The sequence below is a fragment of the Drosophila subpulchrella genome, unplaced genomic scaffold (genome assembly GCF_014743375.2).
Source record: "Drosophila subpulchrella strain 33 F10 #4 breed RU33 unplaced genomic scaffold, RU_Dsub_v1.1 Primary Assembly Seq25, whole genome shotgun sequence".
Classification (NCBI taxonomy): Eukaryota; Metazoa; Arthropoda; class Insecta; order Diptera; family Drosophilidae; genus Drosophila; species Drosophila subpulchrella.
The window spans coordinates 1,437,111-1,509,199 of NW_023665555.1; the positions used below are offsets into that span (position 1 = coordinate 1,437,111).

Here is a 72,089-nt window from a genome sequence, read left to right on the forward strand (position 1 = left end):
GGGTGCAGATTCCTGAGCTTCTTACGCAGCGCAAGTTTGTTTCAGCAGCGTGCTACGCCCACTCTAACGCCCAAAAGCCGCCCAAAACTGTGGCTCATACAGTTTTGATGCTAGATTGAAAATTTTAACTGAAATGTATTGATTGATTAAAAAAAAGTTTGCCACGCCCAGTTTAACGCCCACAAACTGCCCACAAACTTCAAAAAATCTTAAATATGAATGTGAATATTTCCGAAACTATCAAAGATAGAGAATTTGGATCTCAGATTTAGATTCCGTAGCCTTGTACGCAACGCAAGTTTGTTACGCGAATATGCCACGCCCACTCTAACGCCCACAAGCCGCCCAAGCCTGTGTTGCCCACAATTTTCATGCTATATAAAAAATTTTAATTGAAACGTATTGGTCTCGTCAATACCTATAACGCTTAAATCTGTCTACCGCCGGTAGGTGGCGCACTTCAATCTCGCTTTGCTGCTTGCATATCTCCATTTCCCTTTGGTCCCTTTAGCTGAGTAACGGGTATCTGATAGTCGAGGTACTCGACTATAGCGTTCTTCTTTGCTCTTTATGTTGTGCTTGAAGGGTACCAAAGGGAAATAATATAATAATGGGGTGAAAGCATGACCCTAAAAAATGAATACAAACAAGAAAAGAAGTTATCTTCGGCAAGCCGAGACTTATATACCCTTGCAGCTATAATTATTAAATTTAAAAACACAAAAAATGATATTCCCAATAGTATAAGATAATATGTCAAAAAACACCGAAGCTATAAATTGTTTCTTATTATTTGCTTACCAATTTTCCGATCGTTCCTATGGCAGCTATATGATATAATCGTCCGATTTTGATAAAATTAAATTCGAAATTCAGAACTAATTAAAAAATGTTGTTTCCAAGCGTAGGAGGTTATATGTAAAAAACACCGAAGCTATAATTTGTTTCATATTATTTTCCTACCAATTTTACGATCGTTCCTATGGCAGCTATATGATATAGTCTTCCGATTTTGATAAAATTAAATTCGAAATTCAGAACTAATTGAAAAATGTTATTTCCAAGCGTAGGAGGTTATATGTTAAGGAACACCGAAGCTATAATTTGTTTCATATTATTTTCCCACCAATTTTACGATTGTTTCTATGGCAGCTATATGATATAGTCTTCCGATTTTGATAAAATTTAATTCAAAATTCAAGACTAATTAAAAAATGTTATTTTCAATGAAAGGAGGTAATTTGTAAAAAAACACCAAAGATATAATTTTTAACATTTTTTTTCCGATTATTCCTATGGGAGCTATAAGATATAGTTGTCCGATCCGGCTGGTTCCGACTTATATACTACCTGCAAAAGATATAAGACTTTTGGGAAAGTTTCAGCCCGATAGCTTTAAAACTGAGAGACTAGTTTGCGTAGAAACGGACGGACAGACGGACTGACGGACAGACGGACATGGCTAGATCGACTCGTCTATTCATGGTGATCAAGAATATATGGGGTCGGAAACGTCTCCTTCACTGCGTTGCAAACTTCTGACTGAAACCAATATACCCCGCCCACTCTAACGCCCAAGACGCTTAAATCTGTCTACCACCCACATAACCATATACGAGTATTGAGATCAGGGTTGGTAGGTGGCGCATTTCAGTCTCAGTCGATTGATCCAAAAAAAAATTTTCCACGCCCACTCTAACGCCCATAACGCTTAAATCTGTCTACCGCCGGTAGGTGGCGCATTTCAGTCACGCTTCGCTGCTGGCATATCTTAATTTTCCTTTTGTCCCTTTAGCTGAGTAACGGGTATCTGATAGTCGAGGTACTCGACTATAGCGTTCTTCCTTGTTTTTGTGCTATTTACATGATTATAGCTGTACCTTCCACGCTCGTCAAATTATATAACCACTTTTTGTGTGCTAGAGCAAATTCAATCTCAGAGACCAAAACCAGACCCTTAACCACACTTAATTAGTAATACCTAAATGAGCTCGAAATAGCAATGCTACAAATGTAAAGCCCCTAAAATGTTTAAGCTTAATTAGGCCGTGCCGCTAGGCGAGCGGAGGAAGAGAATTGTGAGACTTAAGATCCGACAAATACCAGAGCCTAGGTCTGAACCATCTGCCGCTTCTTCTGCGACTGTGCACTGAGTCTGGGCAGAGCAGCCAAGATCAAGATCCGCGTCAAACGAAAGTGAGTTTACGGAGAGCACGAGCGGCGCGCCGGCGTCAAAGCAAGCGTTTACTCATCTGCCGCCACAAGCAGCGCTGCGGCATAGCTCACTGTGATTCACTTGCTCGCATCTTCGACGGCTGACGTCGGCTGCGCAGCTTCTGCGGTGCGATGCGGTTGGCTTCGCTGGGCACATATAAAACAAACGATGGTTAAATATCCACAATCATATTCAAGTTGTTCGTTAGCGCGTTTGATTTCGCGTCCGAGAAAAATCGTGATCTTTTTAGTGTAAGGAACAAAAGTGTTGAATTTTAATGTCAGTGATCCACATCGCAAAAATTATTCGTACTTAGCCTTGTCAAGTTAAAAGTTAAAGGATACTTCCGTAGACGTGTACTGCCAGGCCTCCGGCCAGCTACGTTTTTAGGTGCTGCTATGTATCCAGGGCAAATTAGTCTTGGGCCTTACCATGTGCAGCCGTAGCCTTTTGAGGTTAAAACAAATTTATTTGCGGTAGATTGATTGATGTTCCATTGATTCGGTTTCAGTTGTCGCTGCTTCGAGGTTGCCGAGTCCCTACCTTCCACCGGCAGTCAGTACAGTCATTTGATTTTTATACCCGTTACTCGAAGAGTGAAATGGTATACTAGATATGTCGGAAAGTATATAACAGGTGAAAGGAGTATAAAGTATATATATTCTGGTTCAGGTTCACTAGCTGAGTCGATCTAGCCATGTCCTTTGAACTTTATATCTCGGAAAATTAAAGAACTTGAGTGTTGGGACTTGGCATGCAGATTCTTGGGCTTCCTGCGCAGCGCAAGTTTGTATCAGCAGGATGTCACGCCCACTCTAACACTCTAACTCTAACGCACGACCATAACAGTAAAACCCGTCTTATATTGTGTAAAAACGTAAATGAAATTGTAAGTTTGTTATTATCAACACCCATCTACATGCCAAAAATTATTGAAATCGAACCAGTCATAAAAGTAATAAGAAAATCATGATCAATATTTCGCAAGTTCAATCGAGATGGCACACCACATGCAGAAAATCAGCTTCTTTCCACTAATAACCCAGCAAGCCACTAGGGGCGCTGTAGGCTAGGTGGCGCTTAAGGCTGGGTGTGATAGTGAAAAAAGCAGATTTGCTTGAAGCATGTCTCCATCCCTCTCGCACTCCCTTAAGCTGAGTAACGGGTATATAATAGTGGAGGCCGTCGACCATAGCGTTTTCTCTAGTTGGATTTGGCTGCCATTGTGCTTTTTGTTTAGCTGGTTGAAAATTTATTTGTTGGTTATGCGTTCTGAATCTTGCTGTTTGTTGTTTTGTTTTGTGTTTTGCTGAATTGTTGTAAAATGCGGAATGAAAACAATTTTCAGAAAACTTAGGTAAGAAAGTTTTTTTGAAATTGTAATAGAAATATATATACTCTAACACTTAGATATTTAGAAAACTCGGGATACTATTCTAACCGCAATATAATTTTTTAGTTGTAGTATTTGTTTTTTATATAGGAAGTTATAGTGACGAACGATTCGTTTTTTTTAATGTCCCTTTTCCAAAAATTAATATTTTTCAAAAGTTTAAAAGCAGAAAGTTACTAAGCATATTACTGTAAAAGTTCGATGCTAAAATTCCAGCGGAGTTAAATACTGCAGCTCTTGGAGCCAAAATTCTTTTCACTCTAAAAAGTTGTATGGTAAGGTGAAGAACTGGTAAATACACACTAAGACAAGAGAACGCAATAGTCGATGCCATCGACTAATAAATACTCGTTACTCAGCCAAAAAAGAGATGGAGATATGCAGCGAAGCGACTCTTCACAAATGCACACCCCAACGGCACCACCTTGCAGCGATATCTTTATTTGCTGGCAACTTTTTAGTGGATGGTCCGATTCCGAACATTTTTGAAGATATTGAAAATCAAAATAAAAATGCACTTAAATTTTTAAAAATCTTCAAAAATTTGGGCACTAGACAGATTTTAGAGTGGGCGTGTGGGCATATGTGGGCGTTAGAGTGTGCGTGGCACCCTGCTGAAATAAACTTTCGCTGTCCCATAACCTCAAGAATCTGCATGTTAAATCCCAACTAGCTTGTATAGCTTCCGAGATCTCAGCGTTCATACGGACGGACAGACAGACGGACATGGCTAGATCGACTCGGCTAGTGATCCTGATCGAGAACATATATTCTTTATAGGGTCGGAAACGCTTTCTTCTGCCTGTTCATACTCTCCGACGAATGTAGTTAACCCTTTAATCTCCACGAAAATACAATTAATACCTTAATAAAGTATTTCGATAAAATTTTTAAGATACACGCGAGGCAAACATCAAAATATGTATAATCCATAAATCGTGTAGTAGATAGTCAAAAATCGAAAGAAAATCGCTGAAATTTTTTAGTCTAAAAACAAAATGTATAGTCATTTAGTTTTACAAAAGAATACAGAAAATGTTTTATGTATATTTTGTTTTTGTAAAAAACAGCAATTTCATTTGTTTTCGCTTTGGATTGGAGATATTCAAATATTTTTAGCTTTGAGTCACGATCGCGGAAGCGCAATTTGCGCTAAGATCGAATTGTTGATAGAATATGAATGAATATATGCGAATTGATCCATTCTTTTACGGTTGGCGAATTGTGATTAAAATATCATAGACTCAATTTGCAACAAATTCTTTGAGCAAACATGATGAAGTGATAAGCTTAAGATGATTTTTATAGCAGTCACTTCAGCCATAAGTTGGCACTTCGTTTATTCATTGTTCCAATTTAATACCGCAATAAATCCAAAATTACCTAAAAAGTTTCAAAATTATATAATATTTTAGGAATCAGACAAAATAGGGAGGAAAGGCATTACATTACCTCAAGTTTAGGTAAAATTTTATAAAAACGTAACATTCTAGACCATATGTGACTTAAAAATTAAGTATTTTCAAAAACATTTTTTATTTGAACTAGTAAGATAAGTAAATAGTTTACCTCTCTGACAAAACAAACATTTTAAGTTGAGCACGGTGGGAAACTATTCTCTAACCTCTAGTTTACGGAACACTGTTTCTAGAATTATCATGCACTGTGTTATTAGGACATATGGGTTAATTTTAAAGTAATCATTGGCATAATAACTTAGTTTATTATTACCTTAAAAGTAAGAAAGTAGTCCAATTTTGTTTATTTTTTGGCAACCAATTATCTAAAACTAAAATTGTAGTCTATTTAAAATATTTAGTTCATGCGTTACATCTACCCGTGATCTCAATATATGGTTATGTGGGTGGTAGACAGATCTAAGCGTTATGTGCGTTAGAGTGGGCGTGGCAATGTTTTTTTTAGATCAATCGATAGGTATTATCAAGACAAAAACATTTCAGTTAAAATTTGTTATCTAGCATAAAAAATTGTGGGCGCCACAGACTTAGTCGGTTTTTCTTTTTTCTTGGATCAATACATTTCAGCTAAGAATTTGTCTCTAGCATAAAAATTGTGGGCGCCACAGGTTGTGGCGACTTGTGGGCGTTAGAGTGGGCGTGGCATATTCGCGTAAAAAGCTTGCGCTGCGTACAAGGCTACGTAATCTAAATCTGAGATACCAATTCTCTATCTTTGCTAGTTTTCGAGATATCCGCGTTCATATTTATGATTTTTTGAAGTTTTTGGGCGGTTTGTGGGCGTTAAAATGGGCGTGCAAACTTTTTTGATGATGATGATGAGAACAATACATTTCAGTTTAAATTTTTATTTTAGCATCAAAACTGTAAGAGCCACATTTTTGGGCGGATTGTGGGCGTTAGAGTGGGCGTGGCACACTGCTGAAACAACACTGCTGCAAGCTTAATCCCAGTATTGTAGCTCTTATAGTTTCCGAGATCTCAGCGTACGTACGGACAGACGGACCGACGGAAATGGCTAGATCGACTCGGCGGCAACTGATCCTGATCACGAATACATATACTTTATGGGGTCGAAAACGCTTCCTTTGCTTGTTACATACTTTCCGACGAATCTAGTATACCCTTTTACTCTACCAGAAACGGGTATAAAAATAGTACCTCTTTTTCCTAAGTGACCAATTCTTCTGCGTCGCACCTGCTCTTCTTTGTGCAATCACCATTATACTATAATTAATTTATTATTAACAATTCATTTAATTTATTAGGCCCATTTCTAGAGAGTCGAATCGCCATGACTATTTCACGGTTTCGGAAGCAGCTCGTCTTTTGTTTTACACTGATTATGCTACCTTTAGTCAGTGCCGACTATCATGGCAACATGTTCCTAAACGGCCAGTACCAAAACGGCGTCAAGGTTCAAAAGGAAACACAACACTCAGTAAACCCCTCATCGAACGTGTTTCTTAACCACGCCATCATCAGTAGGCAAGCGTCCCCATTCCAGGGACCTCCCTATCTGCCACCCAAGGAGTACTTAAAGTGCGATCCCGGCCAGCAATGTGTTCCCTATGGTCAGTGCCTGAACGGATTCTTTACCCAGAAGTTTCCAAGGATACAAGTAAGTGGGTGCTCCTTGACAGAGAACAGGAATACTTTTAACTCTCGAGCAGACGATGTGTTACTCAATTATTCATTTGTCAATGGCATTATATGCAAAATAGATCAAGTTTAAGGGAACAGTAAAAAAGTAGCGTTTAACGCTACTTATGTCTCCCTGTCCGTTTAATTTAATCAAAAATTTTAGAGCTTGTCTGTAGCGATATGACACAAAAGATTGCGGGCGTTGTCGTTGCGTGATTAGCTTGCCTGATCTGCATTTCCCTAAAGTTATTGATTTTATAATTGGTTTGCAGCTTGGCACAGCACATAAGTACTTTGTTTATTGGCCAGACAATAGCGAATAGAAATTTCGTAAGCGCACAAAATTGAATAAATAGAGAAGTTCGTATGCAATTGCCTCCTACCAATATATTTCAAAAATACTTTCCAACAATACAATTTTAATTCTTCCATTAGGCAGATTTAAGTGTAATGATTATCAAACAAAAGCACCTCTTAACGAGGTAACAATCTTGTGACTATCGCAGTTTCAACAAACAAAAGTTTTCATATCACCTTTTGTGACAAAAATGTATTACACGATCCACTTAATAAAAAGACTTTCTGCATTTTATACATTTGGCACTCTGCAATTAAATATGCCTGTGTTTAGCTGTACGATTTTGATAAAGCGTGTCGAAAGAGTATTTATGTAGTAGATCGTATAATACATTTTCGTCACAATAGTTGATATCAGGACTTTTATGATCGTCACTAGATTTTTACCTCGTTTAGAGGTGTTTTTGAAATTTTTCAGAAGTTTTTGTTTTAAACATCAATCAAATAATTAATCTACATTCCCCAAAGCCATAGAGTTCAAGTTTCTAATTGGTTCCATGACCCCAAAGTAGCGTTTGGATGCGCACACACAAAATTCTATGTTGTCCAAGGTTGAGGAATCTCGAGGGCTAAACAGTATAACCTTTTAACCGAAAGCGTTCTTGAATAATTAAAAAAATAAATAAGAAGTCGAAATAAAACAAGGAAGAACGCTATAGTCGATTACATCGACTATCAGATACCCGTTACTCAGCTAAAGGGACCAAAGGGAAATGGAGATATGCAAGCAGCAAGGCAAGATTAAAATGCGCCACCTAACGGCGGTAGACAGATTTAAGCGTTATGGGCGTTAGAGTGAGCGTGGCAATTGTTTTTGGATCAATCGATAGGTATTGACGAGACCAATACATTTCAGTTAAGATTTTGTATCTATCATGAAAACTGTGGGCGCCACAGGCTTGGGCGGTTTGTGGGCGTTAGAGTGGGCGTGGCATATTCGCGTAACAAACTTGCGCTGCGTACAAGGCTACGGAATCTAAATCTGAGAATTCAATTCTCTATCAGTGATAGTTTCCGAGATATCCGCGTTCATACTTACGATTTTTTGAAGTTTGTGGGCGGCTTGTGGGCGATAAAGTGGGCGTGGCAAAATTCTTGTTTAGATCAATCGATAGGTATTGACGAGAGCAATACATTTCAGTTAAAATTTTTATTCTAGCATCAAAACTGTAGGAGCCACAGTTTTGGGCGGCTTGTGGGCGTTAGAGTGGGCGTGGCACTCTGCTGAAACAAACTTGCGCTGCTTAAGAAGCTCAGGAATCTGCATGCCAAATCCCAATAGCCTAGCTCTTATACTTTCCGAGATCTCTGCGTTCATCCGGACGGACTGACAGACGGACAGACGGACATGGCTAGATCGACTAGGCTAGTGAACCTGATCAAGAATAAATATACTTTATGGGGTCGGAAACGCTTCCTTCTGCCTGTTACATACTTTCGACGAATCTAGTATACCCTTTTACTCTACGAGTAACGGGTATAAAAATGTTAAAGTTTCTTATATTATGCTGTTTAACATCGTCTGGAAATTTCAGGACCCTAAAGTAACGTTTTGGACAAACTGCCAAACAAAATACAATTTTCATTTTGAAAAGTCCTCCATAATCTTGATTTGTCGTATAACCCTTGATCGGAATATCGGATTTAAAAAAATTAGGTGTCATCTCATTTTTTCTCATTTTTTTACACTTTCACCGCTTTTTATCCCAAACCATTGATTTTTTGTTAGTCTTCGTATGTAAATTTTTTTCAATCGGAATAACTGTCTGTCGAATACTAAAGCCAATCTGTTTGATTGTCGTGCGAAAAAAACAAAATCAAAAAATGTTCAGGGAAATATTGTGCCTGTCTAATCAATTGTATATGGGAATAATTAGTTATACGATTGAAAGATAACCAACTACAACAAGGGATTGAGCTAGAAGAGTTGGAAATATTCCCCAGTCCCGTTGCCTGCTTAAGTGTTAATAAACCTGTGCGGTAAATTCACATGCACATACATATGTATGTATTCAGACTCGAACTACGCCAAATTTAGCTGTTCCGGGACCGTGGGTATGTTAAGGTGATTCATTTACACTCATCTAAGCTAAGCAGTTGAAATTAAGTGCCACGAACAGTGCCACAACAAAACTGAAACCATTTCAGAGATACATAAACCAGATTTGAGTACTTTCCCAAACCGCAAGAGGTGATCCAAGCATGCTATTTAATAGCCATTTAGCATGTTCAACTCGCGTTTAGGCCAAAGATCTTCAATAGTCAGGGTCAAGCTTCTTGCTTGAGAAGACGTTAAAGCGGACATAAACAAGTGGAATTAGACAGTTTAATTTGTAATATTCAGTTCTGGCAACTCTGCTATCTGAACTGGTTATTTCAAATCTTCATCATGACACGACATTCCTTCTCTGCAAGTAATACCCACCGGGAAATTTTTTGAGTTACACATGTGGTTTCTGATCTTTGGTCACACTTTCTAATATGCAAAAGTTCAGTTGCTAAATGCCAGCTGACCAATCGAAGTGAGAAAACAAAAACAAGACTGCAGCGGAAAAGTTCAACGCAAATTCAATGCATATAGGCCATTGCAACTAGAAGTTGAGGGGTCATCTTTCTGCATATCACTTATGAAGTGGTTAACATTGGTGAACTTTTAGCTAAAATGACTTTGTTGCTAGCTCGTGTTGTTAACTTCGTGGTGGTAAATTAAGCCCCATAATTAACCTACCTAACCAAATCGAATGTGTTATAAATAATATCTGAACTTAAGCTCCAAGAACTTTTTTTACATAAGATATGAAGAAACCTTTAATGCAAATCTGTAGATTGGCATATATGTTTGATTGGCTATATCCGAATGCCTCGACTATCAGACGGCCGTTAATCAGCTTTTAAATTAAAAATTGGTAAAACTTATTTTAACCTTAAAATAACCGCTTTAAAATTGGAGGACACTTGGAAAATTCGCAAATATTCGCATAAGGCACACGGCAAAAGTTCATACCATACAAGTGGTAGTAGCTGTATAGTTTTTAACCGACAATTTTACATGCACGGATTTTTGTTCCACTTACTGCCTTCAGGAGCTTTGCAACACTGCGTAAACGATCTTACTTCTCTTTTTGGCGCATGTGAATGCACTGACTTGAAAACTTAAATTTTTTGATGCAAAAAGTTTCTTCAAACAAAAATAATAGTAACTGCAAAAAGAATGAAAAAGAGAAAAATATGGCTAAAATGCATGTTTCTAAACATTTTCAAAAAATCATAAAAAATATAAGCAAAATGATTTTTGAAAAATTCTTTTTGCAGTTACTATTATTTTTGTTTGAAGAAACTTTTTGCATCAAAAAATTTAAGTTTTCAAGTCGAGGAAAAAAGTTCAAAAAGGACATTTTCACACAAATTCGTCCTTTTCAATAAGTACTGAATGTGTTAAGAAATGTATTGTATCATTCAAATGGCCTTTCCATTGATGCCAAAGTTAACAAGATGTAAGTTCAAATTATGAATATATTTAACTTTTTTTTTGTGAAAATACTTTTGACCACCCTTGTAATTTTTCAAAATTTTATAAGAGCGGAAACGTCGAAGGTTTGGATAAGAAATCGGTTTTCCAGTTATCTAAAAACATTTTTTTCGCACACTAAGAAATAAAAAAAAACACCTTTTAAAGAGTTATAAAACTGGTGACGATCGCACCTTAAACATACAAAAGTTATCTCATTCGGCACCCCGCAGTACAATATGACTGTGTAAGCAAAAGGCTGTACGATTTTGATGAAGCATGCATAATTTGAAAAATGAAGATGCTTATGCTTTTTTAAAAAGTGGTAAAATTAAAGTTACTTACCGGCCCCAACAGCTCCAATTTTCTAAAATTGCACTTTTACACTTTAACCACTCTTTCTGCCAAAATAATTGAATTTCTCAAAATGCAATCCTTTTAGTTTTGGCGATACCTTTCGATTGGTGCATCACTAGCTATGATCAGACCATCACTTTATCCCAAGCCATTTGATTTTCTTGGTATGCAATCCTTTTAGTATTTGCGATACCTTTCGATTAGTGTATCACTCGTTATGGTCGCACCGTCACTGCAGATTTTAAGTCCTGCGGCTATATATAGTAGTAGCCTTAGCACACTCTCCTGGTGTGGTTCCGTCCACAGTGATAAAATTACTTGAATTGTAAATTCTAATTCAGGGACATGATATAACATATAACATAAGCTTAAATCTGTCTACCACCTTCATTACCATATATGGAAATCGCGTATAGGTGGAATTTTACAATCTCGCATAGCTGGTTGTATATCTCCATCTCTCTTGCGCTCTCTTTAGCCGAGTAACGGGTATCTCAGAGTCGAGACACTCGACTATGGCGTTCCTTCTTGTTTTATTTTATACAATAAGATCAAATTGACCACACCGCATTCATTATTTGACCAACATCTTTCTATTCTCAGAACTGTCAGCCGGAAACCAATATCTGCTGCACCTACCAGGCGCCGCAACCCATCACTACAATAAATACTCCCGTGCCGTTTGCATCCTGTCCCCGTGACTCGGACTGTGTGGCCCCGGAAAACTGTCGCAACGGTGAAATAAGTGCCATAAACTACGTTAAGAAGCAAGAAGTAAGTGCTTACTTGTGACTGCCGACGGTCAAAAACATTTTGCCACTAAATCAGTTTAGCAATCCAGAGGGTTTTACTATTCAATTGGCTTGTACAGCATTATTTCACTACCAATCTAGCCGAGCTGTTTGAATTTTGTACCATCGATGAGACGAACCTGCCAAACAAAGCGACTCCAGCAGATGAAACTGGCTTTGCCGGAATCAGACTAGAGCGCACATAATTTCACAATTCCGATGGTACTTATGTATGTACACATTTATCACGTGAAAACCATGACTAAGAAACCTAGCTCAGCAGCCTACACCTTATTAGCACATAATTAGTATTAAAGGCTGCTCCTCCTTTTAACCTAGGATTCTATGAAATATAAAGTAAAACAAGGAACAACGCTATAGTCGAGTACCTCGACTATCAGATACCCGTTACTCAGCTAAAGGGACCAAAGGGAAATGGAGATATGCAAGCAGCAAAGCGAGATTTAAATGCGCCACCTACCGGCGGAAGACAGATTTAAGCATTGTGGGCGTTAGGGTAGGCGTGGATTTTTTTGGATCAATCGATAGGCATTGACGAGACCAATACATTTCAGTTAAAATTTTTAATCTAGCATAAAAATTGTGGGCGCCACAGGCTTGGGCGGTTTGTGGGCGTTAGAGTGGGCGTGGCATATTCGCATAACAAACTTGCGCTGCGTACAAGGCTACGGAATCTAAATCTGAAATCCCAATACTCTATCTTTGATAGTTTCCGAGATATCCGCGTTCATATTTACGATTTTTTGAAGTTTGTAGGCGGTTTGTGGGCGTTAAAGTGGGCGTGGTAAACTTTTTTTTGGGTCAATCGATAGGTATTGATGAGAACAATTCATTTCAGTTTAAATTTTTACTCTAGCATCAAAACTGTAGAAGCCACAGTTTTGGGCGGTTTGTGGGCGTTAGAGTGGGCGTGGCACTCTACTGAAACAAACTTGCGCTGCGTAAGAAGCTCAGGAATCTGCTCGCCAAATCTCAATAGCCTAGCTCTCATAGTTTCCAAGATCTCAGCGTTCATCCGGACAGACGGACAGACGGACAGACGGACAGACGGACAGACGGACATGGCTAGATCGACTCGGCTAGTGATCCTGATCAAGAATATATATACTTTATGGGGTCGGAAACGCTTCCTTCTGCCTGTTACATACTTTCCGACGAATCTAGTATACCCTTTTACTCTACGAGTAACGGGTATAAATATGATAAAAAGCTTTGCAGGCCGATGACTTGCACCATTTTTGAGCGCCCCATTCGGCATTGGTTATGCCTCGGGGCGAAGATTTTAAAAAGTCTGGCAGCGGGAGCGAATCTGTCGCCACCACAAGCAGTAATCAAACTGGTATGCGGTTGAGCATACATACAAATGTACAAGCATTTTTTCGGGTATAAAAACTACGCAGGGCATTTATACATATTTATGTATGCTTACAATGTATGTATATACATTGTACATACATATGTTAAGCTATAAAAAGAGGGTAGGGTGCGATGAGAGAGGACAAGAAAGACGCGACGAGGAATGCGGCTAAGAGATATCTCAAATTTTCACCAGGCCAGCGTAATTGCATAATTTGTATACCCTTGCAGAGGGTATTATGATTTTAGTCAGAAGTTTGCCACGCAGTGAGGGAGACGTTTCCGACCCCATAAAGTATAAATATTCTTGATCAACATCACAAGACGAGTCGATCTAGCCATGTCCGTCTGTCCGTCCGTTTCTACGCAAACTAGTCTCTCAGTTTTAAAGCTATCGGGCTGAAACTTTCTCAAAATTCTTCTTTCTTTTGCAGGTAGTATATAATTCGGACTATACAACTATATCTTATAGCTCCTATAGGAATAATTGGAAAAAAAAATTTTAAAAAAGTATATCTATGGTGTTTTTTAGCTTATAACCTCCTATGCTTGGAAATAACATTTTTTAATTAGTTCTTAATTTCGAATTTTTTTTTTTAAATCGGACGACTATATCATATAGCTGCCATAGGAACGATCGGAAAATTGGTGGGAAAATAATATGAAACAAATTACAGCTTCGGCGTTTTTTTACATTTCATCTTATACTATTGAAAATATCCTTTTTTGTATTTTTACGAATTTTGGATTAAATTTAATAAAAATCGGACGACTCTAACATATAGCTGTCAAAGAAACGGTCAGAGAAATAATGAAATAATTATTTTTAAAAAATTATTGCTTTGTTGATTTTGATCGTGTTTTCTTTTACTCTGGGATATAGAATATTATAACTTTTCAGCATTACGAATTTAATTTTACACAAATATCACTGAAGCTAGCAAAAATCCTTAAAAATGTAACATGGTGTTACTAACATTGATTTTTTCTTATAACTGAAAGGGTATACAAACTTCGGCCTGCCGAAGTTAAATTCCTTTCTTGTTTTATCTGCAACGTCCGGAAAAACGGGTCAGTTGCGTTCAATGCTGTTGTAATGCAATGTCTGCCACAAGTAAGGTACGTTGCCGTGCATTATCATGGTTTCATTCCTTAAACACGGGGATCATAAGTGTTGTTGCTATAACTGTTAGATTGGTTTTTTCATTATACCTGCTGTCACTTATGGTTTTTTTTAAATTTGAGCTCATTTTTGCAGTTAAGAGAAACTCTCATGGCGTAAATAAATGTTTTAGATCTGCATTCCCCAAGATCGTTGCACTATGAGGAATTTACCCACTTTTTGTGGCATTTATTAATAACTTAAAAACAAAGCAACATTTAAAAGTTTTGTTTTTTGAATTAAGTATATAAAATTTAAAGGGAGTAAAATAAAAAAGATGGGCGTGGTCCCGCCTTTTTTCAAGAATGTTCCTAATTTTTTTTTCCAAGAACACCAAACCGAATTTAAAAAAAAATATTTGCGTTTTTTATTTTCTATTTTTTAAGTAAAATTGTAATTTTTATACCCTTGCAGAGGGTAAATTGATTTCAGTCAGAAGTTTGCAACGCAGTGAAGGAGACGTTTCCGACCCCATAAAGTATATATATTCTTGATCAGCATGACTAGACGAGTCGATCTAGCCATGTCCAACTGTCAGTCTGTCCGTCCGTTTCTACGCAAACTAGTCTCTCAGTTTTAAAGCTATCGGGCTGAAACTTTTCCAAAAGTCTTATATCTTTTGCAGGTAGTATATAAGTCGGAACCAGCCGGGTCGGAAAACTATATCGTATAGCTCCCATAGGAATAATCGGAAAAAAATTTAATAAAATTATATATTTGGTGTTTTTATACCCTTGCAGAGGGTATATTGATTTCAGTCAGAAGTTTGCAACGCAGTGAAGGAGACGTTTCCGACCCCATAAAGTATATATATTCTTGATCAGCATGACTAGACGAGTCGATCTAGCCATGTCCGTCTGTCCGTCTGTCCGTCTGTCCGTCCGTTTCTACGCAAACTAGTCTCTCAGTTTTAAAGCTATCGGGCTGAAACTTTCCCAAAAGTCTTATATCTTTTGCAGGTAGTATATAAGTCGGAACCAGCCGGATCGGACAACTATATCTTATAGCTCCCATAGGAATAATCGGACAAAAAAATTAAAAAAAATTATATCTTTGGTGTTTTTTAGCCTATAACCTACTAAGCTTGGAAATAACATTTTTTAATTAGTTTTGAATTTTGAATTAAATTTAATCGAAATCGGACGACTATATCATATAGCTGCCATAGGAACGATCGGAAAATTTGTGGAAAAATAATATGAAACAAATTATAGCTTCGGTGTTTTTCAACATATAACCTCCAACGCTTGGAAATAACATTTTTTAGTTAGTTCTGAATTTCGAAATTAATTTTATCAAAATCGGACGACTGTAACACATAGCTGCCATAAGAACGATCGGAAAATTGGTTGGAAAATAATCTGAAACAAATTATAGCTTCGGTGTTTTTTGACATATTATCTTATACTATTGGGAATATCATATTTTAATTAGTTCTGAATTTCGAATTTAATTTTATCAAAATCGGACGACTATATCATATAGCTGCCATAGGAACGATCGGAAAATTGGTAGGAAAATAATATAAAACCAATTATTGCTTCGGTGTTTTTTGACATATTATCTTGTACTATTGGGAATATCATTTTTTGTGTTTTTAAATTTAATAATTTAAGCTGCAAGGGTATATAAGCTTCGGCTTGCCGAAGCTAACTTCCTTTCTTGTTTAACATATAACCTTCTAAGCTTGGAAATTACATTTTTAAATTAGTTTTGAATTTCGAATTAAATTTTATCAAAATCGGACGACTATATCATATAGCTGCCATAGGAACGATCGGAAAATTGGTAGGAAAATAATATGAAACAAATTATAGCTTCGGTGTTTTTTAACATACATATAACCTCCTACGCTTGGAAATGACATTTTTATACCCTTGCAGAGGGTATATTGATTTCAGTCAGAAGTTTGCAACGCAGTGAAGGAGACGTTTCCGACCCCATAAAGTATATACATTCTTTATCAGCATCACTAGACGAGTCGATCTAGCCATGTCCGTCTGTCCGTCTGTCCGCACGTTTCTACGCAAACTAGTCTCTCAGTTTTAAAGCTATCGGGCTGAAACTTTCCCAAAAGTCTTATATCTTTTGCAGGTAGTATATAAGTCGGAACCAGCCGGATCGGACATATATCTTATAGCTCCCATAGGAATATTCGGAAAAAAAAATGTTAAAAAATTATATCTTTGGTGTTTTTTAACTTATTACCTCCTTTCCTTGGAAATAACATTTTTTAATTAGTTCTGAATTTCGAATTTAATTTTATCAAAATCGGACGACTATATCATATAGCTGCCATAGGAACGATCGTAAAATTGGTGGGAAAATAATATGAAACAAATTATAGCTTCGGTGTTTTTTTTTAACATAGAACCTCTTAAGCTTGGAAATGTCCGTCTGTCAGTCTGTCCGTCCGTTTTTACGCAAGCTAGTCTCTCACTTTTAAAGCTATCGGGCTGAAACTTTCCCAAAAGTCTTATATCCTTTGCAGGTAGTATATAAGTCGGAACCAGCCGGATCGGACAACTATATCTTATAGCTCCCATAGGAATAATCGGAAAAAAAAAATTTGTAAAACTATATCTGTGTTGTTTTTAGCATATAACCTCCTAAGCTTGGAAATAACATTTTTCAATTAGTTTTGAATTTTGAATTTCATTTTATCGAAATCGGACGACTATATCTTATAGCTGCCATAGGATCCATCGGAAAATTGGTGGAAAAATAATATGAAACAAATTATAGCTTCGGTGTTTTTCTACATATACCCTCCAACGCTTGGAAATAACATTTTTTAATTAGTTCTGAATTTCGAATTTAATTTTATCAAAATCGGACGACTAAATCATATAGCTGCCATAGGAACGATCGTATAATTGGTAGGATAATAATATGAAACAAATTATAGCTTCAGTGTTTTTTGACATTTTATCTTATACTATTGGGAATATAATTTTTTGTGTTTTTAAATTTAATAATTATAGCTGCAAGGATTGCCGAAGTTAACTTCCTTTCTTGTTTATATTGTTACCAATATAATTCGTAACAAAAATACTAAAATCCTTTATATCAACGTTAAGTAAGTGAAATGAAGTTGTAAAATAATTTTAAATTAATCGTTACTGGCATTTACCAGACAAAAATGCGAGAAATATACAGTATTAGGTAGAGGTCTTTAAAGCTAAATTTTAGAGAAAGTGTGAAAAAGTGCACTTTTATACTAACCGAGCTCAATAAGAATCAAATACTCTACAAGATAAAAAAGGTTTCAGAGGTGGAAACTGCTGGAATCACTTTGTAGCTCCATTTAAAAATACAAATTAACCTAAAGATTTTTTTTTTAAAGTTAGAACTAGAACACGAATATACGGGCACCACAATCAATAAATACAATATCAAGGTCACAAACACAAGTTACAAGTCCCTCTGATTGAATGGTATTTCAAAAACTGCAGTGCTTTGTTTACTTTTACATTAAGAATAATAGGTACCATTCAGTTCTAAAAATTAGTTTTCACCCGTGAATCACCTGGTGAATTACCGGTGACGCATGACACTCCATGTATACATTTGTATGGGATATCCGCTTTTTTACTCGTGATAGCTCATATGAACATTTTTCGAAGTTAACCCTGCCTTGTCCGTTTTTGTCGTATGGGATGTCACCTCATAACATGCCATTGGTGATATTATGAGTAACATAAAATAAAGTGTCATCGATATACATAAATGGTAAAAAAAGCAATTAAAATAAAATTCATTTTTTATTTGCTTGCATTTTTTTATAATTTTTTTTGCGGTGTTTAATTTGTTTGTTTTTTTTTTGCACTATTTATACTAGATTCGTTGAAAAGTATGTAACAGGCAGAAGGAAGCGTTTCCGACCCTATAAAGTATAAATATTCTAGATCAGGATCACTAGCCGAGTCGAACTAGTCATGTCCGTCTCTCCGTATAAACGCTGAGATCTCAGAAACTATGAGAGCAACAATACTGTGATTAGGCATGCAGATTCCTTAGATTCCTGCCCAGCGCAAGTTTGCCCACAAACCGCCCAAGACTGTGGCTTCTACAGTTTTGATGCTAGAATAAAAATTTTACTGAAATGTATTGTTGTTATTAATACCTATCGATTGCCCAAAAAAAAGTTTGCCACGCCCACTTTAACGCCCACAAACAGCCCACAAACTTCAAAAAATCGTAAGCATGAACGTGAATATCTCAGAAACTATTAAAGATAGAGAATTGGGATCTCAGATTTAGATTCCGTAGCCTTATACGCAGCGCAAGTTTGTTACGCGAATATGCCACACCCACAAACCGCCCAAGCCTGTGGCGCCCACAATTTTTATGCTAGATAACAAATTTTAGCTGAAATGCATTGGTCTCGTCAATACTTATCTATTGATGTAAAAAAAAATTTGCCACACCCACTCTAACGCCCATAACGCTTAAATCTGTCTACCGCCGGTAGGTGGCGCATTTCAATCTCGCTTTGCTGCTTGCATATCTCCATTTCCCTTTGGTCCCTTTAGCTGAGTAACGGGTATCTGATAGTCGAGGTACTCGACTATAGCGTTCTTCCTTGTTTTTGTTTTGCCTTTCTAAGACGTATTAACAAGAAGAGAGAAAAACGTAAACACCGAATCCTCACTCTGCGCGCGACGATTAAAGGCAAAAGATTATAAGACAAAGACGAGAGGGACGTCGACGTCGACAGCGGCACATTGTTTTTGCCTTCTGAAATGTTAGCCCGAGCCCACTCACACCTTATATAAGCAGTGTAGGTGGGGTCGGGAAGCCTTCACTCTACAATTTACTTACCTTCGACGAATACATTATTCCCTTTTCTTCAACAAATAACGGGTATAAAAATCTAAGCATCGACAAAAGAATCAAAAAAGGCAGTTCTAATTATTAAAGTTATAAAGTTATAAGTTATTGCAGTTATAATTATTAAATTTAAAAATACAACAAGGAAGAACGCTATAGTCGAGTACCTCGACTATCAGATATCCGTTACTCAGCTAAAGGGACCAAACGGAAATGGAGATATGCAAGCAGCAAATCGTGATTGAAATGCGCCACCTACCGGCGGTAGACAGATTTAAGCGTTATGGGCGTTAGAGTGGGCGTGGCAAATCGATAGGTATTGAAGAGACCAATACATTTCAGTTACAATTTTGTATCTAGCATGAAAATTGTGGGCGCCACAGGTTTAGCCGGTTTGCGGGCGTTAGAGTGGGCGTGGCATATTCGCGTAACAAACTTGCGCTGCGTACAAGGCTACGGAATCTAAATCTGAGATCCCAATTCTCTATCTTTAATAGTTTCTGAGATATTCACGTTCATGTTTACGATTTTTTGAAGTTTGGGGGAGGTTTTTGGGCTGAAACAAACTTGCGCTGCGTAAGACGCTCAGAAATCTGCACGCCAAATCTCAATAGCCTAGCTTATATAGTTTCCGAGATCTCAGCGTTCATCCGAACGGAGGTGATGGTGATGCAGGTGATGGCACAAAAGTTTGCATGAAACTTTTAGTCAGAAGGACGCAGTTATCATGGAAAAGTAAAAATGGTTTCTGGAAATTTTACGAAGTTTAATTATACCCGTTACTCGTAGAGTAAAAGGGTATACTAGATTCGTCGAAAAGTATGTAACAGGCAGAAGGAAGCGTTTCCGACCCCATAAAGTATATATATTCTTGATCAGGATCACTAGCCGAGTCGATCTAGTCATGTCCGTCTGTCCGTCTGTCCGTCTGTCCGTCTGTCCGTATGAACGCTGAGATCTCGGAAACTATAAGAGCTACAATACTGGAATTAGGCATGCAGATTCCTGAGATTCCTGCGCAGCGCAAGTTTGTTTCAGAAGAGTGCCACGCCCACTCTAACGCCCACAAACCGCCCAAAACTGTGGCTCCTACAGTTTTGATGCTAGAACAAAAATTTTAACTGAAATGTGTTGTTCTCATCAATACCTACCGATTGACCTAAAAAAAGTTTGCCACGCCCACTCTAACGCCCACTCTAACGCCCACAAACCGCCCAAATCTGTGGCGCCCACAATTTTCATGCTAGATAAAAAATTTTAACTGAAGTGTATTGGTCTCGTCAATACCTATCGATTGATTTAAAAAAAACTTTGCCACGCCCACTCTAACGCCCACAACGCTTAAATCTGGCTACCGCTGGTAGGTGGCGCATTTGCTGCTTGCATATCTCCATTGGTCCCTTTACCTGAGTAACGGGTATCTGATAGTCGAGGTACTCGACTATAGCGTTCTTCCTTGTTTTGTATTCCTGTGTAATAAACGGCCATTATTATCAGTGAAAAAAGTTTTGGGATAATCAAAACTTAATTCAAGAAAAGATCAAGAAATGTTTATCTCTCACAAAAAATGTACGGATAATTAACGGCAAATTATCAGTGAAAAAAGTTTTGGAACAATCAAAGATTAGAGGGGGTGCACTAAAAACCCGTTACTCTTAGAGTAAAAAAGTTTGCCACGCCCTCTTTAACGCCCACAAACCGCCCACAAACTTCAAAAAATCGTAAGTATAAACGCGGATATCTCGGAAACTATCAAAGATAGAGAATTGGAATTTCAGATTTAGATTCCGTAGCCTTGTACGCAGCGCAAGTTTGTTATTTAAATATGCCACGCCCACTCTAACGCCCACAAACCGCCAAAACCTGTGAAATGTATTGGTCTCGTCAATACCTATCGATGGATCACGCCCACTCTAACGCCCATAACGCTTAAGTCTGTCTACCGCCGGTAGGTGGCGCATTTCAATCTCGCTTTGCTGCTTGCATATCTCCATTTCCCTTTGGTCCCTTTAGCTGAGTAACGGGTATCTAATAGTCGAGGTACTCGACTATAGCGTTCTTCCTTGTTGTTTATGAACAATTTGCGGAAAATGATAAATATAATTTTTAAAAAATCTAAATTTGCATTGCTTTCTAATGGACATTTTGTTGTGTAAGCACCCATAACTTTCTCGCTTTTCTTAACAGCACATACACTGCCCTGCGCCCGATGTTTGCTGTCGCATGCCTTCAACAACGCTGACCGAAGATGGATATATCTTTAACCTGCCAAACAAAACCTTCCCGCTGCCGACGAATCCAACGATATCGGCCGTACGCACCACACCGCCGCCGTATCGTTCTCAGCTCACGATGGTGATACCAGCCCCCCGGCCTAATTATCTTCCACCTTCGACCACCCTGCGTCCTGTACAGACAACCCGACGACACGTCCACCAGTCGCCTCCCACTACACAAAGGCCGCCACTACGTCCAAAGCCGACTAGCAGGCCCACAAACGAGTACCTACCACCTATGTCCGCCAACGAGATCACGCCGTTTGAACCTGACCGCGTTCCGCAGCCCTCGAACGAGAAGCCGATCTACCGCGGCGAGGATCAACTGTCTCCCCAGATCTTTCCTATACCCCAGACAGCTGAGAGGCCGAAACACTTTTCCAAGTGCGCCTCCGCCCTCGTGTGCACCTCCGAGAATTTCTGCAACGCCATCGGAGTGGTCTCTGAGTCCGCCGTGGAGTTGACCCCTCTGGAAGCAGTGTTCCGAGTACCTCTCACCGACTGCCTGCAGGACGAAAATGGCGCACCCGGCAAGTGTTGCCGTGACCCGAACTATGTGGACCCCTGGCCTGTTAACTTGGCTGGAGTATGCGCGACAAGGAACATGCGGTAGGGAGGCACTTTCGATTTCTTGAGCAGCGAACAAAAATAGTACATTCTTTTCCAGGACGAAACCCACAGGAGTCAAGGATCTGGACGCGAGCTTTGCCGAGATCTCCTGGCAGGCCATGATCTTGCGCGAGTCGAGCAAGACACTTATCTGCGGCGGAGCTATTATCGGAGACGAGTTCGTTCTGACCTCCGCCAGTTGCGTAAATGGGTAAGTGACCACATTACTTATAAGGTAATATGGGCTTAAACAAATTATGAATCATTGCTTTTTTTGGCCCAAAAACCATATGTAATCCCTTAACTTAAACCCATAATAACACTGATACCCCTAGACTGCCGGTGACCGACATTCGCGTTAAGGCGGGAGAGTGGGAGCTGGGCAGCACAAACGAGCCACTTCCGTTCCAGCTGACTGGCGTCAAAACCATCGACGTGCACCCCGCATACGATCACTCGATCAACGCTCACGATATTGCCATCATCCGACTCGAGAGACGCTTGGAGTTTGCCTCCCACATCCAGCCTATTTGCATTAGCGACGAGGACCCAAAGGCTACTGAACAATGCATCACCTCCGGCTGGGGAAAGCAAGCGTTATTGAGTAAGTACTATCACAGAAAAAATTGACTTTACGCAATATCGCTTTAAAAACACAAAATCTACTGTTAATTTTGACCAGGTGCTTAGCCAAGGTTTTTGAGGGGGTTGTTATGCTATATTTACCAATGCCAATGTATTGGTATTCTGCCATGCTCAGAAATCTGCATGCCAAATCCCAATAGCCTAGCTCTTATAGTTATAGTTTCCGTGATCTCAGCGTTCATACGGACAGACAGACAGACGGACAGACGGACATGGCTATATCGACTCGGCTAGTGATCCTGATCAAGAATATATATACTTTATGGGGTCGGGAATCTAGTACACCCTTTTACTCTACGAGTAATCGGAGGCCTTACTTTATAATGGGTAACAAATGTAGTCTGTATTATTGATAACCAAAATAAATAAGTTCCTCGTAGAGTAAAAGAGTAAAAAGTAGCTCACGTATCATAGAGAAGAATATGTATTTTTAACGCCATGCACGGGTGGGCGTCAGTCCGAAAAAAAAATAATAAGAAAACTAATTATTCCCGTTACTCGTAGGATAAAGTATTTAACAGGTAGAGCTAGCTTCGTACGAAATTTTGCGGAAATTGTTAACGCTAATGTGTCAAACCCGCTCTAACGCCCACAAACCGCCTAAAACTGTGGATCCCAAAATATTAGAGGTAGAACAAGAATGTTAACTGAAATATATATATTATATATTGTTTACGTCAATACCTTTCGATTGACTTGATTAAAAGTTTGCACTGTCACTCTAACGCCCACAATCGCCCATAACGCCTAAAACTGTATACCGCTCACATTACCATATGTTGAAATCGCGTGTAGGTGGCGCTTAACAATCTCGCTTTGCTGCTTGAATATCTCCGTCTCCCTTTTGAGTCCTTTAGCTGAGTAACAGGTATCTAATAGTGGAGGCACTCCACTAGTTTCCTAGTTTTTATACTCGTAAAGTAAAAGGGAACATTTTATTCAGGGAAAGGTATTTAACAGGTAAAGGAAGCGTCTCCGACCTCATAAAGTATATATATATATACCAGTTACTAGTAGAGTAAAAGGGTATACTAGATTCGTCGGAAAGTATGTAACAGGTAGAAGGAAGCGTTTCCGACCCCATAAAGAATATATATTCTTGATCGGGATCACTAGCCGAGTCGATTTAGCCATGTTCGACTGTTCGACCGTCCGTATGAACGCTGAGAACTCGAAAACTACAAAAGCTAGAAAATTGGTATTTGGCATGTGGATTTCTGAGCTACTTGCGCAGCGCAAGTTTGTTTTGTCAGTGTGCCACGCCCACTCTAACGCCCACAAACAGCCTAAAACTGTGGATCCTACCGTTTTAATGCGAGAATAAGCTATAATTAATTTTAGCTGAAATGTATTTTATACATCAACACCTATCGATTGACTTAAAAAAGTTTGCCACGGCCTCTTTAACGCCCACAAACCGCCTCAAACTTCTAAAAATCGTAAGCATGGTATCTCGGAAACTATCAAAGATAGAGAATTGGGATTTCAGATTTAGATTCCGAAGCCTTGTACGCAGCGCAAGTTTGTTAATGCCCTAATGCCCACAAACAGCCCAAACCTGTAGTGTCCACAATTTTCATGCTAGAAAATTTTAACTGAAATGTGTTATTCTCGTCAATACCTATCGTTAATACCTGTTGCCACGGCCACTCCTACGCCCAAAAGCGGCCCAAACCTGTGGCGCCCACAATTTTCATGCTGGAAACAAAATTTTAACTTGAATATATTAGTCTCGTCAATACCCTCTCTAACGCCCATAACGCTTAAATGTTTTAACCGCCCACATAACCAAACACTGAGATCGAGGGTAGGTGGTGATAGTAAAGGTACTCGACTATAGCGTCCTTCCTTGTTTTAAAAAATATTTTGTTGATCATCACTATGGGAGCTATAGGATATAGTTTTTCGATCCGGCTCGATCCGACTTATGTACTACCTGCAATAGAAATGAGACTTTTGGAAAGGTTTCATCCCAAAAGCTTTAAATCTGAGAGACTTGTTTGCGTAGAAACGGACAGATGGACAGACGGACATGGCTATATTGACTCTTCTAGTGGAGAGAATATAGAATATATATACTTTATGGGGTCTTAAACGTCTGCTTCACTGTGTTGCAAACTTCTGGCTTAAATCATTATACCCTCTGCAAGAGTTTAAAAGTGCACCCCGTTGATCCGATCAAGATTGGTTTTGATCACTGCTTATCTAAAGCCCACATGCATAAGCTTTTTTTTTCAAATCTCTAGCATTTTTAAAAGAATTTTTAAAGATTTTTTTTTGTGTGCTATTGCGTTGCATTTTAATGCAGCAGTTCCAAGGGAGCGAGAGCAAAGAGAACGAGAGCAATTACAACAAAACACGAAAGATTTTGGCAATTTTTTGTAATATTTTGACTTCTTAAAATATATATCAGATACCCGCTACCCGGCCCAAAATCAGTCCTTTTGCTCAAAAGACTGGACACTAGACTATTTCACACCAAAATGTATTTTCGTTAAGAATGATGTAACATGTAGAAAGCGGTTAAAACTAAAAGGAAAGCAACAGACCCTATAAAGAATACATATATACCACCTTTCTAGCTTTTATAATTTCCGAGATCTCAGAATTTATAGCTAGTTCGACTATGCTTGTGTTCTGATAAAAAATATATATACTTCATAGGGTGGGAAACTCTTCCTCCTACCTGTTACATACCTTCCGACGAATCCAACATACCCTTTTACTCTACGAATAACGGGTATAAAATCAAAATCACAACGTGGCGGTCGTCGGTAACAAACACGGGCTTCATATGCAATAGTAGAGTCTAAAAGATTAACTCTCTAGTTTTAACAAGGAAGAACGCTATAGTCGAGTACCTCGACTATCAGATACCCGTTACTCAGCTAAAGGGACCAAAGGGAAATGGTGATATGCAAGCAGCCAGCGAGCGCTTTCCGGCGCCACCTACCGGCGGTAGACAGATTTAAGCGTTATGAGCGTTTGAGTGGGCGTGGCAAATTTTTTGTTGACCAATCGATAGGTTTGACGAGACCAATACATTTCAGTAAAAATTTTTTATCTAGCATACAAATTGTGGGCGCCACATATTTGGGCGGTTTGTGGGCGTTAGAGTGGGCGTGGCTTATTCGCATAGCAAACTTGCGCTGCGTACAAGGCTACGGAATTTCAATCTAAGATCCCAATTCTCTATCTTTGATAGTTTCCGAGATATCCACGTTCATACTTACGATTTTTATACCCGTTACTCGTAGAGTAAAAGGGTATACTAGATTCGTCGGAAAGTATGTAACAGGCAGAAGGAAGTGTTTCCGACCCCATAGTATATATATTCTTGATCAGGATCACTAGCCGAATCAATCTAGCCATGTCCGTCTGTCCGGATGAACGCTGAGATCTTGGAAACTATGAGAGCTAGGCTATTGAGATTTGGCAGCGCAAGTTTGTTTCAGTAGAGTGCCACGCCCACTCTTACGCCCACTCTTACGCCCACAAACCGCCCAAAACTGTCGCTCCTACAGTTTTGATGCTAGAATAAAAATTTTAACTGAAATGTATTGTTCTTATTAAAAAAAGTTTGCCACGCCCACTTTAACGTACACAAACCGCCCACAAACTTCTAAAAATCGTAAATATGAACGCGGATATCTCGAAAAATATTAAAGATAGAGAAATGGGATTTCAGATTTAGATTCCGTAGGCTTGAGCGCAGCGCTTGTTTGTTACGCGAATATGCCACGCCCACTCTAACGCCCACAAGCCGCCCAAGCCGGTGGCGCCCACAATTTTCATGCTAGATAAAAAATTGTAATGTATTGATCCAAAAAAAATTGGCCACGCCCACTCTAACGCCCACATCGCTTAAATCTGTCTTCTTCGAGATGCTTGTTTATTATATCGATGCCTTTGTTAACTGTATCGATTATATTATTTAATTCGTTTACCTGTACACTGTTTTGAGCTATTACATTGATTTTTTCTTCTAATTCTTCTTTATCATTATTATATAATGTTCCAAAAACATATTTGTAAACAAAATAAGCTAATCCATTTTTGTTTCTCCTAACAATTTTTAACCCATTCATTTCTCTATGTAGTTTTTCCGTTAAATATTTAGTCTGCATTATTTCCTTAAAACCAAACGCTTGTGATAGCAAATTTTTGGAAGTTTCTTTCGTTTTTGTAATATTAATTGTGAGGCAATTGTACTCAAAACTATCTGGGACGTTGATTGTGTCGGTCATAAACAACAAATAGCCATTTTATGATTTTATAGGGTTTATTTCTATTAATTGGTTGTAACCCATTGGCATCATTAGTATTAACGTTGATGTCAGAAAGATGAAGGTCAAAGCGCTGGGTCTTGATCTGGGTCCTCCATTTTTTCATTTCCGGGGTGCAATAGTTTTTCGTGGTTGCTAACAATAATTGCTTTAAATTCAGCGTAAGTTTTTATGTCCTGTGATTTAATTACTGCTCTTAAAATTTTTGAAGTAGAGTTCATGACCTGTTTAAAAGCTTGTTTAATGATTTCAAAATCAGAGTCGTGTTCGATGTAAAGTGCACTTGACTTGGTACAAAAGTGATTTATTAATATTTGCTTAGCTTTTTCGATGTTTAATTCATGAAACATTATTTTAATCTTGACTTTCTTAAAATAATTTTCACTTTCTTCACCTTCTGTATTGCTTCGAAAAATTTTTACCTGTCTTGCGAAATGATTGATTGGTTTTTCAGTAATTGTTATTAAATTGTCATTATCTTCTTCAGCGCTATGTGCTGTTGCTTTGTTACTGCCATAGTATACTTCCTTAATTTTGATTCTTGACAATGAATCGGCTACATGATTTTGGTTTTTGTCGCCCATACTATAGCTAATAATTATTTTTCAATTGTACTATAGTTTTCTTCATATGCATTTAGAGTCCTACCGCCCAAAACTGTGGCTCCTACAGTTTTGATGCTACAGTAAAAATTGTAACTGAAATTTATTAGTCTCGTCAATACCTATCGATTAACCCAAAAAAAAATTTGCCGCGCCCACTTTTAAATCTGTTTACTGCCCACATAACCATATATTGAGATCATTTCAGCATTTCAGTCTCGCTTTGCTGCTTGCATATCTCCATTTCCCTTTGGTCCCTTTGGCTGAGTAACGGGTATCTGAAAGTCGAGGTACTCGACTATAGCGTTCTTCCTTGTTTTAGATTAGCGTTTTTAAGTTTTTCAAAAACAATTTTTAATGAAGGTATTCGTCAAGAGACGTAGAGGAAACAATTATATCGTCCAAGTATACAAGGCAATGCTTGTTTATTAATTCACGAAGGTCATTGTTCATGCATCGCTGAAAAGTTGCAGGTGCATTTTTTAATCAAAATGGCATTCGTGTGTACTCGTAGTGTCCGTACTTTGTGGAAAACGCTGTTTATACCCGTTACTCGTAGAGTAAAAGGGTATACTAGACCCCATAAAGTATATATATTCTTGATCAGGATCACTATCCGAGTCGATCTAGCCATGTCCGTCTGTCCGTCTGTCCGTCTGTTCGTCTGTCCGTCTGTCTGTCTGTCCGGATGAACGATGAGATCTCGGAAACTATGAGAGCTAGGCTATTGAGATTTGGCGTGCAGATTCCTGAGCTTCTTACGCAGCGCAAGTGTGTTTCAGTAGAGTGCCACGCCCACTCTAGCGCCCACAAACCGCCTAAAACTGTGGCTCCTACAGTTTTGATGCTAGAGTAAAAATTTAAACTGAAATGAATTGTTCTTATCAATACCTATCGATTGACATAAAAAAAAGTTTGCCACGCCTAATTCAACGCCCACAAACATCAAAAAATCGTAAGTATGAACGCGGATATCTCGGAAACTATCAAAGATAGAGAATTGGAATTTCAGATTTAGATTCCGTAGCCTTGTACGCAGCGCAAGTTTGTTATTTAAATATACCACGCCCACTCTAATGCCCACAAGCCGCCAAAACCCGTGGAGCCCACAATTTTCATGCTAGATAAAAAATTTTAACTGAAATGTATTGGTCTCGTTAATACCTATCGATTGATCCAAAGAAAATTTGCCACGCACACTCTAACGCCCACAACGCTTAAGTCTGTATACCGCCGGTAGGTGGCGCATTTCAATCTCGCTTTGCTGCTCGCATATCTCCATTTCCCTTTGGTCCTTTTAGCTGAGTAACGGGTATCTGATAGTCGAGGTACTCGACTATAGAGTTCTTCCTTGTTTATTTCATGCTTAACAACATTCGTAAAGGTCAAATTTTCACCATTACGACATTGAATGCATTTATATTGGTAAATTAATTTTAATAATTTAACTTTTTCTTCTTCATTTAAGTGTTCTAAACGATAACTTTTTCCCTCTGCTTATTCATTTTGAACAGCATAACTTATTTCATCAGTAACATTTTTAGATTTTAGCAATTCCTCAAAATCATTTATTTGTGTTGGATTTTTCAAACTAATGTTTGTGTGTAAAAAAAATGTAACTTTCGTCCTCGCAGTATGTCATAATTGGAAGAAAAGTCGTGAATATAAAATATTTCTTTTTGAGTAAATAAACTATTAGGTGCCACTTTTACAAATTCATTTAGTTCATAATGACCTGTCATAGTGCGTATAATTGTCGGATCTTAATGTATGCTCCCGTTAGGAAAATTCTTTTTCATTAAGTTAATTGATGAACCGGTATCGACGAGGCAACGATAATTATTATTATTTATAGTTATTTCTATGTATGTAATTGGTCGGAGACTTGCATTGAAAAATTTTCCTTTTTATTATATACATCTTCTTTGTACTCTTTATTTTGTTGATAACTTTCGTCTACTTGCATTCTTGATTGTCCACTATTATTTTCTCTGACTCTCTTTTGTGATTGGTTGGGTACTGATCCCGATCGTCCACTTGGCTGTTGGCTTTGATTCATTGTATTATTTTGCTGTCCCTGAATTAAATTTCTTCGAAACTCTTGGTAACTTCCCCTATTTTGGTCAAAAGTATCATTTCTGTTATTCGATTGGAACTTATGATTTTGTGGAACCGTTCTTTGGGGTTGATTGGGGTGTGGTTGAATTGAAAGAGCTGGGCCAGGATTAAATTGTTGGGTGCTGTACAAATTAGTGTAAGAGTAGAGGTTGTGTGTATAATTTGTTTGTTGTTTCTTTTGAATTTTATTAACTTTGATGTTATAATGTTTTGAGTTTTCACTTTCTTCGTAAAGCCCTTCTTGCTGAGCCGCTTGTTTCAGTTTAAGTACTCTTTAAATATCGCTTCCTGCTAATGTCATAAATATTATGTCAAGTAATTTTCGTTGTATTAGGTTTTTTTTAGTCCTAAACATTGCTTCTGTGTACATTATTAATTCATTTGGATTTTCCTCAAGCTCTAATTTTTTGCTTATGACTAACTGCTTGAGCTCGATCTCATTACAAAATTTACCTTGAAAATTAGTATTGTATAATAGATCCTCCACAGGGGTTTGCGTTTTGTACTCGTCGATTAGGGCTTCTCTAAGAGGTGGCCAGTTGTTGACTTAAAGAACTTGCAGAATCCTCTGAGCATCACCGGTGATTTTAAGTTCAATTGCTCCAAATATAAAGCTTGTCTGTCGATCAGATGTTGTAGGATACAGACGCAAAAGGTAGTTAACTCTTCCGACAAAGGTTCTTAGGGTAGATGGATCTCCTTCAAACGTTGGAATATTCCGGATCTGGGACAAAAGCTGATTTAAGTTTTGCTCCGTCAATGGGTTGGGTGCCACACCAATTTGTGGTTGCCCTTGAGCTGGTGGTTGTTGGTCCATTTTATTGTGTTTAAATAAATTCCACTCAACTTTATCACTGACCGAATTGGATTTATTCAGTAGTCGATTGAAATTGAATTTATTTTTATATTTTTTCAGTGCCTTTAATTAGCACTTAGGTTCTTTTGAGGATCTCTTAGTTGCACATCCGAGCTAGTCGATTAAATTGCTTACTTGTGGGCAATTCCACGCGCTGATCTGGGTATCCTAGTAGTTTAGAAATATCCTTTTAATTGATCAGTAAGCTCCCGACTTAGGTTTTTCGCAAGGATATTTTGTAAAGAGATCCTACCGACTGCGCCATTTACATGAGTCGTTCTTCGCCCGAATAAGAAATCAGGAGTTTTTTTATATTTGTTAGTTATTCTCTATTAGAACGTTGGAAAAAGACTGATTGTATGTTACAGAATTGGTTAGAATTTACTGTTAATGCATTAGGTGACGCAATCGCACGTGGATGATGTTTACATAATTCGGTCTTATTAGATTTTGCGATTTTATTGGATTTTCACGTTTATGGAATTACGTCATTGTTGACGTTCGGACTTAATCAATTTTCTTTGTTTGTTTGCATTGCGGGATCTTAAGCTTCTGTATCGTTTTTAAATCAAAGCCGAAATTGTCGATTCTGTTTGTGAACGGTTTCGTTCCTTGAACTGGTGGCCGTTGAGAATTCGCAGTGCAGATACGTCACTATATATATTCTTAATCAGGATCTTGAAATGTCAATATGTATCGATTGACTTTAAAAAAGTTTGTCACGCCCACTCTGACGGCCACAAGCGCCCACAAAGCTTAAATCTGTCTGACGCCTACACCACCGTATATTGAAATCGCGTGTAGGTTACGCTTTAAAATCTCGTTTTCCTGCTTGTATATCTCCATCTCCCCTTGGCTTCCTTTAGATGAGTAACGGGTATCTGATGGTCGAGGCACCCGACTATAGGGTTTTCTCTTGTAATACCCGTTACTCGTTGAGTAAAAGGGTATATTATATTCGTCAGAAAGACTGTAACAGGTAGAAGGAAGCGTTTCCGACCCTATAAAGTATATATATTCTTGAACAGGATCACTATCCGAGTCGATCTACGTATGTCCGTCTGTTTGTCCATCTGTATGAAAGCTGTGATCTCGGAAACTATAAAAGCTAGAAATTTGGGACTTGGCATGTAAATTCGTGAGCTTTTTACAGACCGCAAGTTTGTTTCAGCAGGGTACCACGCCCACTCTAACGCCCACAAGCCTCCCAAAACTGTGACGCCCGCAGCTTTAATGGTAGAAAAAACCTTTAGCTGAAATGTATTGTTCTCGTCAATACATTTCGATTGACCCAAAAAGTTTGCCACGCCCACTTTAACGCCATGAAGGCTTAAAACTGTTTGCCGCCCACATCACCATATATTGAGATCGCGGGAAGGTGGCGCATTACAATCTCGCTTTAGCTGAGAAGAGGGGGTTTTTGATAGTCGAGGCACTCGACTATATCGTTTTTTTTTATTTTTTTATATACTTTAAAAGACTAAAAGGGATTTTGTTCTTATTACTCAAGCTTACAGCCAAGAAGGATGATGGTAGTTCCTAGTAGAGTTGGACCCCTAGATCACAAAAAAGAAGACAAAAATATTTTTTTAAGAATATTTTAAGAAACACTTTTTTTGTGCCTCTTAGTGTTTTCAATTTTAAATAGAGTTTCGCCCAACCATTTTAGAGTGATAAAGTTTACTTCCAGGATATTAGGCAAAAATGAAGTTTAACGTTATATTTTATTTGATGTTCAAATCGGGACTGATTTTACTCTACTTAACAATATCCTGAGCTGTGGGTTGGGACAGCGCCGTCGCTGGTGGCGGCATTGACATCGGCAGCGGCTTGGATGTCTGGCTGAGCTGCAGAAACTGCAAGATCTCACTCCCGATGAAATTGTCACAATTTTGTTGACTAACAATGTTGCACAATTTCATGAAATATTATATAACATATTGCTGTACTTAACTCTACTTCCTCAAAATCCTACTTGTCCCCAAGAGGAATTTAAAATGGGGAATATTATAAAATTCTGGTATTATGGGCCTTGGAGTTGATTCTGTAACTTAAATGTTTTGGAATCGTTTCTTATATTTTTATACCCGTTACTCGTAGAGTAAAAAGGTATTCTAGATTCGTCGGAAAGTATGTAACAGGTAGAAGGAAGCGTTTCCAACCCCATAAAATATATATATTCTTGATCTGTATCACTAGCTGAGTCGATCTAGCCATGTCCGTCTGTCCGTCCGTCCGGATGAACGCTGAGACCTCGGAAACTATAAAAGCTAGGCTATTAAGATTTGGCATGCATATCCCTGAGCTTCTTGCGCAGCGCAAGTTTGTTTCAGCAGGGTGCCACGCCCACTTTAACGCCTACAAGCCGCCCAAAACTGTGGCTCCTACAGTTTTGATGCTAGAATTAAAATTTTAGCTGAAATGTATTGTTCTCATCAATAAATACCGATTGACTGAAAAAAAAAAGTTTGCCACGCCCACTTTAACGCCCACAAACTTCAAAAATCGTAATTATGAACGCGGATATCTCGGAAACTATCAAAGATAGAGAACTGGGACTTCAGATTTAGATTACGTAGGCCTGTACGCAGTGCAAGTTTGTTACGCGAATATGCCTCGCCCTCTCTAACGCCCACAAACCGCCCAAGCCTTTGGGGCCCACAATTTTCATGCTCGGTTAAAATTTTTAACATAAATGTATTGGTCTCGTCAGTACCTATCGATTGACCAAAAAAAAAATTTGCCACGCCCTCTAACGCCCACAAGCCGCCTAAGCCTGTGGCGCCCACAATTTTCATGCAAGAAAAAATTGTTTGCTGAAATGTATACTCTCGTCAATACCTATTGATTAAACCAAAAAAAAAAATTGCCACGCCCACCTTAACTCCCATAACGCGTAAATCTGTCTACCGCCCAAATAACCATATATTGAGATCGCGGGTAGGTGGCGCATTTCAATCTCGCTTTGCTGCTTGCATATCTCCATTTCCCTTTTTTCCCTACAGCTGAGTAACGGGTATCTGATAGTCGAGGTCCCCGACTATAGCGTTTTTTCTTGTTTTCACTTATTCTGTTTCATTTTATTCTGGATGTATTAATTTTTTTTTTTTTTTTTTTTTTATCTTTATTTTTATTTACAATCTGTTTGTTTAAACAATTAGTAAATTGTATAATTTATATTAAATTAACAGAAATAGCAGTTTTCCAGTGAGCCCTGCTATTATATATAACATCTTTCCTGTTTGTTGAATTTATCTATGAGGGAGATCGAGAATATGATATCTTTTCAGTCTTCTTACTGTTAAACTGTTGTCTACTAGACTTAAGGCTAAATTATTTTCGTGGTTGTGAAGTCTGTCGATATATTTCTTACTAGTTTTATTTATTTCTTCTTTTATGGTTGGAATATTAAGATCTTTATGAATATTTGCATTGGATACGTAAAAAGGAGCATTGACAATTTGTCGCAAAGTTTTTGATTGGTAACGCTGAAGTATCTCAATATTTGAGTTGCTAGCAGTTCCCCAGAGCTGTATAGCGTAGGTCCAAACAGGCTTCAGTATGGATTTGTAGAGGCGAATTTTGTTTTCCAAAGTGGTTTCCGATTTTCGACTTATCAACCAGGACATTTTTAGTGTTTTAAGTCTGAGCTGCTGGCATTTTGCTTTAATGTGGTTTTTCCATGTTAATCTGCGGTCGAGATGCAAGCCGAGATACTTCACACAGTTACTTTATGGAATTGGTGAGCCGTTAAGTGTAACATTTGGGCAGCTACCTTGTCTTAACGAAAAAGTTATTTGGACGGACTTGAGGGAGTTGATTCTAATTTTCCATCTAAGAAACCAGTCTTCAATTAGGCTTAGCTCACACTGCAGGAGTTCAGAAGCTTCAATTCTGGATCTGCTTGTGGCCAGAACGGCTGTATCATCAGCATATGTTGCAACAGTGCAGTTATTTGTAACTGGCATGTCGGCCGTATATAGGGTGTAGAGAATTGGTCCCAAAACACTTCCTTGTGGGACGCCTGCGTTGATGAGGAAAAGTGTTGATGTGTCGTTTTTCTGTTGCACGTAAAAGCATCTTTTAGTCAGATACGACTTGATCAATAAGAAGTACGGAGCAGGTAGCCATTTCTTTATCTTGTACAATAAGCCATTGTGCCAGACTCGATCGAACGCTTGTTGAACATCAAGAAATGCAGCTGTGCAGTATTTTTTGTTTTCAAATGCAGATAAAACATCATTAATGACCCTGTGACATTGCTCAGGGGTCCCATGACCTCTCCTGAATCCGAATTGGTATTCAGGAATGATGGAAAGTTCGTCCAAAATTGGCAACATTCTCTTCAATAGTATTTTTTCAAACACTTTCGAGAATATTGTCAACAGACTAATGGGACGGTATGATGTTAATTCAGTTTCTGTTTTGTTTGGCTTTAGGATCATAATGATTTCTGCGCATTTCCATTGACTTGGAAAGTGGTCTAGTCTGAGGATCGCGTTAAATACAAGAGTAAGAAGCCGAATGCATTTTGCTGGTAAACTTTTTAGGGTGATGCCGTCTATTTTATCAGGGCCTGGTGCTTTTTTATTGTTCAAGCATTTGATTTCTGCCACAACTTCTTCATATTTGATGCTTTTAATAGGTAAGCTCATTTGGCAGGATGACTCAAGAAATTGTTCTACTTCAGTCTCGGTTGTAGAATTATTTATTTCGTTTGGCTGAAATACAGAGTGAAGATGTTGTGCAAATGCTTCAGCTTGTTCAGTATTAGACCTACACCAAGTTCCATTGCTTTTACGAATATTTATGTTTCTTTTAGCTGGTCTCTTTAGGTATTTAGTCGCCCTCCACAGGTTGTATTCGTTGTTGCAGGAATTAGGGTCTAAATTTCTCAGATACGCAGCTAGAGATTCATTGCGTAAGTTTGACAGCAGTTGCCTTAGCTCTGAAGCAGCCTTGTTGTACAATCTTTTGTCAGCAGGGTAGCGAGTTTCTTGCCAGCGTTTTCGCAGATTCCTTTTATTTTGTATTTTTTGTCGAAGTTCGATTGAAAGGTACAATTGATTTGGTTGTTGATGGTTAAGAGCATGATTCGTGTTTCTATAGCTTGCTGTATGAATTGTATTTGTAAAATGCTCCACAGCATAGTCTATTTCCTCTCCTGTTTTTAACGAAAAGTCCAGGCTTATAGCTGATTCTAAATAGCTTTTAAATGCGTTGATGTCAGTAGAGGCTGTTATGACTTTATAGGGCTTTTCCAGCATATGGGCTATTGTGCTATATGTTGCTATTATTGGAGAATGATCTGAGTTAAGGTCAAAGTTCTCCATTACTCGCATGTGTGATAAAGGAATTCCAGAGAATAATACAAAATCAATCAAATCTGGAATTTTTTGACTATCAGTTGGCCAGTATGTGGGCTTACCAGTTGACAAAATTGTTATGTTATTGTTTCGTATGCATTTGTATAGCTCCGATCCCTTCGGGTTAGTCAATCTGGATCCCCACCATGGATGTTTGGCATTGAAGTCGCCTCCCACGATAAACTTTGTTCCCAGCCCTTGGAAAAAGTTTTTAAAATCGAGTTCTTTTATTGTGAATCTAGGTGGGAGATATATCGCTGTTATTGATACATCTGCGTGCATACATTTTATTTTAATTGTGGCAGCCTGCATAACATTTTCCCTAGTACTGTCCATTATTTGAAATTTAAGGCCCTGCTTGACAATGATTGCAGCACCTCCATGAGCTCGATCTGACGGATGATCAGCCCTTACTGTGTCGTACCCAATAACTCTAAAAAAAGATTTGCTAGTGAAGTGTGTTTCTGAAACAAGCATGACATCAATGGCATTTGTTTTTAAAAATAAGGATATTTCATTGACATGGTTGGAAAGCCCATTGGCATTCCATATTCCTAAGTTAAGATTTATTTGCATAGCTTATTTACAAGTAACATTATCATGTTAAGTAAATTATTTGTGAGCTGAAATTGTTTTTCTAAGCGCAGTTCTATTCTTTCTAAAGACGTGTTCGAGATACTGTTTCCTGCAGCAACTTGAGCGGATGATTGATAATCTTTGGGTTCTTGGCTAAAATTATTAAACGGAGCAAATGATTGAGAGGTAGCAGGGTCATTTTTATTGTTGTCATCTTTGGTGTTTTTCAGGTGGTTGTGTCCGCTTACTAGTTTTTATACCCGTTACTCGTAGAGTAAAAGGGTATACTAGATTCCTCGGAAAGTATGTAACAGGCAGAAGGAAGCGTTTCCGACCCCATAAAGTATATATATTCTTGATCAGGATCACTAGCCGAGTCGATCTAGCCATGTCCGTCTGTCCGTCTGTCCGTCTGTCCGTCTGTCCGTCTGTCCGTCTGTCCGGATGAACGCTGAGATCTTGGAAACTATGAGAGCTAGGCTATTGAGATTTGGCGAGCAGATTCCTGAGCTTCTTACGCAGCGCAAGTTTGTTTCAGTAGAGTGCCACGCCCACTCTAACGCCCACAAACCGCCCAAAACTGTGGCTTCTACAGTTTTGATGCTAGAGTAAAAATTTAAACTGAAATGAATTGTTCTCATCAATACCTATCGATTGACCCAAAAAAAAGTTTACCACGCCCACTTTAACGCCCACAAACCGCCTACAAACTTCAAAAAATCGTAAATATGAACGCGGATATCTCGGAAACTATCAAAGATAGAGTATTGGGATTTCAGATTTAGATTCCGTAGCCTTGTACGCAGCGCAAGTTTGTTATGCGAATATGCCACGCCCACTCTAACGCCCACAAACCGCCCAAGCCTGTGGCGCCCACAATTTTTATGCTAGATTAAAAATTTTAACTGAAATGTATTGGTCTCGTCAATGCCTATCGATTGATCCAAAAAAATCCACGCCTACCCTAACGCCCACAATGCTTAAATCTGTCTTCCGCCGGTAGGTGGCGCATTTAAATCTCGCTTTGCTGCTTGCATATCTCCATTTCCCTTTGGTCCCTTTAGCTGAGTAACGGGTATCTGATAGTCGAGGTACTCGACTATAGCGTTCTTCCTTGTTTTGTTATAAGTTCCTGATAGACTTTACACCCTTTGTAACTAGCAGCATGATCTTCGTTGCAGTTGGCACATTTTGCTGGTTGCTCTTTATCTTTTGGACAAATGTTGCTGGGATGGTTAAAAGAGCATTTCACACATCTGTGAGATTTGGCACAATATGACTTTGTGTGTCCAAATTCCTGGCAACGATAGCACTGAACGATTTCTTTGGTTTTACGGGGTGGTTCTATATTGACAACTGCGTTACCAATGTGTTTAACTTTGTAAATATCTAAATTCTTATTGTTGGGCTCAATGTCTAAGTAGAACAAATTCAATGGCTCTTTGGTTACACGACTTTTAATATTACTAATGTTTCTAACAGCGTGACCTTTGGACTCCACATCTTGTTTAATTAAGTCTATGTCCGTTGAGAAGTGTAAATTCTTAATAACAACTCTGAAAGCCCTCTCATGTTTAAGCTGGTATGTGTGAAATTTAACAAAATCTGTATTAAGAGTTTTAACAAGTTTCCTGTATTCCTCAATAGTCTTTACCATAACTCTCACATGGCCATCGCGTTGAACTTTATAAAAGAAAAGCTCTTTTTTGATTTTAGTCTCGAGATAAGCTAACATTCCTTTTATATCACTAACTTCAGATAAGAATATAGGTGGCGGCTTGGCAAATTCATCTAAGGTGTCTTCAGTTATCATGTCCAGTTCTTCGGTTTCGTCTTCATTTCCGTTGTTTGGTGTGCTTTCGCTTAGGATGGCAAATTGATTGTAGCTGGTGCTAGGTGCAGAGTCCAGAGCGATTTTTATCTTTAGTAGAATCGGAGAGACTTGGTTTGGTCTCTTGATTGACTTTGGCTTCGGTTTTACTCTCTGCCAGCTCCAAACCGTTGTTTCTTCTTCGTCGTCGTTCATGTTAACAACAACACTTTGATGGTGCTTGTCATCAACCACTGATTTGCTTCGTTTTCTTTTGTTTTGTGTTCTGTTAATAATGGCTTTAGCGCTAGCGCAGCTTCCGCGTAAATTTTAGGCACGTCTTAACTCGGGGAGTGTTTGATCGCGACTGGATGTATTAATGGATTAATTTTATTGGTGATTTCTGTAGTTTTCTTATAGAGTCATAAATTTGTATAGTGTGTGCATCGGTATAGATCGTTATTTTGTTAGTCGCGAATGCCATTGGTAATAAGATTATTATGAACAACATCCTGTAATGAGAAAGGTGCGACATTAAACAACGGTTATTTAGGGTTATGGGCCGATCCCCCACGAACGGACTAAAAACCCCGAGCGGCTTTTATTAAACTGCTTAACATCATCGTAGATTTCCAGGACCTTTAAATAGAGTTTGGCACAAAAAAAGGTAAATGCTCAGGCGGTGTAAGATGTTCTAAACTGGTGAGTGTGGGCATTTTTGTTGATTAATAATTTTGACAAAAAACTTTTTACAACAGTGTGTCGTATGTCAAAAGTTGAGGAATCTCAAGGGCTATACACCTTAGATCGTTAGAGCCGTTTTTGAGGAATCAGAAAAAAATCGAAATAAAAAAAACCCATAATTTTTAACCAGTGGTATTTAGACAAAATATGTTAGAAAGGCGTACAAAGTATTTCAAAAATACCTTTCTAACGACATATAGCACAAGCCTGTAGCTTTACTGCTTCACAAGTTACTGGTGTTTAAAATGTAGCTATTTATAGCTGCTTTCTAGTCAAACTAGCCAGTTTTTCAAAAGTGGTAGAACTAATGTTTCTTATATTAAGCTGTTTAACATCGTTTAGAGTTTTCAGGACTCTAAAATAACGATTTTGGGACAAACTGACAAACAAAATAAAATTTTCATTTTGAGAAGTAAACCAAGATCTTGTTTGGCATATAACGTAGCATCCGATTTTGACAGTTGAGATGTTATTTATCCCCACCGACCCCAACAGATCACAATTTCTAAATTTTCTTGTTTAGCTTTCACCGCTTTTGCAATGCATTTCGATTGATGTATCACTCGAAACAATCGGACCATTACAGTAGATTTTAATTTCTTCGTCTATATATAGTAGTCGCCTTCGCACACCCTCCTCGTGCGCTTCGTCACTACGTGGACTGCCGTCCACAGAGATTCCTTTTTTGAAACGAGGGGATAATTTAGAGGCTAGTCTTGTATTTTGCTTGACAAATATTTCTTGTCCTGGTATATATGTCTTTATGGTTTTTCTCTCTTTGTTATGGTTTTCTTAATCGATCATATTTTTATACCCTTGCAGAGGGTATATTGATTTCAGTCAGAAGTTTGCAACGCAGTGAAGGAGACGTTTTCGACCCCATAAAGTATATATATTCTTGATCAGCATGACTAGACGAGTCGATCTAGCCATGTTCGTCTGTCCGTCTCAGTTTTAAGGCTATCGGGCTGAAACTTTCCCAAAAGTCTTATATCCTTTGCAGGTAGTATATAAGTCGGAACCAGCCGGATCGGACAACTATATCTTATAGCTGGTGTTTTTTAGCTTATAACCTCCTAAGCTTGGAAATACCATTTTTAAATTAGTTTTGAATTTTGAACTAAATTTTATCGAAATCGGACAACTATATCATATAGCTGCCATAGGAACGATCGTAAAATTGGTGGAAAAATAATATGAAACAAATTAAAGCTTCGGTGTTTTTCAACATATAACCTCCTACGCTTGGAAATAACATTTTTTAATTAGTTTCAAATTTCGAATTTAATTTGATTAAAATCGGACGACTATATCATATAGCTGCCATAGGAACGATCGGAAAATTGGTAGGAAAATAATATGAATCAAATTATAGCTTCGGTGTTTTTTAACATATAACCTCCTACGCTTGGAAATAACATTTTTTAATTAGTTCTGAGTTTCGAATTAAATTTTATCAAAATCAGACGACTATATCATATAGCTGCCATAGGAACGATCGGAAAATTGGTGGGAAAATAATATGAAACAAATTATAGCTTCGGTGTTTCTTGACATATTATCTTATACTATTAGGAGTATCATTTTTTGTATTTTTAAATTTAATAATTGTAGCTGCAAGGGTATACAAACTTCGGCTTGCCGAAGTTAACTTCCTTTCTTGTTTAACATATAACCTTCTAAGCTTGGAAATTACATTTTTGAATTAGTTTGGAATTTCGAATTAAGTTTTATCAAAATCGGACGACTATATCATATAGCTGCCATAGGAACGATCGAAAAATTGGTGGGAAAATAATATGAAACAAATTATAGCTTCGGTGTTTTTCAACATATAACCTCCTACGCTTGGAAATGACATTTTATACCCTTGCAGAGGGTATATTGATTTCAGTCAGAAGTTTGCAACGGAGTGGAGACGTTTCCGACCCCATAAAGTATATATATTCTTGATCAGCATGACTAGACGAGTCGATCTAGCCTTGTCCGTCTGTCCGTCTGTCCTTCTGTCCGTCCGTTTCTACGCAAACAAGTCTCTTACTTTTAAAGCTATCGGGCTGAAACTTTCCCAAAAGTCTTATATCTTTGCAGGTAAAATATAAGTCGGAACCAGCCGGATCGGACAACTATATCTTATAGCTCCCATAGGAATAATAGGAAAAACAAATTAATAAAAATTATATCGTTGGTGTTTTTTAGCATATAACCTCCTAAGCTTGGAAATAACATTTTTTAATTAGTTTTGAATTTCGAATTAAATTTTATCAAAATCGGAAGACTATATCATATAGCTGCCATAGGAATGGTCGTTAAGTTGGTGGGAAAGTAATATGAAACGAATTATAGCTTCGGTGTTTTTTAACATATAACCTCCTACGCTTGGAAATAACATTTTTTAATTAGTTCTGAATTGCGAATTTAATTTTATCAAAATCGGACGACTATATCATATAGCTGCCATAGGAACGATCGTAAAATTGGTGGGAAAATAAAATGAATCAAATTATAGCTTCGGTGTTTTTTAACATATAATCTCCAACGCTTGGAAATAACATTTTTTAATTAGTTCTTCGAATTTAATTCTATTAAAATCGGACGACTATATCATATAGCTGCCATAGGAACGATCGGAAAATTGGTAGGAAAATAATATGAATCAAATTATAGCTTCGGTGTTTTTTAACATATACCTCCTACGCTTGGAAATAACATTTCCTAATTAGTTATGAGTTTCGAATTTAATTTTATCAAAATCAGACGACTATATCATATAGCTTCCATAGGAACGATCGGAAAATTGGTGGGAAAATAATATGAAACAAATTATAGCTTCGGTGTTTCTTGACATATTATCTTATACTATTGGGAATTTAATTTTTTGTATTTTTAAATTTAATAATTTTAGCTGCCAGGGTATACAAACTTCGGCTTGCCGAAGTTAACTTCCTTTCTTGTTTAACATATAACCTTCTAAGCTTGGAAATTACATTTTTGAATTAGTTTTGAATTTCGAATTAAATTTCATCAAAATCGGACGACTATATCATAGAGCTGCCATAGGAACGATCGGAAAATTGGTGGGAAAATAATATGAAAAAAGTTATAGCTTCCGTGTTTTTTAACATATAACCTCCTACGCTTGGAAATGACATTTTTATACCCTTGCAGAGGGTATATTGATTTCAGTCAGAAGTTTGCAACGCAGTGAAGGAGACGTTTTCGACCCCATAAAGTATATATATTCTTGATCAGCATGACTAGACGAGTCGATCTAGCCATGTTCGTCTGTCCGTCTCAGTTTTAAGGCTATCGGGCTGAAACTTTCCCAAAAGTCTTATATCCTTTGCAGGTAGTATATAAGTCGGAACCAGCCGGATCGGACAACTATATCTTATAGCTGGTGTTTTTTAGCTTATAACCTCCTAAGCTTGGAAATACCATTTTTAAATTAGTTTTGAATTTTGAACTAAATTTTATCGAAATCGGACAACTATATCATATAGCTGCCATAGGAACGATCGTAAAATTGGTGGAAAAATAATATGAAACAAATTAAAGCTTCGGTGTTTTTCAACATATAACCTCCTACGCTTGGAAATAACATTTTTTAATTAGTTTCAAATTTCGAATTTAATTTGATTAAAATCGGACGACTATATCATATAGCTGCCATAGGAACGATCGGAAAATTGGTAGGAAAATAATATGAATCAAATTATAGCTTCGGTGTTTTTTAACATATAACCTCCTACGCTTGGAAATAACATTTTTTAATTAGTTCTGAGTTTCGAATTAAATTTTATCAAAATCAGACGACTATATCATATAGCTGCCATAGGAACGTTCGGAAAATTGGTGGGAAAATAATATGAAACAAATTATAGCTTCGGTGTTTCTTGACATATTATCTTATACTATTAGGAGTATCATTTTTTGTATTTTTAAATTTAATAATTGTAGCTGCAAGGGTATACAAACTTCGGCTTGCCGAAGTTAACTTCCTTTCTTGTTTAACATATAACCTTCTAAGCTTGGAAATTACATTTTTGAATTAGTTTGGAATTTCGAATTAAATTTTATCAAAATCGGACGACTATATCATATAGCTGCCATAGGAACGATCGAAAAATTGGTGGGAAAATAATATGAAACAAATTATAGCTTCGGTGTTTTTCAACATATAACCTCCTACGCTTGGAAATGACATTTTATACCCTTGCAGAGGGTATATTGATTTCAGTCAGAAGTTTGCAACGGAGTGGAGACGTTTCCGACCCCATAAAGTATATATATTCTTGATCAGCATGACTAGACGAGTCGATCTAGCCTTGTCCGTCTGTCCGTCTGTCTTTCTGTCCGTCCGTTTCTACGCAAACCAGTCTCTTACTTTTAAAGCTATCGGGCTGAAACTTTCCCAAAAGTCTTATATCTTTGCAGGTAAAATATAAGTCGGAACCAGCCGGATCGGACAACTATATCTTATAGCTCCCATAGGAATAATAGGAAAAATAAATTAATAAAAATTATATCGTTGGTGTTTTTTAGCATATAACCTCCTAAGCTTGGAAATAACATTTTTTAATTAGTTTTGAATTTCGAATTAAATTTTATCAAAATCGGAAGACTATATCATATAGCTGCCATAGGAATGGTCGTTAAGTTGGTGGGAAAGTAATATGAAACGAATTATAGCTTCGGTGTTTTTTAACATATAACCTCCTACGCTTGGAAATAACATTTTTTAATTAGTTCTGAATTGCGAATTTAATTTTATCAAAATCGGACGACTATATCATATAGCTGCCATAGGAACGATCGTAAAATTGGTGGGAAAATAAAATGAATCAAATTATAGCTTCGGTGTTTTTCAACATATAACCTCCTACGCTTGGAAATAACATTTTTTAATTAGTTTCAAATTTCGAATTTAATTTGATTAAAATCGGACGACTATATCATATAGCTGCCATAGGAACGATCGGAAAATTGGTAGGAAAATAATATGAATCAAATTATAGCTTCGGTGTTTTTTAACATATAACCTCCTACGCTTGGAAATAACATTTTTTAATTAGTTATGAGTTTCGAATTTAATTTTATCAAAATCAGACGACTATATCATATAGCTTCCATAGGAACGATCGGAAAATTGGTGGGAAAATAATATGAAACAAATTATAGCTTCGGTGTTTCTTGACATATTATCTTATACTATTGGGAATTTAATTTTTTGTATTTTTAAATTTAATAATTTTAGCTGCCAGGGTATACAAACTTCGGCTTGCCGAAGTTAACTTCCTTTCTTGTTTAACATATAACCTTCTAAGCTTGGAAATTACATTTTTGAATTAGTTTTGAATTTCGAATTAAATTTCATCAAAATCGGACGACTATATCATAGAGCTGCCATAGGAACGATCGGAAAATTGGTGGGAAAATAATATGAAAAAAGTTATAGCTTCCGTGTTTTTTAACATATAACCTCCTACGCTTGGAAATGACATTTTTATACCCTTGCAGAGGGTATATTGATTTCAGTCAGAAGTTTGCAACGCAGTGGAGACGTTTCCGACCCCATAAAGTATATATATTCTTTATCAGCATGACTAGACGAGTCGATCTAGCCATGTCCGTCTGTCCGTCCGTTTCTCCGCAAACTAGTCTTTTACTTTTAAAGCTATCGGGCTGATACTTTCCCAAAATGTCTGCTGTTGATTAGGGTTTTACAATTTGGCCTGTGCCAATTTGGAAAATTTGTCTGTTGCGGTTAATGCCAATTTCTAATCGGTTAAAAAAAATTCAATATGGATATTATGTCCGGGGTACTCTGGAATTGGCGTTGCAGTAATTTCTGGGTTAGGCGGGTTCCTATCGTTTTTTCCTTCCTTACCTACCCTGCAATGCTTTACTTTTGGGAAGTAGTAATTTTCAGAAAGTTGGTTTTTATATTCTTTTGCATTTCTGTGCTCCGTTATGACTTCTTAATATAAATTCTTCTTGACTCGTTTGTTACATTTCTACTTTGTTTTGTATAAATCCGATTTTCATGGATCCAAAATGATCTGGATTAATTTCTTGTATCTCTGCCATTATCTCTTCTGTCGACAAAATGCCGTTTCATACAGATGGGTTTAAATATTTTTTTCATGTTTCGATAAGCTTGTCTGAAAGTCTTGTCGGGTAATTGTGTGTCTAGAAAGGTAAAGAATTGAATACTAAATTTAAAGTCAGGTGTATTTTCTTAATGGAAACAAATTTGATTTAGAAATGCATATATTGGGGCCTCAACACAAGGTATATAAGGCTATGCCCAGAGCTATAAGCGCTATGTTGTGTTGCTGTCAGTGAGTTAATGTCGTTACCCATAGGGATCATGGACAAGGAATAAACTACTATATTTTCCTTTCCGGGCATAAAAAGACATTGTTTGTTATATTCGTCAAGGCATGCTTTCCATCTTTTAATTGCTATTTCTCCTTTTCTATTACAATAATGTGTATGAGGTTCATAATCGGTGTAAATTCTTACTTTAGTACCACCGTAAAGGTATCCTCTAAGCGACATTTATCAGTTTGCGATAAAGTTCAAGATATGAAAGCTATGGGTTTGTCCTTCTGTGAAAGTAAGGCTCCTATCGCATGGTCAGAAGCATCAGTAGTTAATACGAATTCTTCATTAAAGTTTGGATATTGCACTATTCCGTCTTTTGATATATTGACCTATTGAAAGAATGTATGGCATTATTTGGTGAATGGCTTTTTATACCCTTGCAGAGGGTATATTGATTTCAGTCAGAAGTTTGCAACGCAGTGAAGGAGACGTTTCCGACCCCATAAAGAATATGTATTCTTGATCAGCATGACTAGACGAGTCGATCTAGCCATGTTCGTCTGTCCGTCCGTTAGTACGCAAACTAGTCTCTCAGTTTTAAAGCTTACGGGCTGAAACTTTCCCAAAAGACTTATATCTTATATCTCATATAAATCGGAACCAGCCGGATCGGACAACTATATCTTATAGCTCCCATAGGAACAATCTGAAAAAAAATTTAAGAAAATTATATATTTGGTGTTTTTTAGCTTATAACCTCCTAATCTTGGAAATAACATTTTTTAATAAGTTTTGAATTTTGAATTTAATTTTATCAAAATCGGACGACTATATCATATAGCTGCCATAGGAACGATCGAAAAATTGGTGGGAAAATAATATGAAACAAATTATAGCTTCGGTGTTTTTTATTATATAACCTCCTACGCTTGGAAATAACATTTTTTAATTAGTACTGAATTTCCAATTTAATTTTATCAAAATCGGACGACTATATTATATAGCTGCCATAGGAATGATCGGAAAATTGGTGGAAAGCAATATGAAACAAATTATAGCTTCGGTGTTTGTTTTTTGACATATTATCTTATACTATTGGGAATATCATTTTTTGTATTTTTAAATTTAATAATTATAGCTGCAAGGGTATACAAACTTCGGCTTGCCGAAGTTAACTTCCTTTCTTGTTTTTCTTGAAATAATGGTAAATTCTTACTTAAATTTAGTAAAGAAATACCCATATTTTAAGGCAAAAGTGACTTTTTTATACATTTTGATGGTGGTCTAGCTGGTAAGGACGTCCGGTCAATAAACGATCGTACAAAAGTACCTGGTTAGTGCCCATGCCACGGCAAGTGTACCCTTTGTTTTTTTTTTTTTTTAAGTCTACTTAATTTTTATTCTTATTAGTTTCACTTTTCTATTTATCAAATTGTTTAAACGGTCGTTAAAAAGTTTTAGATTAGAATAAACGTTATTGGTACGCGTAAAGCTGGACCAAAAACACCATAGCCCTCTTTAGTCTTTGTATGACAAGAAGCACGCGTGGCCGAAAGGTTAAGACGTCTGGCTATGGTGTGAGCAGTTGCGGGTTCGAGTTCATGCCGGGGTTGTCTGAGGTAAGGATTTTTTCCATTTGTTATTTATATGTTTATAAAAAGTATTTATATAAAAAAATCTTTAATAAATTCAGGTAAATATAAAAATTTATAGACTATATTCCCATGTAATAATTGCCATTAAAATTTGAAACGGTTTTATCCATTTAAAATCCAAAATTGGTATACAAGACCAACCAAATTCCTCAAATGTAAGAAAGGTAATCTTACATTATATATAATTTTTTTTTTTATTTTAAGAAAATGTTTCTTAATTTTAAGGTTTTTTACCAGACATTTAGAAAAATATGTCACTATTTCCAGAAATGGCAAACCATAACTTCAAGAAATTATTTATTTAAAATAAAGGCGAGTCGCAGTTGGATAAAAATCATAGGCGATTTTCTTGATTAAACGGTGGATTTCTTAAATTAAGGGCGATTGTTTTTTTGAGTGTACTTAACAACACCATGATTTAATCTTTGCGTTGGGGCAGCGCCGTTGCTGGCGGCATTAGCATTTATGGATTTGCGTTGAGGTAACTGGTCGGAAGCTCGTCTTTATCTTATTGAACTCTAAGATCTGACTCTTGACGAAATTGTCACATTGTTGCAAAGTTGTTGATCAACAAAGTTGCAAAATTTCGTGAAAAAACAAGGGAGAACGCTATAGTCGACTATCGACTATCAGATACCCGTTACTTAGCTAAAGGGAGCAAAGGGAGATGGAGATATGCGAGCAGCAAAGCGAGATTGAAGTGCGCCACCTACCCGCGATCTCGATACATGGATATGTGGGCGGTAGACAGATTTAAGCGTTTTAGGCGCTAGAGTAGGCGTGGCTTTTTTATGGATTAATCGATAGGTATTGACGAGACCAATACATTTAAGCTAAAACAAGGAAAAACGCTATAGTCTAGTGCCTCGACTATCAGATACCCATTACTCAGCTAAAGGGACCACAGGGAAATGGAGATAAGCAAGCAGCAAAGCGAGATTGAAATGCGCCACCTACCGGCGGTAGACAGATTTAAGCGTTATGGGCGTTAGGGTGGGTGTGGCAATTGGCTCAATCGATAGGTATTGACGAAACCAATACAGTTCAGTTAAAATTTTGTATCTAGCATGAAAATTGTGGGCGCCACAGGCTTGGGCGGTTTGTGGGCGTTAGAGTGGGCGTGGCATATTCGCGTAACAAACTTGCGCTGCGCACAAGGCTACGGAATCTAAATCTGAGATCCCAATTCTCAATCTTTGATAGTTTCCGAGATATCCACGTTCATATTTACGTATTTTTGAAGTTTGTGGGCGTAAAAGTGGACGTGGTAGTTTCCCAGATATCAGCGTTTAAATTTTCGATGTTTTGAAATTCGTGCGCGGCTTTTGGGCTTTAGAGTGGGCGTGGCACCCTGCTGAAACAATCTTGCGCTGCGCAAGAAGCTTAGGAATCTGCATGCTAAGTCCCAATAGCCTACCTCTTATAGTTTCCGAGATCTCAGCGTTCATAAGGACAGACAGACAGAAGGACAGACGGACCTGGATAGATCGACTCGGCTAATAATCCTGATCAAAAAGATATATACTTTATGAGGTCGGAAACGCTTCCTTCTGCCTGTTACATACATTCCGACGAATCTAGTATACCCTTTTACTCTACGAGTAACGGGTATAAAGATTACAAAATGTGGGCCCTAGGCTGGCTTTAGTATAATAGTTATTTTTGGGCGTTAGAGTGGGCGTGAACCCTGCTGAAAAAAACTTGCGCTGCGCAGGAATATTTATACTTTATGGGGTCGGAAACGTTTCCTTCTACCTGTGACATACTTTCCGACGAATCTAGTATACCCTTTTACTCTACGAGTATCGGGTATAGAAACTGACAATAAATACCGAATTGTTTTTGGATGGAACAACGGACTTTTCATCCAACTCAGAACCACCTGTATGAAAATAATATATTTGATCTTGAGTTGTAACCTTTGAAGCCAATTCGCAGACCCCAAATCTCGTATTTTTCAAAAATTTCGTTTGGTATACCTTAAATTCCTCAATGCGCACCTTATAATCGGATGAATGAAGGACATTATAGATTTCCATACAAATGTGGGCCGCCCTATTGGTCACACATGAACAAGTTTTATAGAGCTTTTATCGATATAAGTTCAACATTTTTTTTTGGAAATGGCCAATTGGTCTACTTAAGTAGAAGCCTACTTATCAGAGTAAACATCATGCCAATGCTGGGAAGAAAGAAACGCTGAACACTGCAAGATCCCTGATTTATCGGACCTTTTGGCGGAAGGCGACATAGACTACATGATTACGAAAAACAACGGAACTGTTCTGTACCCGGTATTTAATTACATACCCATCGAGAGAGAACTGGAAGAGTTGAAGAGAAATTGAACCGGGTGACCTATCACTCTTCACCGATGTCTCCAACATGAGTTATGGTATGGTGGCTGGAATCTTCACTGAAGGGTGGAAGATTGACTTGTCATTTAGTCTACCATAGGCAGCGCTTTATAACTCTTGCTGCAAAACCTGCAGGAAGGCAACTGAACAGGAAACACCAGAGCATCTACTACTGTGGGCCAAATGTAAGATGAATTGAGCTCGATATTGGCTTGATTGGTCGGTTGTTTCAAGGTCGTAAGCATAAATCCAAGTCTCATCTCCCGTAATCATGCATTTGAGCTTGTCCTGATAGTCGTAAAGCATTGTTTCACACACATTACATACTTTCCGACGAATCTAGGTATACAAAATTTTTCTACGAGTAACGGGTATGAAAAGATGTGACTGGGGATCAAAATAAGTTTAATTTTTGGAAATTGAGTTAGTTAAGGACTTTAGGACAGAGAGGGAATCGGGGATTTTTTCATATTTGAGGATTTTATCGCAACTTTGACGGCTTCATGTATGGCTATTATCTCACTAGGGAGAACAGATAAGAAGTGAGGGAGGAGTCCTGATTAAGATTGGTTACACTCTGTGTAGAGAAATTTGTGTTTGAGGAGGGTGTTTTTCAATGATTGAAAAAGTTGTTGATATATTGTAAGAGGAGGGCTTGTTCAATTATTGCTGAATAGTGCTGTCTTGGTAGCAATTATTATGACTTTCGTGTTATAAGCAAATAATGTGAGTCATCATAAAAAACCATTTCCTCCAAATGAATTCTCTTTATTAAAGATTTCTGCGTCATTCATTTTTTTGACTTTTAACTGTGTCCGAGTCATGACCGGGAATCTTTCTTTTAAAAATGCAGAGGATCCAAACGGGACTTCGCACACTGTCTTGAAAATTTTTATGAGAATTGTGTTTTAACTACATTTTTCCAAGCTGATACTCCAATGCTAAACCCCTTTTTATTCAACAGTTCACGAAGAGGGTGCTCTGATGCACGTAACCAACACCTCTGTGCTGGGCCGCAGTGAGTGTGGTGCCGATTCCAGCAGCGTGTGCAGTGCTACCAAATTTGATGCCTGCCAGTTTGACGTGGGCAGTGCTCTGGCCTGCGGCAGCGGTTCAAACATCCGGCTTAAAGGAATCTTCGCCGGCGAGAATTCCTGCGGGGAGGGCCAGACAGTCCGCTTCGCCAAGCCGGACATAAAGTGGATCAACAAGGCCTTTGCCGACAAGAATAAGCCGCTCCTTCTCAAGCGATTTTAATAAAAATATGTATGAAGATGAAGAGGCAGTTCCATAGCCGGAGTAAATACGACAGACCTATGTTTCTTCCTTCAAGTTTTATTAAAATACATACATGCATGTATGTGCATTGGGCGAACTTTTTTTTTGCAATTTTTAAGGCCATACTCTATCCCCATTATTTATTACTTTTTGGTGACCTTAATGCATAACATAAAGAAAACAATCAGTTTAAGACGGTGTGCAAAGTTTCTTAAGATTCTTAAGCCAATTCATCTATATGATGTAGATTTCCTTTTTTCCAGATTTAAGCTTTGAAATAGTTCGTAAAATTGGAACCCCTGGAAACCAAATAATGCTTAAATATAATAGTGAATATAGTAAAATATTATAAATAGTATTTGCGAATTTCTTTATGCTAACATTGCCCTTAATCTTCAAAATTGAAAAATGCAATCGCTATTTCAATGTGAGTCCCACAAAATTCTTTACAGGCATAGCTTTAAAAGAGTAGCCAAAATAAATGTTCGATTGCTCGGGGACCGAACACGGTCATTTTCGTCCATGGATAATTTTTACGAGCTAGGCTGATTTATAGCATAATATATACTACTACCTATTTCACTTATTCGAGCAGAAATAAAAAGTTCACATCTTAAGGAAAGGAAGTACCATTTTTACGTGTTATGTGAGTCATTTTTACTTCTAAACCAAATTATTGTTTTCGCATTAATTTAATTTGTACATAAAACTACCATTTTAAATGGTGAGATCATTTGACCTCAAAAAAGTCCACCTTAATGCACATACATACATATGTATGTAGAACGAATTCAGATTTGTAGTTAATACGCAATGCGAGATGTAAAATATTTAATTACGTACAAATAATGTATAAATTCTATAAATAATTTTGAGGCATTCAATTTAAAGTAAACCAACCACATTTATGTACTGAATTATTTATTAGTTTTAAGATGGTCAACTTACTGGCATATATATGTACATAAATAATATGGTAACCCTACACTTGTCAACCGCACCTATGACTCTACTGCAGCAACTACAGTGCTGAACTAAACTGTTGGCACACTTAGTATCTTAAACTTCAACTGCGCTTTTCTTCCTCTAACAAATGTATTAATAAATGGAGAAAAATTCTTATGTAACAATATAAGAGAAAAAGCAAGGAAGAACGCTATAGTTGAGTAGCTCGACTATCAGTTACCCGTTTCTCAGCTAAAGGGACCAAAGGGAGATGGAGCTATGCGAGAAGCAAAGCGAGATTGGAATGCGCCAGCTAGCCGGGATCTCAATATATGGCCACGTGGGCGGTAGAAAGATTTAAGCGTTATGGGCGTCGGAGTAAGCGTGAAAAATTTTTTTTGGTCATTCGATAGGTATTGACGAGACTAATACATTTAAGTTAAAGTTATGTTTCTGGCATGAAAATTGTGGACGCCACAGTCTTTGGCGGTTTGTGGGCGTGCTAAACTTTTTTTGGATCAATCGATAGGTATTGGCGAGACTAACATATTTCAGTTAAATGTCAGTTCATATTTTTTTCCTAGCATGAAAATTGTGGGCGCCACAGTTTTTGGCGGCTTGTGGGCGTTAGAGTGGGCGTGGCATACTGACGAAACAAACTTGCGCTGCGCAAAAAGCTCAGCAATCTACATACCAAATCCCAACTTTCTAGCTTATGTAGTTTCCGAAATCTCAGCGTTCATCCGGACGGACAGACAGACGGGCATGGCTGCTAGATCGACTCTTCTAGTGATCCTTATTATTAATATAAGTTAGCATGGAACCCAAAGGTGTTGCAAGACCGGATGCAATTCCTTAAATAAGCAGTCTGAAAGAATGAAATCCAAAACCCGAGTCGCCAAATGGTTGGGGAATGCACCGGGCACGAGGCGCTAAGTCAGCGGTCCCACGCTAGTACCGTTGACCAAAAAGGCCAAGTTATGCAGCCGATGAAAAGTACAAGGTCAGCATTCTACCCATAGCCCTGCCGTCCATTCTGACCTTCGCTGCCGACGTGGGGCCTTCTGCCTGACTTTCTTATAGAAAACTTAAGTTAGCTTTAATTAGTTTTTAGCAGACTCACAAAAAATCCAAACGGATTCCGGGACTAATTCCAACAATAATAATTTATAGTTATCCAAACGGATTTCTAAAAATAAATAAATATATATCTATACAGAAACTAACTATAGTTATCCAAACGGATTTCTATAATAATAAAGATTATAAATTTAAAAGGAATATAGTCTTGTCTTCACTGGCACCCAACCGAGTTAACGCAAACCCGTAAAAAAAAGCAAATAACAAATAAAATCTACAAAAAAACTTGTGCAAGAAATGAAATTAACGAAAGCTCGATATTTTTTTATGTGAACAAAACATTTATTTAACAACAAAAATTCTGGAGTCTAACTGCTGGACGCGTCCGCCAAAAAAAAATAAATTTATGAAAAATTTCAAACAAAAACTTGTGCGAGAATATTTCATAATAAAAAAAAACACGAAATTTATGTAAGCACAACATTTTCTTTGGGTGAAGGAAATAAAAGATCTTTTACACCTACAATTCTGGAAAAAGCTGCTGGAAAGACCTTGAAAAAAATCCAATCTGTGTTAACCTTGAGTAAAAAATTGGCGAGGATAATTAAAAAAAATATTTTTTTAATAAAAATGGTATGATATAGTCGTCCGATTTTTACCCAAATAAATTTGAATTTCAGAACCAATTACAAAATGTTACCTCCAAGCGTAGGAGGTTATATGAAAAACAAGAAAGGAAGGTAACTTCGGCAAGCCGAAGTTTGTATACCCTTGCAGTTATAAATTTTAAATTTAATTCGAAATTCTTAAAAATACAAATAATGATATTCCCAATAGTATAAGATAATATACACCGAAAACACCGAAGCAATAATTTGTTTGATATTATTTTCCCACCAATTTTCCGATCGTTCCTATGGAAGCTATATGATATAGTCGTCCGATCTTGATAAAATTAAATTCGAAACTCAGAACTAATTAAAAAATGTTATTTTCAAGCGTAGGATGTTTATGTTAAAAACTCGAAATATTTAATTTTTTTACATTTTTGTTTTCCGATTATTCCTATCGGAGCTATAAGATATAGTTGTCCTGCAATGGAAAGAAGACTTTCGGGAAAGTTTCAGCACGATAGCTTTAAAACTAAGGGACTAGTTTGCGTAGAAATCGACGGACTGACGGACAGAAGGACATGGCTAGATCGACTCGTCTAGTGATGCTGATCAAGAATATATATACTTTATGGGGTCGGAAACGTCTTCTTCACTGCGTTGCAAACTTCTGACTTAAATCATAATACACTCTCCAAGGGTATAAAAAGAACAAGTTAACATGATTACCCAAATGAGCATTATTTACCCAAGAATACTGGAAAATACTTTGAAAAACAATTAATAAATTTTTAATAATAAATATTTGTATTTTCATTATTGGGGCAGAAATATATATAGCAACTTTCGTATTTAGTGCTGCTGCCGGGAGCGATACGCCTTACGACTGTTGTGCCACATGATAATCTTAAAGTGACTTCCCCAGTTTCGCCCGAACTTTCCTACAAGCGCAGAAGGCTTTACTCGCCTTTCCAACTTTCTCGGTGATGTTTTGTTTCCATGACATCTTTGGGTCCAGTATCACTCCTAGATACTTGGCACTCTCTGGTGTTTGTAATCTAGTTCCTTCCAATCTTGGTTTCTTAAAGTCAGGGATTTTTGTCCTCCTCTTGGAAAGCATAAGCTCCATTTTGATTAGGTTAATTTCTAGTTCGGATGGCCTAGCCCATTTCTTTAAGTTGTGTAGGGCTTTTTCCATTATTTTGCAGATAACGTCCGGGAAAGGTCCAGATAATAGTAACACCACGTAGTCCTCGTATGCTTCCGATTTTATGCCCCCGGTATTGATTTCTTTCAATATGTCGTTCATGTTGATAAGCCAGAGTAGTGGTGACACACCACACTGTGGTGTGACTATGCGTGTCGCGTGAGGGTAGAGTAGGTGGCCCTACCGACCGCGCGGTAGTAATGGTAAGTAATGGACCTTGGAGCCAAGCAAAACGAAGATACCGTTAAATAACTGAACTTTAGTGGACCCTGAACCCGATGCGTGCCATGCTCAATGGGGGAAATAACGGGACCGCAACGCCCTATAAATGGATGTCGCAAGAGCAGCCCGGGGCAGTCAATCAACATACGCTGGCGAGAGTCAGTCAACATAGGTAGTCAACCAACATATGCAGGCGAGAGAAAGCATACGCGAGAGAGTTTTCAAAACAAGGAGGAACAAGGAAAAACGCTATAGTCGAGTACCTCGACTATGAGATACCCGTTTCTCAACTAAAGGGACCAAAGGGAGATGGAGATATGCAAGCAGCAAAGCGAGATTGTAATGCACCACCTACCCGCGATCTCAATATATGGTTATGTGGGTGGCAGACAGATTTAAGCGTTATGGGCGTTAGGGTTGGTGTGGCAAAGTTTTTTTTTGTTTATGGGTCGATCGATAGGTATTGACGAGACTAGAACATTTCAGCTAAAATTTTTTTCTAGCATGAAAATTGTGGGAGCCACAGGTTTGGGTTGTTTGTGGGCGTTATAGTGGGCGTGACATATTCCCTTAACAAACTTGCGCTGCGTGCAAGGCTACGAAATCTAAATTTGAAATCCCAATTCTCTATCTTTGATAGTTTCCGAGATATCCGCGTTCATATTTACAATTTATTGAAGTTGGTGGGCGGTTTGTGAGCGTTTAAGTGGGCGTGGCAATCTTTTTTAGAATAAAAGGGTATACTAGATTTGTCGGAAAGTATGTCACAGGTAGAAGGAAGCGTTTCCGATTGTAAGGATGCTTTCTCGGCCGGGGTACAGATCTTAGTCGGATCCAAGAGTCCTTTACAAGAAAATTTGTAAATCACCGAGACACCGGACTAGAGGGTTCCACTCCGCACGGGAACGGGTAACTTTGAGGAGAGTCTTCTCCGGAGGTCCTTATTTACGTCGAGGAAAAGGCAGATGACGTTGGCTATGCAGAGTCCAATTCCTGGGCTGTGACCTAACGGGCTGGCCGGAGTCTTGTACTTCGCGTCAGAGGCGAAAAATCCACCGGGCTGGACCTTCGGGCGAGGCAAAGCCGGGAGAATACTTGGCGGCGAAGGGGCTAGGAGTGCGGATAAGGCGGGAAGGGTGTCCACGCGCAAATCCCAAAAACTACAGAGGTGCCAGGAAGATTAGAATTCTTGGATACGGCGGGAAGGGTGTCCACGCACGAATCCCAAAACTACGGAGGAGGCAAGAAAACTAGGCTTGCGGGTGTCCACGCGCAAATCCCAAAACTACGGAGGAGGTAGGAAAACTAGGCTTGCGGATAAGGCGGGAAGGGAGTCCACGCGCAAATCCCAAAACCTACAGAGGTGGCAGGAAGATTAGAATTTTTGGATACGGCGGGAAGGGTGTCCACGCACGAATCCCAAAACTACGGAGGAGGCAGGAAAACTAGGCTTGCGGATAAGGCGGGAAGGGTGTCCACGCGCAGGTCCCAAAACCTGCAGAGGTGGCAGGAAGATTAGAATTTTTGGATACGGCGGGAAGAGTATCCACGCACGAATCCCAAAACTTCGGAGGAGGCAGGAAAACTAGGCTTGCGGATAAGGCGGGAAGGGTGTCCACGCGCAAATCCCAAGACCAACGGAGGAGGCAGGAAAACTAAGATTACGGATACGGCAGGAAGGGTGTCCACGCTCGAATCCCAAAACTACGGAGGAGACAGGAAAGCTAGGATTGCGGATACGGCGGGAAGGGTGTCCACGCACGAATCCCAAAACTACGGAGGAGACAGGAAAGCTACGCTTGCGGATAGGGCGGGAAGGGTTTCCACGCGCAAATCCCAAACTACGGAGGTAGGAAACTACTGGACCGGACGGGAAGGGGTTCCACATTCAGGTCCGAAGCATCGGTGTGAGCAGGGTAAGGTCAGGTTAGACTTGGTACCTGACTACGAGAAGGAAACACACGATCGAGAGGCGCAATTAGATATTCTTCACCGTTTATTCAATTTATCCTCACACGGGTCCGCTACAACGTCTTGAACACATGAGAATCTGATCGTACTAACCTCAGCGGACTTGCTTATATATAAATGTGTATCTTGAAATCGTCCGCGTGGCCACCGCGTAGAACTTGATCGCCTTTCGTCGGCGAACTCGAGGAGCACTCGTGACTTTCGAAACCTCGCTAAGCCATGTCCGAATCACACGTCTTGCCCGTTTCGCGATCCCAAGAGAAGAGCCACGCCACGATCGCTGCGTGACCGCCTTCGATTTTCCGCCCTCTTCCTGCATTCGGGATTTCTAGTATTTTCCTACTACTGGTATTTTAGCTCCTTTGCTTTTCTAGTATTTAACATGTTTTGGCGAACTATCGGTTGGCGTTGCCACCACGGGTTCTGAACTCAGCTTTAACTTATTTATTCTTAATTCGACTTAATATTTATTGTAATTCACGGTATTTCTCTTTAAGCTATTATAAAGAAAGTAATAATGATTGTGGCGCACGCGCCTTCTAGGCGGGTTCGTCACAACCACCCCCTTTCTTCACGCGACGCAATGTAGAGGCGCCCGTCGTCCTTGATGGTGACGATGAACTTGTAAGCGCCTGTTCCGACGGCTATTCGCACTCGACGTCCACGAAATATTAGTCTAGACTTAATGGTATAACCCTACCTTCTGAACTCCCTACCTAACGGTGTAGCTAACATAGGACCCGTTAATCTTAACCTATTACAAGCATTGATCTTAAAATTATTCCGCGGTTCCGTGCACTTACCGTGCCGGGTTACTCGCCCCAGCGATGCTGTCGTCGATCGTGTCGGAGGTGTCCGCCGCGGTTTAAGCTGCGATATATTGGCTATTCGTCGCCGTCGGTCTCCCGGACGCCGCAGGCGTACCAAGTTTGGAGACGTAAACTTCGCGACGGTATAGGGACCGTCGTATTTGGGAGCGAGTTTGGCGGCGAATCCCTCAGCGGCTTTTGATAAGGGATGTTGTCGCAGCCACACTTGACTCCCCAGCGTTGGTCTACATTCGCGCCTTCGAAGGTTATAGTGCTTCGCCTGCTCTAGAGATGCACGTTGTAGATTCGATTTGAGATGCGACGTCTTGTCTTCAGGACCTGTATGTACGATCCCCGATCCAGGGGTAAGTTCGTCGTAAAGCATCGCAGGCAAGCGTAACTCCCGTGTAGTATGCATGTATCATTGTAGCGAATACCCACTGTACCGACACCAACATTGTGTTACAGTGTACTTAACCAAATACAAAAGTGCCGGCCGCTAAACTCTTACGGCCAGCCGAAATATGAATGCGCCTCAGAGCCCAACTTATGGGAAGTGCTAGTGTCAGCATATTCCCAAGGCCTGAGTGCAGACACATACAAGGCATGCATATACAACTTCTCTAACGCTCTTGGTGCTACCAGCACAAATACAATCGGGAGCATATACTTCGATATGTACATGACGGCCGCTGCCAATGTTTGCAGGCAGCGCAGCCGCAAATAGCTAGCTTTAAGTCATTCTCGATTTGACAATTGCTAAATAAAGATCTGCCCATGGCACTTATAATCAATGGCATTTTTTAATGGAAAGTAGAAACATAACATTTAGTACATTTTTTTGTAAAACGAAAATGTTAGTGTTCAAATCTCAGATCAACGATCAGTGCTGGAAGTGCTTCGTAAACACCCTCAACAAATAAAAAACAGCATCAAGCTGAGCTTGATCATTTAAAATCAAGTCCCAAAAATAAGCGCCCCATTTCACAACTCACTCAGCAAAAATGAAAATCATAAAAGAACGAATAATATAAAGACATCCATCCCCAAAACAAGTGCCTCAAAGACCAGCCGATTGCCCTGGACCACTGGACCACTGATCCAGATCTAATTGTTGCAAATCAACTTGCCAAAAAGCCTGTGCGAGGACCAGCACCGGCGCCGCCTAAAACCATAGGCCAAGGACTAGAACAGGATAAGAAGTGTGGGAGTAATGGCAAATCCTCCTACGCCTACGATGGAAAACAAATGAGCATAAGCGACGACGTTGGACTGGACAAAGCTGCTCCTGTCGAGCAAAGGGATGCACCGAGTCTAAAAGAAGCTCTAGAGGTGTATCCAAACTATGGACCACGCCACCTCACAATAGCTGAGTACAGGGCACGCCAGGAAAAGAAGAACAAAACCAAAAAGAAGAGGAGCGGCAGGAGAAATAAACTCTTGCGCCAACGGAGGTTGGCTAAGGATTTAATAAAGGCGGCAGCGACACCTGAAGAAGCACAATTACACAAGTCCGAGCTAACTACGATTGAAAACAAACTTCGTACTGGTGCGAAGTAACGTAACAAGGCTGCATTAATTGCCAATGCCTAAGTTACCTTTAATATTAAAATCTTACACTCAAGCCGATGCGTGAAAACGCTGCTTGAAAACTACTAACCCCTTTCTAGGCTTTATACTAAAATCATATGGCAGATATTTTAATTATATAGAGCAACAAATTGTAAATCTGTCATGTGAAAAAATTTACTACTCAAAACACTTTCTTTACTTTCCAAATTTTTCTTTATAAACAATAGTATATCTAAATCAAAAGATTCGCCATATATACTTGGCATAAAATATAGAATTTTGGAAAACATTCCCAAAATGGGTTTTGTAGACACAAAAGTTGTCGATTCAACGGCGAACGTCGTTAATAAAGTAGAATCTAAAACAAGGAAGAACGCTATAGTCGAGTACCTCGACTATCAGATACCCGTTACTCAGCTAAAGGGACCAAAGGGAAATGGAGATATGCAAGCAGCAAAACGAGATTGAAATGCGCCACCTACCGGCGGTTGACAGATTTAAGCGTTATGGGCGTTAGAGTGGGCGTGGCAAATTTTTTTTGGGTCAATCGATAGGTATTGACGAGACCAATACAGTTCAGTTAAAATTTTGTATCTAGCATGAAAATTGTGGGCGCCACAGGCTTGGGAGGTTTGTGGGCGTTATAGAGGGCGTGGTATATTCGCGTAACAAACTTGCGCTGCGCACAAGGCTACGGAATCTAAATCTGAGATCCCAATTCTCTGTCCTTGCTAGTTTCCGAGTTATCCACGTTCATATTTACGATTTTTTGAAGTTTGTGGGCGGTTTGCGGGCGTTAAAGTGGGCGTCGCAAACTTTTTTTGGGTCAATCGGTAGGTATTGATGAGAACAATATATTTCAGCTAAAATTTTTATTCTAGCATCAAAACTGTAGGAGCCACAGTTTTTGGCGGTTTGTGGGCGTTAGAGGGGGCGTGGCCCTCTGCTGAAACAAACTTGCGCTGCGCAGGAATCTCACAAATCTGCATGCCTAATCCCACCCTTCAGTTCAAAAAATAAAGTTTCACATGTGAATCACCTTGAGAATCACGTGTGACATGTCCTCTTGCACAAGTGAAGAACAAGTGACGCTCCATATAGAAAATTGTATGGGATGTCCGCATTTTCACAAGTGAAAATTCAAATGAAAATTTTTCGAAGTCCTACGGGATTTCACTTGTTCCTTATACTCATTTTTCGAATGGCCTGATACGTGCCGGTGACACGTCCCAAGTGAATCACTTGTGAAAATCAGAATTTTTCCATGAGTTTTCACTTGTGAAATCACTTGCAGGGGACACGTCCAAAGTGAAATCACTTGGGAAAATCAGAATTTTTCCATGAGTTTTCACTTGTGAAATCACTTGCAAGTGACACGTCCCAAGTGAAATCACTTGGGAAAATCAGAAAATATAGAATTTAAAATACATACATTTTTATTTACTTTTAAATTCATTTTAATTAAATAGTGTTATTTAGGTTATCTGTTAAAGGACAATTATTATAGTAAGCCTAGTTTTATGTTACGTTATGGGCTTTTTACATTGGTCATCGCTTTCCTTAAACCTTTGTCCGGGTCCTCCGAATCCTTGGCCAACGCTCCTAAAAAATGTATGGGGATGTGATTAAAAAATGCGTTTTACTTGTTTATTTGTATATTTACCTTTTAGAGCTGTGTATAAACCCTTTGCGGGATTTTTTTTTGCCACAAAACATTTCGTCACCCACTTTCGGCTAACGGAACCCATTGAATACCTTCAAAATATACGTACTTTAAACTAAGATCAATGCACAACATCTTAAACTTAACGTAGCACTTACCTGACTTTATTATATTAACTTAAAGAGACGATTAAAGTAACTCTGCTGCGCACAATTAAAATGGATGCTTCCCTTTCAATCACTCAAAAAGAATGCACCAAGTCTTCTTCTCACCCCTTTACTCGATTTCCTTTGTTTTCTCTTCGCTGTTGGCGCGTGCCACTGCACTTATACCCTTTCTAAGGCGAAATATATCCGACCATATAATTTGTACTTCTTCAGTAAAAAATACAATACGTATTTTTTAAAAATGTTAATACTAATACTACTAATGTTTTAAATATTGAAATCAATTTTAACGGACTAATTTTCTATAATTACACTAAAAACATATATTGTAATAAAAATGTATAATAAGTAAACATAACATTATAAGTAAATCCAAATTACTTAATTTTACTATAATCAAATAATTTACTTTTATAAAACAATATAAGTTGTATATTTTCAAAACACAATAATGCTCCTAAAATATTAGGGCATTCACATGTCGCTGGTCCACGAAAATTTTTCCGCCGAAAATTAGTCGCTAGCCGAACATAACGGACAGACGCCAAAAAAAATAACGGACCGGCCGAAATTTGTCTCTGCGAGCGCGGAGTGCAGGCAGATTATAAGACAAGAAAGAGAGGGAAATATCCGAATATTTGCCTCTCTTTGTTGCACGATCGTTTTCGTGGGCAGTCTTCTACGGCTGCGCCGACTGCTCTGCTGACGTCAACAGCGGCACAGCGTTTTAGGCACAAAAAAAGCTTTTTGCCTTGAGCCATGTCACCGCGTCCCTACTGCAGAACTGAAGGGCAGTATTGTAGCTCTTATAGTTTCCGAGATCTCAGCGTTCATACGGACAGACGGACATGGCTAGATCGACTCGGCTAGTGATCCTGATCAAGAATATATATTCTTTATGGGGACGGAAACGCTTCCTACTGCCTTCTACATACTTTCCGACGAATCGAGTATACCCTTTTACTCCACGAGTCACGGGTATAAATATTGCTTTAGAAACGCTAACAATACATTAATAATAATTGTAATTATAATGTCAGCAAGTGTTTTTCTAAAAATCTATAAATTACACAATAGGTGTTTGAAGAAGAGATACCAGAGTCGAGCAAACGACCTGGATAAAATTTAAAAAAAAAAAGGATACAAAAAAAACTTGTGGTTTATAATTCCAAAAATTATTGAAAGTAAATGAAAAACAAAAAAATTACTTTAAAAAAATAAAAATAATAATAAAAAAACAAAAACAAAATATTACAACTTCTTCTATTATGGCCACAAGTATAGGTAGATCAACAAAACAAACAGAATGAATGCAGAGGCAGTTTTCAATACCTATATGAGGGATCAACATTTTAGTGAAAGAATAATCACACTGGTCTCAACGACCCCAATTACCATCTATGAGTTAGAAAATTTATATATGTCAACATATAATCTAGAAAGCTCACCATTAATACATTGATCTAATAAACAAAAAGCGATGGTATTGAGCACCATCCCGGGTGTCCATGTGAGAACAATTTTAAGCGAACATGACATATTAGGTAGAACTAGAATTTCAGTGGTGTACAAGAATAATTCATATCCATATTATAATGGAATGGAGTGAATTATATAAGGATCTAAATAAATTAAAAAGCGATTTCCATAAATCATATAAATCGATAACGCCAAATAGATCAATACAACAAGCCACTTTAAATAAACATGCAGAAATATTAGTAACTCGCTTCAACAATGCGCATATACTATTACATGAGCAAAGAGATCGACTAGATAAAAATCGTTGGTCTGAAGTATCAAAATTTCTGACCAGACTTCGATCAAACCTAATAACTATTAGAGAAAGGTATAACATGAATATTTCAATACCGACCATTCTGAACACCCCTTTGAAAGTAGAATATGATGACTATTGCATTTTCTGGACTTGAAGCTTCTCAAGCATTCCCCTATATGGATGATTTAATAGTCATTGGATGTTCCGAGAGACATATGCTTAAAAACCTAAAAGACATCTTTGAATAATGCAGAAAATACAACTTAAAACAAGGAAGAATGCTATAGTCGAGTGCCTCGACTATCAGATACCCGTTACTCAGCTAAAGGGACCAAAGGGAAATGGAGATAAGCAAGCAGCAAAGCGAGATTGAAATGCGCCACCTACCGGCGGTAGACAGATTTAAGCGTTATGGGCGTTAGGGTGGGCGTGGCAAATTTTGTTTGGGTCAATCGATAGGTATTGACGAGACCAATACAGTTCAGTTAAAATTTTGTATCTAGCTTGAAAATTGTGGGCGCCACAGGCTTGGGCGGTTTGTGGGCGTTAGAGTGGGCGAGGCATATTCGCGTAACGAACATGCGCTGCGCACAAGGCTACGGAATCTAAATTTGAGATCCCAATTCTCTATCCTTGATAGTTTCCGAGATATCCACGTTCATATTTACGATTTTTTGAAGTTTGTGGGCGTAAAAGTGGGCGTGGCAAATATTTTTTTGGGTCTATCGATAGGTATTGATGAGAACAATACATTTCAGTTAAAATTTTTATTTTAGCATCAAAACTGTAGGAGCCACAGTTTTGGGCGGTTTGTGGGCGTAAGAGTGGGCGTGGCATCCTACTGAAACAAACTTGCGCTGCGTAAGAAGCTCAGGAATCTGCACGCCAAATCTCAATAGCCTAGCTCTCATAGTTTCCAAGATCTCAGCGTTCATCCGGACAGACGGACAGACGGACAGACGGACATGGCTAGACTGACTCGGCTAGTGATCCTGATCAAGAATATATATACTTTATGGGGTCGGAAACGCTTCCTTCTGCCTGTTACATACTTTCCGACGAATCTAGTATACCCTTTTACTCTACGAGTAACGGGTATAATTACACCCACAAATATGTTCATTTTTTATGCATGAAGTGACCTTCCTTGGTCATAAATGCACAGACAAAGGAATCTTACCAGACGACAAGAAATATAATGTCATAAGAAACCATCGAGTCCCACATGATGCAGATAGCGCTAGACGATTTATAGCATTTTGCAATTATTATAGACGTTTCTTTAAAAAGTTCGCCGACTATTCACGGCACATAACTAGATTATGTAAAAAGAATGTTCCATTTGAATGGTCTTCCGAATGCCAAAAATCATTCCAATATTTAAGAGATAAACTTATAAAACCAACTTTATTACAATATCCTGATTTCCTTAAAGAATTTTGTATAATAACGGATGCTATTAAACAAGCATGTGGAGCGGTATTAACTCAAAACCATAACGGACTCCAACTCCACGTCCACTTGAACGCCCACAAGCCGCCCACATACTTCAAAAAATCGTAAATATGAACGCGGATATCTCGGAAAATATCAAAGATATAGAAATGGGATTTCAGATTTAGATTCCGTAGGCTTGAGCGCAGCGCAAGTTTGTCACGCGAATATGCCACGCCCACTCTAACGCCCACAAACCGCCCAAGCCTGTGGCGCCCACAATTTTCATACTAGATAAAAAAATTGAACTGAAATGTATTGGTCTTGTCAATACCTATCGATTGATCCAAAAAAAACTTTGCCACGCCCACTCTAACGCCCACAACGCTTAAATCTGTCTACCGCCGGTAGGTGGCGCATATCAATCTCGCTTTGCTGCTTGCATATCTCCATTTTCCTTTGGTCCCTTTAGCTGAGTAACGGGTATCTGATGGTAGAGGTACTCGACTATAGCGTTATTCCTTGTTTTCAATGGTCAATCCTAGTTCAAAACTCACACGCATACGGCTCGAATTAGATGAATATGACTTCACAGTCGGGTATCTAAAGATAACTTCGTGGCAGACGCCCTTTTTAGAATAACAATTAAAGATCTTCAAAATATTACGGCAAATATATTACAAGTCACTACAAGACAAAAAAGTAGACAAAATTCCTGCGCAGGAAAAGATAAAGTAGAATTGCCTAGGCAATCTCAAGTAAAAGCTTCTAAGCCCAACGTATATGCATGTGAATAATTATCTATGTTTTTTCAAACATGGAAAAAAAATTACAGCAAGATATGATGTTGGAGATTTGTATACTAATGGATGTCTTGACTTAGGTCAGTTTTTCCAAAGGCTTGAACTGCAGGCTGGTAAACAAAAAATTACCCAACTCAAAGTGGCACCATGGGATAATATTTTTGAAAATATTTCAATAGATAAATTTAAAAAATTGGGCAACAAAATATTAAAATCATTAAGAGTAGCGCTACTCAACCTGGTGACCCTAATAACAACTAATAAAGAAAACGAAGCAATATTGTCTACATTACATGACGATCCTATTCAAGGAGGACATTCAGGTATAACAAAAACCTTGGCCAAGGTCAAAAGACACTACTATTGGAAAGGAATTCAAGGAGGACATTCAGGTATAACAAAAACCTTGGCCAAGGTCAAAAGACACTACTATTGGAAAGGAATGAGTAAAAACATAACCCAGTACATACGTAAATGTCCAAAATGCCAAATGTCAAAAACGACAAGACATACTAAAACTCCGTTAACACTTACAGAAACACCAGAAATGGTATTCGATAAGGTAATTGTGGATACGATCGGTCCACTGCCGAAATCAGATCAAGGAAATGAATATGCAGTCACCTAAATATGTGATCTGTCAAAATACCTAATGAATTTATGGGATATATGGCTAAAATATTTTTTTTATTGTTTCAACACGACACCCTCTATGGCACATGATTATTGTCCATATGAGTTAGTATTTGGTAGGACTTCGAATTTACCAAAACATTTTAATAGCGTAGAGAGAATAGAACCTATTTATAATATAGATGATTACGCAAAAGAAACAAAGTTTAGATTAGAGCAAGCTTTTAAAAGAGCCAGATTAATATTAGAATCAAATGAAATAAAACAAAAATGTCATTATGATAAAAACTGTTTAGATTTTGAACTAAAAATTGGAGATCAAGTTTTATTAAAGAATGAAACAGGTCACAAATTAGAATACAAATATACGGTACCATATACAGTAATTGGTATAGGAGATAATGATAATATAAGAATTTCAAATATTAAAAACAAAGAAAAAAAATTTCATATAGATATGTTAAAAATTCTTGTTTGATAATAATTTTTATACAATTTTTACGTATGGCCACACATAGAATAAATACCATAAATAAATGAATAAAAAAAAAGAAACAAGCAAAATTTATAAAAAAAAATTTAAACATAAAAAAAAACAAGGAAAAACGCTATAGTCGAGTACCTTGACTATCAGATATTATTCATATTTGCTTAGCCTTTTCGATGTTTAATTCATGAAACATTATTTTAATTTTTATTAATTGGAAGAAGAAGAAGAAAGTGAAGTGTGTAGTCGAGTTTTTTTATCAGGCTCCGAGAAAAGTGTCGCTTCTTAAGACACCCGCACCATAAAAACACAAACTTACGGCAAAACGTCGACGCTGTGCTCACTGACCGCAGAAAACACGGAGGATCCGTAGTGGACCAGCGTACCTCACGAGAATCAGCATTTAGTTTTGCAGAAAGCTGATCTCGGTTTTCACTCATTTTTTCGGCGAAAGTTGTGGAAAACCGGGAAAAGGCAGGAAAGCGCGGATGAGTTGAACCGGCGTGGGACGAAGTAAACAAGACTAGAGGTGGTAACCATCAGCTGATCGCAGCCGCAGTGAGTTGCCTAACACTCAACGAGAACGTTGAACATATCGGGTAGCGGCCACCGCGGAAGGGCGCTAGGTACCTTTTTTTTTATTAAAATAGAGCATACTGCTAGGCGGGTAAATAATTAGTCATGTCGAGTTCGGATGAAAAAGATAACTATTTATCACCGGTGCAGGCATCACAAAAGCGGAAGCTGGAGAATATGTCCCAAAACATTGCAGGTGGAACATCCTTAAAGGATCTGACATCAGCTATGTCGAAGCTGCTCGACATAAAGTTAAAAAATCTGCCAACTAAATCGGACGTCGAAGGGCTTAAGCAAGAGCTGAAAAGCGATATTGGGTCTATTTCTCTGCAGGTCAAACAGCTTACCGACGACAATGCGCGGCTCAAAGAAGAGGTTATAAGCCTTCGCTCAGATAGAGAAGCTGATAAGCGAACCATAAATATGTTGCTAGAACAACAAAAGAAAAAAAATGTAGTTGTAAAAGGTCTGAAGGTGGAAAAAAACGGCAAATTGGCTGTAAAAACTCTGATTGAAGAGAAACTACAATTAAAAGGTTCAAGGGTTTCCGATGTACGAAAGCTTAATGAGCGGGATGGCAAAATGATGGTTCTAGTGGAATGTGAATCTCAAGGAGAAGCGGAGAATATTTTGAAGAGTGGCCATAAATTGCGCGGAAGTCAGGTTTTCCTTGACAAGGATTTGACATTGGAGAAACAGGCGAATAAAATGGCTCTTTTAGAGCTAAAAAAGTTTCTTCTGGCCATTCGCAGGGAAACAAAAGTAAAAGTCCAAACGACAGTATTAACGTAGACGGAAATTGGATGTCCTTTAATAATAATAAGGTGCTTATGTGGCAAGGAAAACCAGCTGAAACAAAATTAAAGGAAATATACGGAATCAGTTTGAAAATGTCTGACATTAATTATGCGTCCCTAACCCAAAAGTCGAAGTCAAAAAACTAAAAAGAAACAAGAATAAATGTAGTAGATGTAGTCCTTTGTTAAAATGTAGTAATGTTGCAGGTGCAAATGCGAATGAAGAGGCCGATACCATAAAGAGACTGGATATCAGAATATTGTCCTGTAACGTGGCAGGAATAAAAAATAAGCTTATATATAACGATTTCTTTCATCTGAAACATTCCTTGAAGCCAAATTGGATGCTGTCGAAGTCAAATTTAAAGATTTTGTGCTTAGATGGGTGCCCACCATCCGAACTAGCGCAAGAGGACGAGCAAGTGGTGGAATGCTATTTGGAATAAAAAAAGAACTTCACGACCGGAATATAATCAGATTCATAAATGTAGATGAGAACACTATTATCCAACTGAGGACTGTAGAAAATGAAAACCTGCACCTGCTGCCAGTGTATATTAACTGCAATCATTGGGAAAGAGATTCTGGGAAGTTATATGAGGTTTTAAACCATGCTCGACTAAATGAAAGTGCACTGATCATAGGAGATTGTAACGCAAGGCTGGGTGAAGCTCAACTTCATGGATTCGACCAACAGTTAGTCACAAGCTCCCTCAATGAAGCCCGTAATGCCAAAGACAAAGTAACAGACGTTAATGGCCGGCACCTAATGGACTTGGTCGAGCTGTTTGGCTTCACGGTGGTCAATGGAAGGCCGGCAAGCGATCCTTTGGGCGATTACACTTTTATGAGAGGTGAAGCTCGGTCAACCATCGACCTATGTATGGCACGCGGTACATGGATAGAAACTATCAAGGACTTCCAAGTGAGCAGTCAAATATTCTCTGACCATCTCCCGTTGGAAGTTACAGTCATACTCTCCACAACATCGGTCGCAAGCACAGCGCCGCTCGGACATTTACCAAGTTTGATCTGGCGAAATCGAGAGAGTGAAAACTATAGGACAAAGTTGGACCGAAACCTGGCAACAAATTGTGTGGCAGATTTAATAACCCCTGACGAAATTGAAGGATTTCTTACAGAGTGCATTACCAAAGCCGCTAATAATCGAGGACGAAGAAAGCCCAGAGACTTTAAGCAAGAGTGGTACACGGAGCAGTGTGAGGCAGCTCGAATACTTTCCTTCAACTTGCTAGGGCAGGCCAAATCAACTAATGCAGCAAGTGCAGCGGTAATGTATCATGAAGCAAACGCCGCATACAAGTTAACTTGTCATAACGCTCGGACGCAATTTTACATTAACCTAGCGAGATCATTGGATTCCATAATAGATAGCAGGGCATATTGGAGTACTATTAGGAAACTCAATGGAAACTCATTTGTAAAATCAATGGAAGTTAATGCAGATGTTCTAGGAAAACATTTCCGTGATCTTCTAGCGCCTCCAGACTGGACGCTATCGCTGCACTTTGCAATGCCGTGGGTAAAGAATCAGTCTTTAGATGGATGTGTGACAGGACTAGAAGTGGAAAATGTACTTTCAATGTTAAACGAAAGAAAAGCACCCGGGCCTGACAGAATACCATCGAAATTCATAAAGTACGCTACTCCTCAATTTAAAGCCAGCCTTGTCACTGCTTTTAACAAGTTCTTGGGGTCGGAAACCGTCCCAAAGAGCTTTCAAAAAGCTATAATTTTCCCCATCTTTAAGAAAGGTGACCCGAAAGTGACATCTAACTACAGAGGAATCTCTTTTCAAAATGCGTTAGCTAAAGTCTTCTCTGCGTTGCTACTCGAGCGGCTTAAAAACTGGGTAAAAAACAACAATATTCTTACTGAATTCCAAGCCGGTTTTAGAAAAGGATATTCGACAGTAGACAACATTTTCAGTCTTACAAGTATAGCAAGGTCATATATCGATAGCGGGAAAAAGTTATACGCGTTCTTTGTAGATTTCAGAGCTGCCTTTGACTCTATAGACAGAAGAACCCTAAACTACAAGCTCAGCAATATCGGCATATCAACGGCATTTTTGAACGTCCTAAAAAGCTTGTACACGGATAACCTGGCGACAGTATGGGATGGAGAACAACTATCCGAGTGGTTTACCACGGAAGCTGGAGTAAAGCAAGGATGTCTACTCAGCCCCCTCCTTTGTTACGGCGCGCAGGTCTGGGGCATCTCACCTTATGAAGAAGTTGAAAGCCTTTTAAGATTGTTCTTACAGAAAATATTTCGTCTACCCAGATTTACTCCGAAAAGGATGCTATATCTTGAAACAGGACTGTCGCCGCTGCATATCTTTACAGCTAAAATGCATTTCAGGTATATCCAGAAAGTGGTAACCATGCCCGAACATAGGCTGCCACGAATTCTAGCGAACTTTTTGGTGCAGGAGCGTAAGCAATTGGTCATAGAATGGGAGACGCTTGCCGAGACCTACGGAGAAAGGCTACAGTTAGGCGATCCTTCACAATGGTCGCAATGGGCGAAAAATATTCTAGCACATATAGACGAAACCTAAAGGTCTCAGTTCAAAATGGAATCAAGGAGAAGCACAACTCGGATGTCTTATAGGTCCCTTAATTATGATTTGGGACTTGGTAACTATTTAACTGACGCTTTCACCTTTGAGAAGATTCGTACCATTTTCATGGCCAGGGGAGAAATCCTCCCACTAAGCTATATCCCAAACGTGACAGCCAGCGACACGGTGTGCCCGATCTGCAATATGAGGGAGCAGGAAAACGTCGTGCACTTTATAGGACGCTGCCCCATTCTACGGGAGATCCGCCTGCTGCATTTTGGTAAGGCACAGCTGCAACCGCGGGATGTATTCAATTCGCTGGATGGGCAATGTTGGTCAACTCTCTACAGCTACATCAACCAGGCTCTAAGGTACCGAAACAACATTTTAACGGAAAGCTTTCAAACACCTCATATTATAAATCCAACACGAAACTCAGCTCACCTAGTTGTTAAACTGATTGGTAGAACGATCTGATATCTGGGGAAGACCGGGGAAGTCAGGTGTAGTACACTGTGCAGTTTTGACACTGGGAGAGCGGAGATCGACAGACGGTTAAACCAAGTCGATATATTTCATTTCCTTTTTTAATTCTTGTTTATATACAAATTTGTGAATCTTTTTAATTGTACACTTGAAATGCCGTTTGTTCAATGTTTTTTATAAATAAAAATACTTATACTACTACTACTACTACATTATTTTAATCTTGACTTTCTTAAAATAATTTTCACTTTCTTCACCTTCTGTATTGCTTCGAAACATTTTTATCTGTCTTGCGAAATGATTGATTGGTTTTTCAGTAATTGTTATTAAATTTTCATTATCTTCTTCAGCGCTATGTGCTGTTGCTTTGTTACTGCCATAGTATACTTCCTTAATTTTGATTCTTGACAATGCATCGGCTACATGATTTTGGTTTTTGTCGCCCATACTATAGCTAATAATTATTTTTCAATTGTACTATAGTTTTCTTTATGTGCATTTAGAGTCCTACTAATGTAACTGATTGGTTTGTTATCCTGAGAAAGATCTCATCCTAATGCAAAATTGCTAGCATCAGTAGTTAATTGAAACCATTTTTTAAAATCTGGACAAATCAGTAAGGGATCGTTTATGATAAGTTGTTTTAATTTATAGAATGCTGCAATAATTGTATCATCTTTGAATGTCACTTTTGAACCAGCTTTTAAACATTTAGTTAAAGGCTTTGAAATGTCTGCGAACTTTGGAATGAATTTTCTGTAATAACCGCAAAGACCAAGAAATGATTTCATTTCTTATTGAGTTTTGGGAATTGGAAATTTATTGATTGACTTAATCTTTTCTGGATTCGGCATTACACCGTTTGGTCCAACTATGTGTCCCATAAATTCTGTTTCTTTTTTCAAAAATTCACATTTGTCTAGTTGTAAGGAAGCTGAAGGAAGCGTTTCCAACCCCATAAAGTATATATATTCTTGATCAGGATCACTATAAAGCTAGGCTATTGAGATTTGGCATGCAGATAGCTGAGCTTCTTACGCAGCGCAAATTTGTTTCAGCAGGGTGACACGCCCACTTTAACGTCCACAAACCGCCCAAAACTGTGGCTCCTACAGCTTTGATGCTACGGTAAAAATTGTAACTTAAATTTATTAGTCTCGTCAATACCTATCGATCAACCCAAAAAAATTTGCCGCGCCCACTCTTAAATCTGTCTACCGCCCACATAACCATATATTGAGATCATTTCAGCATTTCAGTCTCGCTTTGCTGCTTGCATATCTCCATTTCCCTTTTGTCCCTTTAGCTGAGTAACGGGTATATGATAGTCGAGGTACTCGACAATAGCGTTCTTCCTTGTTTTAGATTAGCGTTTTTAAGTTTTTCAAAAACAATTTTTAATGAAGGTGTTCGTCAAGAGACGTAGAGGAAACAATTATATCGTCCAAGTATACAAGGCAATGCTTGTTTATTAATTTACGAAGGTCATTGTTCATGCATCGCTAAAAAGTTGCAGGTGCATTTTTTAATCAAAATGGCATTCGTGTGTACTCGTAGTGTCCGTACTTTGTGGAAAACGCTGTTTATACCCGTTACTCGTAGAGTAAAACGGTATACTAGACCCCATAAAGTATAT

The 72,089-nt window shown here is 38.3% G+C and overlaps 1 protein-coding gene across 2 annotated transcripts; it reads left to right on the forward strand.

The window, feature by feature from the left end:
• The first annotated feature begins 2,401 nt into the window (after positions 1 to 2,401).
• LOC119559603 (inactive serine protease scarface) lies at positions 2,402 to 51,743 on the forward strand. 2 transcript variants are annotated; one of them, XM_037872619.1, is made up of 7 exons: positions 2,402 to 2,466; positions 6,355 to 6,707; positions 11,556 to 11,726; positions 21,303 to 22,000; positions 22,059 to 22,211; positions 22,336 to 22,604; positions 50,310 to 51,743. In XM_037872619.1, exons 2-7 carry the CDS (start codon positions 6,381 to 6,383, stop codon positions 50,600 to 50,602), a joined length of 1,911 nt encoding a protein of 636 aa, XP_037728547.1. In that variant the 5' UTR covers positions 2,402 to 2,466; positions 6,355 to 6,380; the 3' UTR covers positions 50,603 to 51,743. The 2 variants fall into 2 exon arrangements, with proteins under 2 accessions (XP_037728547.1, XP_037728546.1); XM_037872618.1 differs by lacking the exon at positions 2,402 to 2,466 and adding an exon at positions 2,755 to 2,770.
• The last annotated feature ends 20,346 nt before the right edge of the window (positions 51,744 to 72,089 follow it).

Coding starts and splice junctions, on each gene's coding strand:
- LOC119559603 (XM_037872619.1), top strand. CDS start 6,381: ATGACTATTTCACGGTTTCGGAAGCAGCTCGTCTTTTGTTTTACACTG. Junction 6,708..11,555: donor AGAAGTTTCCAAGGATACAA/GTAAGTGGGTGC, acceptor TTCTATTCTCAG/AACTGTCAGCCGGAAACCAA. Junction 11,727..21,302: donor ACTACGTTAAGAAGCAAGAA/GTAAGTGCTTAC, acceptor TTTTCTTAACAG/CACATACACTGCCCTGCGCC.